The 50817-nt window shown below is 33.6% G+C and overlaps 1 protein-coding gene and 2 pseudogenes across 1 annotated transcript; all 3 read right to left on the bottom strand.

Moving 5' to 3' along the window:
- Positions 1–4981: 4981 nt before the first annotated feature.
- Positions 4982–7247, bottom strand: LOC128162631 (putative amine oxidase [copper-containing]; annotated as a pseudogene).
- A 12976-nt stretch (positions 7248–20223) lies between these two features.
- On the bottom strand, positions 20224–26929 carry LOC128163752 (putative amine oxidase [copper-containing]). The gene is made up of 3 exons (XM_052827405.1): positions 26823–26929; positions 21255–23314; positions 20224–21125 (listed from the first exon to the last, which is right to left on the bottom strand). The coding sequence occupies exons 1-3, from the start codon at positions 26824–26826 to the stop codon at positions 20829–20831; spliced, it is 2361 nt and encodes a 786-aa protein (XP_052683365.1). The 5' UTR covers positions 26827–26929; the 3' UTR covers positions 20224–20828.
- An 804-nt stretch (positions 26930–27733) lies between these two features.
- On the bottom strand, positions 27734–43777 carry LOC128163753 (neurogenic locus notch homolog protein 1-like; annotated as a pseudogene).
- Positions 43778–50817: the final 7040 nt, after the last annotated feature.

The raw sequence follows: 50817 nt of genomic DNA, 5'->3' as shown, positions 1-50817 counted from the left end.
GAGCCATTTTATGGCTCTTGGACGTAGAAAAATTCCAGTTATTTGCAGTTTCCGCTCATTTTCTTTGCAGAGGATGAACATATTGAAATGAAATTTGGTATACAGGTGTATCATGATATAATCTAGATCAAGTCCGATATTGGACATGATTGAGTCATTTTCGACAGAGTTATGGCTCTTGGACGTAGAAAAATTCCAGTTATTTGCAGTTTCCGCTCATTTTCTTTGCAGAGGATGAACATATTGAAATGAAATTTGGTATACAGGTGTATCATGATATAATCTAGGTGAAGTCCGATATTGGACATGATTGAGTCATTTTCGACAGAGTTATGGCTCTTGGACGTAGAAAAATTCCAGTTATTTGCAGTTTCCGCTCATTTTCTTCGCAGAGGATGAACATATTAATATGAAATCTAGTATACAGGTTTATCTAAATAATATCGAGGTCAATTTGTTTTTGGGTATGATAGAGCAATTTTCGACAGACAGAGTTATGGCCCTTGGACTTAGAAAAATTCCAAATATTTGCAGTTTACGTTCATTTTCTTTGTGGATGTTTCCCAGGGAGGGGGGCATAAGTGTTTCACAAACATCTCTTGTTTCAGTTACACTCTTGTTCATGGATGTACAGCTAAACACACTTTAATTCAGCTTTCTTATTTCATTGAATGCTTTTGATGAATTTCATAAAACTTAAACAAAACTCAACAAAATTTGTGCTATTGCATTGCAAAATGCTCGTTAAGATCTTACCGGTTACATTCTCCGAATAGAACGTATGAACACAATTAATAACTGGCTTTACATAAATTATATTATTTTTACCTTTACTAAAGTGTTAAACATCTTTACTTATTAACAAATACATTTTGTAAATAATCTAAAAATTGCCTGCACCAGAGTACCCGCTTACTATTTTAATATTTTAGCATGTGTGATGTATACTATGACTGAATATTACCTCATTATTGTTATTATTATCAATTATTGTAAAATTGTTTTTAAAAACCTACTTTTATTTTCATGAATTAGTAAAGTGGCGGACACGCTTTCACGAATCCCAGTCAGTGGAAGCTAATTTGCTTCAAAATATATTCTTGAAATGAAATAATATTAAATGATAGTGAATATATTTTATTACAAAGAAGTTACATAAAGCATATACAGAAATTTGACAAATGTAGAATAAATGAAATAAGGCAATTTGTTTCTTCAATGTGTGATTTTAGTGTTGATGGATAGAACTCAATAGCACAACCTCTGGTGAGAGAATGGAATATAACTTTTCAGAACACGGTAACCAAGAACGCGGGTGGACTAATTAGCATATAGAGGAAGGTGTAAAACAGGTGCATCATACATCGCGGAACAGATACCTTAGATTAAATAAATTTGGTTAATACAAAATATTTAATCAATAAAATGGACAATTTGATGCAATTTTAGTTTTGATGGAAAGAACTCTCCTAAACAGGGGAGGCAAATGCCCTGGATCTGACATCTTGGTTAAAAATACGTAAATAAAATTGCGCACGCTAGGAATTTTTCATACATTTTTATTGTTGAACAGATTGGTAATAATCCTTAAAGGGGAAGGAAACTAAAAATATATTATACAATTAATCAATTAATTATCATCTACTATAATTGTGAATCATGTTTATTTTCATTAAAAGCCCTTGGAACAATGAATAAATCAAGAAAATCGATGCCTAATTTAAATATCCCGCCGCTATTAAGACTGTCATTGAACGAGAACGACTATGACGTCACGCCATCTATTCCGGTTTGTTTTATCAACATAGCATCAGTGTAGAAAATCATGATATTCGCTCTAAATGACATGTTCTGGAAAATTTGAAACAATATCGAACTGATACTGTTCTTTTAACTTTCCACTTTATTACAAACCAACCTCAAACGGAGCTTGTTTGTTGAAATCTTAAAGCGTAAATTATTGCCAGGAAGAAGGAATCTCCGTGTAGATGCCAAGTATGGTAGAAAATGTGTGCCGTCGTTATTTTGACATAGTAATTCCGACTTTAGAGAAAGTATTTAAACATCCCGATTACAATTAAAACATACTTGTTTTGTGAGCAAAGAACTTGACTTGGAATAAAAATTTACTCGAGGCTATCTTAACTTTGAATGATAGGAGATTAACAGCAGTCATTTATTTCTCTAAAAAAATGCATACATTTATGTATACGTGTATTTATTCTTTAGACTGACGTGTGAACCTAAACATTATCAATTTTCTTCAGTCGATCTACTGAGTAACAGAAAGGCGCGAGTTAGCGTTTTATTCAGAGCACTGTATACATTGTATATGAAAACCAAACCGGAATTGATGGTATGACATCAATATAATATTAATTTTTATTTTTTATTATTATTTTTTTGTTGTTTTTTTTTTTGTTTTTGTTTTTGTTTTTAATACATAAGAGTTCTACATCATGTCAGTCTCCATTTAATACAATTTCTCTTACTTTCATTAAAGCTTCATTATGTAGTTTTTTTTTTTCAAAACAGCATGACTACATGTGATAATTAAAATTACTTATTAATATGAATAAAATATGTGTTTGAATTTACTTCCCCTTTAAACATTAATTTGTAACTCACTGTAACAGATTGCATTCTACGTCTATATGAATAAATAAATGATGTTTGCATAAAACAAAAATTGAATGAAAGATCACAGTTGGGGTTGGGGTGGGAGTAACCTCTTTTTTCTAAAACAGACTTTTTTTTTATCTGAAATCTTAATTTGTATTAGTGATAAAAATATAATGAAATTTGACTTTTTAAAAATTAAAGCCACGCACATACTTACTTCATCAATTTCAGTTTCGATTTTTCATTCCTGCTCCTTAAGACATACATTCACGCAGTTGGTTTTTTTTTCAATTTTAAAGAATATGTTTAGAAATCACAGCAATTAAGAAACATTTTCCGACAAAGTACACATGATTAAAATGCATTCGACCCTTAACATCAGAGAGCGCTAGTAAAACCCTTGTATGCTCAATTGTAACCTCTGGTTTGGACTACGGAAATGCCTTACTACACAATGTATGTACCAGTTCCTTGTCAAGACTTCAAAGGATTCAAAATACAGCTGCAAGGATAATAACGCGTACTAGGAAATATGACCACATAACACGTGCTGGTCAAGTTATACTGGATTCCAATCAGGCAGCGAATCCAATTCAAGTTGATCCTACAGACTTTCAAGTCCTTACACAGAACATCGCCATTGTATGAACTGGGCCAGGTCTACAAGCCAAAAAGGTCTCTGCGCTCAGAGAGCTCTATGCTCCTTGTTCAGTCGCGTGCGCGGACTAGGTCGTATGGTGACAGGCGGTTCGACGTGGCCAGTTCTACATTGTGGAACAGCTTTCCCCAAAATCTTTGAGGGAAATTTTATTCGTTTCAAAAAAATATTGAAAGCTTATCTTTTTAGCAAGGCTTATCCAGACAATTCTTAAGTAGTTAAATTGTATTTGTTTTCAATAAAACCCCCAGAATAATGAATAAATCGATTGCTTAATTTAAATTTCCCGCCGTTATGAGAGCTGCCATTGATATCTGATCTATGACGTCACACCGCTGTTTTATCAACATATCATCAGTATTATTTAATTATGATGTTCACTCTGAACTAACAATTTGTGTAAACCATGGAACAATATCGACTTGAGCTCGATATTAACAGTTGCAATTTATTCAATGAATTGTACAGTTTAAATACATATGTTATATTCTTTAGATTAACATGTGAGCATAACCATCATCATTAATTTTTATTCAGTTGATTACTTAAGATACAGAAAATTAATGCATAATTAAGAGTTTCTTCAATAGCACCGTGTACATTTTATAGGTTAACCAAATCCGCAATTTACGGTCATTAAAATATTTTTTTCAGTTTTTAATACAAAAAGTTTAACATTATGTCAGCGTCCAGTAAACAATTCTCTAACTCCACACTTGCATTAAAGCTTAACTAGTTAGTTTATTTTCAAAACACATGACCACATGTGATAATTTAAACCACTCTAATAGTATATATAACATTTTTTCTTTTTTAAATCTTCCCTTTCATCAGCACGTTATAATATTAATGTTTTAAGTGTTTATTCCCGCGTTTGCGCGAGATTTCATCTAGTTATTTCTTAACATTGAAAAACAGACCTGATGGTTACATTGTTGACCACCTAGTCGTCCTAAAAGAGCGGAATCGTGGGGTTTTTTTTCTTTTGTCAACTCTGTAGAGTCAAATATGGTGATTTGTTGAGTTATAAAATCTTAGTTTTGTTATGTGTGTTATACTATAAAACATTTACTGTTGGTTTCTGTGTCAAAGTTCTGATTTATAAAAATGAATACACAAGCACCAAATAAAACCCTTTATTGCTTATCTTAAACTGTTACATCTCTTTTTTTATTTTTAACTATCATATTTAGTCAATGTTTTATAGGTACATAAAAATATAATAACTGTTCACATGTAATTATTTGCCTCCGTTTATTTTACCTCTTTCGTCCTTGATTCAGCGGGCGAATTTTAATGTCTCAAGATACCTATTTTCAAACACAACTTTGTCAGGGATTTAAGACAAGTTTAAGGCGGGGAAAAACATTCAAAAGTGAAGAAGCGAGGACTAAATAACACGGGACGAAAATAACCCTGTATTCAGTTTCTATTAAAGGAGGTTAGACGCTTTTGATATACCTATACATACTTGTAATATAAGGCAAAATACATTTGTCATCCAATACGCCAGTCATAACTATATCATCATTTTCTATCAATGTAAGCGTTGCAGATTATCAGTGCCAACGTAGACATACTTCTACATTGTAAGCAGTAATATTTAGTAAAAGCAAAGAAAAATATAAAAGAGTAAAATTGAAACAAATTATCATATTCCATAATTCTCAACACAAACGTTGGGATGAATACAGTGTAATTTTAATGGCCAGGCCTTGGAATAAACATCTCCGGATTTTTCGTTAAATCTTCAACAGAACATGACTTCGGGGGTTTACAATCAATGCTATTTGATGTGCTATTCGCAATAATTCTCAGAGGACTGTATGGGCCATCGTACTGCAGACGTACATTATCGCCGATTCCAACGCTAGGGTTTTCTGGGAAGTAATTAAACGGAAGTAAGTAGAAACTAACTTCCAATCCGGGGGTGGTTGAAATAGGCGTGTCCTCCTTGCGAGGGATGTGATGCACTCCTAATGTAACCCAAGCTACCAAGTCCTAGAAAAGCAGATGGTATCTTCAAACATTTGGTTTTATTTTATTACTAGGTATACCTACCTGTTACATATCTTTAAAAAGAGTAAACACTTGTTTATCAAAAGAAATTCAAACCTCATTAATGATATTTTCGTTTCCTATGAATCCTTCGAAGTCGACCGTCGGGTTTTCTCCGTCATAGGTGACGTACTTTGTTGAGCTGTACGGTTCGTTTTCCTTGCGCTTTGTTACAGCCATTTGATACCTTGTCCAAGAGCATCCTGGTTCATTTCCAACGCCCTCGGGTAATACTTGTTTTGCAAAGCCTTTGGGAAGTAATCTGTAAGCTCTATAATTTCCAAATTCGGCGATATTATCCTCATTGTAAAATACGTAGTACTTCGGAATGTCAAAGTCAAACTTAAGAGCGGCATCTCTCTCTGTTGCGTAATCTACTTTCACTATTTTTTCTTGAACCCAGTTTGATGGAGAAATCGCTTTTGAGAAAGTATTTGGTACTTCATCAATTTCGATGCTGTAAGTTGAATAACTATTTCGAGTTCCTCCAATATCCAGATCAACTTTGAAATTAAAGAAGTGATTGTGAAGGGTGCCCCGTGCCTGTTGATTGACTTGAAATCCATATTTAGGATTTGCAGTTTTGAAGGATGAAGCTGTAACTCCAGATAATGTTACTTTAGTTTCAAAGGCTCCGTTTTGGTGAAATGTGAAATCAAATATATAGTCATAATTATCCAGAGTTCCGATCATCCGAAGAATCAGTACTACATTTGGCGCACCTTCGAAATAACCGGAAGGGAATTCTTCATCAGCATAATGACGTCGAAGTGGAATTCCAGTATTGTGTTCAAATACACATATTGTTTTTTGCTAGTGAATGGTTTATTTGACGTTTCTGAGATCCATGTGGCGTCTTTAAATGTGGCATTTTAGGGACAATCAACACCAAGGACCAGGGTTCTCATATTACGACCAATCATCACAATACTATCAAAGTAATTAGCAAACCTTCCAAATGGTTCCGAGGAAGAGTAAAAAAACACATATTTCTTGAAGACCCAATTCATAAATTATCAAATCACCCTTATACCTTATATCATACAACTGTGGACCGTGAGTAGGAGATATCCCAAAACTGAATTTCCAGTGATCTGAAGTCACCGTCTGATCTTTGATCGAATAACGTTTGCCATCGGGTTCGTCGTTGATAATTTTTGTCAACATTTTCGTCAATTATGCGCATCTGTGGAAATTCTACATTTAGTGGGGTGACCTGGTTATTATCCCACTTATCCTTGAAGTCATCAAGTGATTCAAACAGTTGACCGTTGTACCAAACACAATCAGTCTGAGGAGTAGAGGTTCCATTAATTTTAGCTAAAACTACGAAGTCTACTGGATGTAGATTTCTTGGCTCCATTAACTGCAAAAACGGGACCCATAATCCTCGATAGTTTTGTCCCTCAACGCCAGCAATAACGGCTGGAAAAGGACTGACATTTTCCACGCCCAGACAGGTCTTCCCACAGTTTAAAATCGTTGCATGGAAACTTTCTTCCAAAATATTGCCAACGGTACTTTCAGCTTCATTAAATACCACGTTCAATATATCGTTTAATTCGGGTTCTGTAAAAGGTCGGAAACTAAACTGGATGGAACGAGGAGGTCCACAAAACTGAGGTGGGGAAGATAACTCTACACAATACTCGTTCACTATCGGAGGCGTCCTTGCTCCCTCAAAAACTGTAACTAAGGCTCGTCAGGTCGGGGTCGACTGGAAATCTTCTTTCTTTTCCGGAGGAATAAGTTCCATTGAAAATATGTAGTTTGAAGCAAGAACAGCGTCGCTAGGTTTTACAATATTGAGTGTTTCTTGCGCATACATGAAATTCAATATTTTCTTGATTTCTAGTTTTGTTAAATCGTGAAAGCAAGGAGGGTGTGAAGGTTCACTGAGGTCAATTGTCTTTCCCTTTTTGCATTCTTGTAGCTTAGGCATGTTTTTACATTCTTTCATTTTGTGCAATTTTTTTTATTCGTGAAAATTAGGGATGTTTTTGTTTCCTTCCTCCAGCGGCTTATTTTGGTGTCCCTTCATTTCAGGCATTTTTGAACATTTTTTTGCGTGTTTAGCCGACACAACGGCAAGTAGGCAAGTAATTGATAAAAATACTGACAACCATCGCCAACACTTGAGATATTTTGCTTTAAAGGCTATATTTCCATTTGATTTCCCTGAAAAAAAAATCCAAATTGATTTAGTAACAACTTTTTTTGAGATGGTCACAACAATTGATTTCCAATTAAAACTGAATCAATATAAAATGATTTATTTACAGGAAAAAGGCCCTTCTGAAGGCCCGATTCGGGCCTGAGAATGTACTGAAAATCGGACGCTTTTAGATTTGGTTTTCGTCTTTTGACTTGAGGGGTCACACTGCACAGTTTTATCAAAAGCAAATTAAATAAGAATAATTGGATGAAAATCGCATTAATTATTGTATAGAGTACACAAAAGCTGCAGTTAAAAATAAATGTCATTAAAATCAATGCGATTGATTTTGACTCTATACACATATATGTGCGTGACATTACCAAAGCCAAAAAGTTATTATTTACCTTGTTCTGAATCTATATATCTTAAATACGCTTATTTCTGTTAATTGTATTAATTTTTGTGTCCTTGAAATTTTACACAGTGCATATCTTTTACTTTTTGAAATGAAGTAATAAGGGGTTGGTCTTCATTTTTCTCTAGTTATGGCAAATTCGATTTGCCTTTTTGTATTATTTTCCAAGCTGACATTTGTCGATTTTAACTTAAAAACTTAAATAAAGCGAAAATAAACATTCGATATTGTTAAAATTGTTGCACAATTGTCAAAATCAGTACAATAAAAAGAAAAAACATCTATATAGGTATTAGTATCTATCCATGGAATATATCAGGTTTAAATTAATTATTTAGGTCTTCCGTTTCCAGATAATAGCGATTGTTTTTCTTTCTTTCTTATTCTTATTTTTCCCCCCTTTTTGTCGGCAGAATTTCTTAAAGATGTCTTGATCAATTTTCTTGAAATTTTTAGGGATATTAAAGAAAAATAATATCTCGAAGCGTTTTTCTGGTTTTCAAAATTTATTCCGGTCGTCCGTTTCATCCTGCAACTAAAACTTGTCACATCGAGACCTCAGAAACGAAACACTTGAACATCCAAACTTTGTTGGATGATAAACTTATACCTGTAGATAGGGTTAAATATTTCTTTTGGTTCGTCGTAGCTTCTGGTCGTCACCGGAGTACTTTAAAATTATTTTTTTACTTATCTTATTTATTTTACATGGAATTAATAAATTTGTATGAATGCTTACATATGTCATCTCTGCGAAGTTAAAGAAACAATTTCAAATATATAATTCAGTTTTTTAAACAAATATTTAATCGCCAAGATCTTTAAAATTGTAAAAACTGTAAATGTCAACAACAAGAAACTTACAAGGATGATAGACATGTGGTTGAAAATGTGTTTGAAGGGTTTCATTTTGTCGACCATTACTTCCGGTTCTCACCAGAAATATTCAAACAAATCATATTTTAAACATGTTTACTTAATTTCTTGGCTGTTTCATTTAGCATGATAAATAGTGATGTACACAAGGCAAATGTACAAATAAATACGGATTTTGTTTTAAGCACTTCCGTTCGTCAGTTTTCAGTCCCGACAAAAAAAACCTTGCCTCAACGAGATCTCAGATTTGGAATAGACTTAAACAACCAAACATTAAGGAAAGTTTGACTTATGTTTGCATGACAAAATCAAGCTTAATGTATTGTGTGTGGTTTTTCTAAAATTTGCCTAGTGCATTTCTCTTTAAGAAAACTTCTGCACGATTTTTTCTTTGTCTATTTATTTAATCCTATCACAGAAAACGACGGGCAAACAATTGGTGTTATAGTTTGATAGGTTTTAAAAACATTCAAGTAATTTTTAAAGACTATGTGCGGTATTATGCTTTTTTTTGGTGGAAGATAGTTGAAATCATATTGAAAATAATTGTGTAAAAGGTTATCACCACTGTGACATCATAATGTAGAAATGACGTCATGAAGATAGCGTTATTTTGCTAAATCAATGTTTTGTAGCAAAATATGGGTGTTTTCTAATGGTTTTTCAACTGGAAAACAGTGAGCGCGGGTTTGCTCAAGTATCATTTTTAGTATGATGTGTATAATTATATGAATGAAAATATATGTTAAATTCGTACTTGAGCAGACCTGCGTTCTATACTTCCGAATGCAAAATATGAAGAAAAAATGACAATATTTTCTTTTCTTTTTTTTGGCAAATGTGCGAAAATTGGATCATTTATGTGACGTAATAGATATACAGCGAATGAGCAATGGTGACTAAAATCAAGATTAAAGTGAGAAGCATCCTCTGTACTCTGATTTATTAAGATATGAATTTTATTCAATAGTATTCACAAATTGGTTAAAATTTGGGGCAGATAATTGACCATACCGAATATAGTCCTTTGGTTGTTCAAAATGTCTATTCTCGAAAGAGGGTTAAAAAGGCAGACGGCACTTTATCTAAATTCGTTAAGTAGAACTCTGTCAATACAATAATTTTTTAAAAAGAGGAAAGAACACAATACGGATTCTTATTCAGTGACAATGTTTGAGCAGTGAAATAAACCATTACTCATTTTTCTACAGTATAAATTAATCAAAAGATCGTGATATTGTTTATATATTGGAGAGAAGAACTTATTAATTAAGAAATTGTACTATTAATACTTATTAATTTTGTATCAACATTTCTTCACGTTATTGTGTATCCATTTAGTACACGACAGTTATTTCTTAATCTATCATAATAATTTAATGTACCTGACTGCTGCGCTCGCCCCATCAGTGAAACCACAAAACTATTTATCTTTTCTTCCGACGTTGATAAAATGAATACATTAATGAAAACAATAAAGTGCATTGTCATTCTTCTAAAGGTGCAATATTCAAGTTTAAAACAAGTGAATTATGTATTTAAATTCTATTTTCTTGACTGCACGTAGAATGTGCGTTAAGAGTTTTAATATTTCATCGTAAGGTATGTAAAATATCGTGCAGTTTTGGCGTAGTTTCATAAAACAGTAACAAAAACTTATTTTATTATGTTTCTCTTAATACAACGAGTCCACGATCATGACGATCATAACTCTAATAAGATTTAAAATCCGATAGGAAAACTACCTGTCTGAATAATTTCTTGTGGGAAATACTTTTATCCTATAAAAATATAATTCTACTAAAATTTTTGAAAAATCCTAGAGGAATTATGAAATACCCTGTAGGAAAATTATTTCTCTTTTGAGCTTTATTAGGTTCTTATGGAATATATATATATATATATATATATATATATATATATATATATATATATATATATATATATATATATATATATATATATATATATATATATATAAAAGGAATAAGGAATCATTCTTTGAGTATTATGAGGTGATAATTTTGGTCGGGGCGTGATCAAATCCAATAAAGCCCGAAGGGCTTTATGATAGATTTGATCACGCCCCAACCGAAATTATCACCTCATAATATTCAAAGAATGATTCCTAATTATTTATATTTATATAATTTTAGGCCATCGTACGATTAAATATTTAAATATAAATAAACAAACCCCGCTGGCGCCTCGATTTGGCGTCATTTGTATTATGAGTTATACAGTACAAAATCGATACGTAGTGTTATCACAGACAAAGACACTGGATAATGTAAATATATATATATATATATCATGATGGTGAGGGACATGTGAAGTTTTATTGCCCTGTCACGCGATTTTCTAGAACCAATCAGATAACGCGTAATATAGAATCATATTGAGGTATAATAATTATAGTGTTTAACCTGTCAAGTGCAAACACTAAAAACAAAAGTGGTTATACACCCTCTTGTCAATGGTCTGTTATTTGGTGGTACATGTGGATACATATGGATTTTAACTGCGTCTAAAGCATTAGATTAATGTTCCATTTGGTTTGGAAATCTACTTTTCGGCTTTTTCAACCAATTTTTTACACAGTATGGGCGGCATTTTATCGAGCACCTCCCAGTGTATGGAATGAATATATTTTAAACTTTAAGGAACAAGGTAATGTTCGTTTTCCCCATTTGGAATTTTTTGCTTTAGATTTATTCCTCCTGCATACATGAATTATGTGTTAATATCCTCCTCTTGACCCTAGTTATTAATATCACCTGTAGGACAAACAATTGTTATTTTTTACATTTATTTAGATTACAACCGCTCCTCTGCGAAACACTATATAAGTCTGAACATCTTGAACAATCAAACAACATCGCAAATGGAGTCATCAATTAGAACTAAGGTTAATAACATGAAATCAATTTCCCAATTGCAGAAAAAAACAATACAAAGTATAATCATTTATAACCAACTTGTGAAATAAAATATATTTATTGATCAGGAAAACTATTCGAAATTCTGATTTTTCAAAATGCTTACATTGATTTTAACTTTTTGTTTTTGTTTTTAATAATTATTTTATGCCGTGTTAGAATCGACAAAACAGACAACACCACCTGTGATCTCTGATCTAGAAACGAGGTTTAGGGTTGTCGCTGCTCGCCTCTTATAAAGGCACTCTGTGAATGTGTTATGAGCCAAAATCGGTCAAATAAAATAAAACAGGAGAAGTGAGATAGACAGATTGACAGACTGATCACTAAAAGGCGCTAGCGAAGCATGTCCTAATAAACACTTTAGTTTTATAAACTACATAACTAGCAAAAATGTAAACGAAAACGGTGCTTTTTGTAAGTCGGGGTTTTCAATGTAAGCACTACTAGATATATAAATAAATAAATAATATAATACTTTGTTTTCATTTCAATAAATTAATGATTTCAGTAACATGTACCCAATTTTTAATAAACACGCAAAAAAAAGGGACCGTACCTAGTCACATTAGTGCATTGATTTGTTAAAACCATAAATGCTTTTAAAAAATTACACTACAAAAAGAAAAAAGAAATAATTTTAGACATTTTATTTACATCAACAAAATATTTTCTCCTCTATTCTAAAGAAAACCGATTGTGATTCATAGCTTTAAAAAACTGACCGGGCAGAAATCTACACGACCATGTTCAAATCAGTTTAAAGATCGGTACAACAATTAGCAACTTAAGAAAAGTAAATTACGGCCTGCACGAAATAACCATAATGATGTCAGACTCAAATTCAATGCGACTTATAGGACGACTTATCTATATCGTTTATTTCATGTAATGATGTACATTAAAAAAATTGGGTTACTTTTACCTAATTTTAATGACTAATTCAATATTTTGTTGAAAGAAAGATCATTACCAAACGCGGTAACGCGCGTTACGTTTCTGCAAAGTCGCAAATTAAACTTCATATCCCGCATGAATTACCAAAGAAAGCATTTTATAATATACATGTAAATGCTTGCAAATAATGCAAAATCATCTGATTTGATGATCAATGAAATCAAACTTACCCATAATGAAGCCTCAAAACATGACTGGATAATGGACATTTTGTATCCTATTTATAGCTGTGATGGTCTTCTGCCAATTAATCAGTGGTATATATATATATATATATATATATCTAATAAAATTAGTTGCGGTTGCATAGACATTAAAAGATTAAAAGTACGAGGGTTGATCCAAAAGTAATATCATAGAAACTTTAAAATCGTAAAAAAAAACCAAAAATCCGCATGAAGTGACACAAATTCGTTTTTTTTTTTTATAAATTTATACTTGTGTCAATTCAGATCTGAAAATAAAAATTTGGTGCATTATTTGAAAAAGAGTGAGTTGAGTAAAGTCGCCGCAGGCCTGTGACGTCATTTCTGGGTTCTTGGCGTTATTTTTTAAAAGCTTCTAATTAATTTAGTCTTTAACAAAAAGAAGATCAGGGAATAAGATGGTGCAACTGCCCATTTGGTTAAGTCGTAAAATACAATTTCAAATATAACATTTTTTTTTAATTAAATATATTTGATATGTTACAATTATAATACAAGTTTACAAAAGGGTAATTTCTAACTTTCAAAAATTTCAAAAAACGATCAGAAAAAATAACAAATCCTCAGGTTTGGGTGGTATCGAACCCACAACCTAAAAACCCAAGCTCTATAGGATGTACTAGATATGATGTACATCAATGTTGATATGTTTTGATCAGGATATAATCATATCTGATCAACAAAATTTTCAACACATTTGTGTGTTTGTTTGATGTGTAGGTAGGAGAACGAGGAGGCAAAAATCATATTATGTAATAATACAATGCCCACCAGAAACGCGGTACATTGTGCGACATTACTATTGGATCAGTATTTTGATATATTAGGAACGCCGTTGCGTAACATATTGAAAGACTAAAATATATGCGCCCATACCTTTGCATTAATGAGACTGTATCTTTCCAAAAATAATGTTTTAATGATTATATGTTACCATTTGCTGTTGCCCTTCATGACATGCTAGGAAATTAAACAATGAAAATTTACATAAAGTTCTAAGAATAATTTGTTTCAATTTACAAATGTGCAACAAATTAGATGGATTTCAATGAAAGAAACCAGTAAATAATCAATAGTATTGAACAAAAAAATCATCATTCTGAGTAACTGTTGTTCACTTTACATGTATGCGTTGCTGTGTACATGTTTGTAATTTGTTTTGATAATTGGGCTTTATACTTTTTCTTTTCTGTAACGAAACGAGAAAGTGCACATTAAATGGTTCAAAATCTAAATTTGCAGCCATCAACCTAAGGACTTGGAAAAGTTTATGTATAGAAATTACCTGAATTGTTTTCTATGTGATTTGCTATAAATGCATATTGTCATGTTTGAACCTGACATTTTGGACAGGTTTTAACTTGTTATAATAATCTCGATACAAAGCTCTGCTCAGAAAAAGTCTGAAATGTCCGCAACCATCAAGCCCTGTCAAAAAGAAATGATGATTTTTAAGTTCTTGTTTTTAAATAGTTCTTTGTCTTAATCAGCCATCAACATTTTCCCTCTGTACATTGAATGGTCAATTTTAAATTGCTAGTATGATTTAAATGGAATGCTTTTTAAACAGAAATTTTAAACAAAATACATGTAGATTTGCAGTGTTATTTTAATTTAGTTAATTACATTTCAAAATCCTTGAAAAGGTAATGGTAATATTGTATGCTTGGAATATTAACCCCTTTCGCTCACACAAATATCTGGGCAAATTCAAGATAGGCGACCCCGTTTGCAAGTCAAGAAGAGCAAAATAACACGGGGTGAAAATAACCCAATTTAAGTACATGTATTTGTGGTTTTGTTTTAGTTCAATAACTCATTAATACAACATCAACCAAGTGCAATGAATACTTATGCTAAAGTGTATGAACACGCGGTGTGATGGTAAGGGTCATATAATAATGTCAATGTCTCATTTTCCCATACACATTTATCATATTTGCTAATTGATGAAGCTCTTTTCGTTAAGCATCAGTTTAACGGTTCAATTGAAACAAGAAAAACCGGTGTATTATCCAGAGATATGGCTTAATGTCCTTTTCCCCAGCCACAAGGATTAGGGAACATTAAAAAGGATAAATGCAATCCTTACTGTGTGATTAATGCAAACCTTATTTCTCCATTATAAGATCTAATAGCCAGATGTTCTAAATCTTAAATCTTTATGGAGATTTTTCTTACTGGATGCGATCTCGTTGCAAGCATCCAAAAAGGGTTTCCTTTTTTATAAATGATAAGATAAAATCTTAAAAGAATTAAAAGATGAATATTTAAACAGATTGGAGCTCCACCTCTTGAACTCTCGCCTTCGAAACTCACTCTTCTACCAGTAAGAGGCTACCGTGCTATCCAAATGACAAGTGCACTTACAATAAAGCGCATTGAAGTTCTCAGGACGGCATCCAATTTAAAGCCTTTGTTTACTGTCATCCTAATTCTGTACAAAATGGTGGAAAAGATAAAAGACGCATTATACATTTAGAAAACTCCTGTGAAAATCAACATTAGGCTGCTATCTAAAATATGAAAAATGTATGACAATTTCAAGGTTTTCCCTATGGCATGTGACAGCTACAGTACAGCTCACGAGTATCCCGACACCCACCGTGTAAAACAGTGGAAAATGGTCTGTGTCGCACCGTGCACACGGTGTGACACCGTGTATGTGTATTGGAAAATTGAAGAAAAAACACCGTGTCGCACCGTGGCCGCCTGTGTAACTCCGTGGCCACTGTGTTACTCCGTGGATATCGTTACCTGAGACGTCGATAGAAATAGCGTATGTTTAGAAATAAAGAAACTATGGCTAAACAAGGGTTGAAACATATATATCCTTTTCACATTTAAAAAAAAAAAGAATGTCAACTTAAGTTGCACGGACCCAGAAAATTGTCGAGGCTGTTAATTTTTTGTGATCTGAAAACTCGACGTAAATGGGTACCTTTTAATTCATTTGTACTTAAATAAATTGAAATAAATTCACCAAAATATTTAATAATCAATTAATATATAATCAAAATTCAAATCAATTTAATTCATCTTGTTTTGTTTTTCTAAACACACGTGATGTTGTAACTGACGATCCTATTAAAATGTCGGGAGCTTAAACGTCTTATTTCTGTTATCTGTAAACACTTTCTGATTTATCAATTAATTTACAGCCTTACTTTAAACCAATTAAAAATGAGAAATGAAAACATTTCAGATGATGTTTTTCTAAAAAAAAAAAAACATGTGCTGTTGATGTGCTGTGGTAAATAACAACCCCATATTACCAGTGACTCGAATAATTTGGACTTCAGCTATTTATGTAGCAATAAATAAACAAAAAATCACTTTTATATTATAGATTATAGATAAATACATGAAAAAACCCTTGTTAAATCATATTCAAGCACTGTACATGTATTAAAAATATACCCGCATTTCATAAAATAATTTTCAACTTTATTTCCGTATAGCTGGTAATGGCCTCGTGATTTCACATGAAAAACATCACTCGTGCGATGTACGGAAGCTGATCAGATACACAGCATTGTCTTTCATCTTGGGTTCTATACACAACAGGTGTTATTGTCTGTCTTGTTAAGTGTCATTGGAATTTACAACTAACTTTGTGTATATTTGGACGTCTGAACAGGTGTACTCGAGATGCCGTTATTCACACCTTTCCGCGAGTTTGGTAACTCATCACAACCCGTCGTGTGTATGGTCTGAATATATCTTACTTCTACTTTGTTAGTTCAATGATTTTTTCTAATCTCTAACAAACAAACAAAATTGTCTGTAGATATGTACACAAACAACTACACGTAAGACTATCGGCGCGTGGATCCGGAGAACAATTCAGCAACTCTATAAATGCGGGAATTTCAAAGTATTAACTTGCGATAAGAAATTATTTACCGGGTACACATACATGTATGTACGAAAAAAACCGGATTGATTAAAAAGATGATGAGATAATACCGGTCACTTTTTGCAAGCATTTAGAACACACAACTTTATTGATGTGAAATAGCGTCGAAATTTTAACGAAAAATCTTATTGCATCGTGAACTTTACAAACTTTTAGTCATTGTGTTGAAATCGTTATTAAAACCATGGATCTAAAATAAATGAATTAAATTTATTCAAATAGAACTCTGATAATTCTAAAATGATTGCACAAAAGTACAGAGAGAGAGAGAGAGAGATAGATTTTGATTTTACAACGTAATATTCCAACCCTCATACATGCAGTATAAGAATAAAGAAACTAAACATTTCAAACACTGAATACTTCATTCTTAAACATTTTTCTATTTTGCGAACTTAAAAAAACAATAGAACGGCATTTTTCCATATCATGGAAGGAGCACGTGGTCTATCTCGCGGGCTGATTTGATTGACAGGGATAGCACGCGAACCCTGACTGCATATATTCTATCGCAATTTTAGGGAAAAGGGTTCAATATAATGGAAACTACAAATCTAACTTATTACACTGAATTACAAGTAAAATGTACTTAAATCAAACTCATACTGGTATTCTCTCTCTCTCTCTCTCTCTCTCTCTCTCTCTCTCTCTCTCTCTCTCTCTCTCTCTCATGACGATCATTAAACAATCAAACAGTAATTATTGCAATACTGAGTAAACTGTAGTTTCTTGGAACACAAATAATTTCTAAACTCAAGTTGCAATAAAGATGAAATAAAAAAAATATCAAGTACCGATCCACGGATTCTTAGCGCTATGAATATGTACCGAGATGTACTACATTGACAAGTACATCACGCATATGTATAAAAGAAAAAAAATTGAAAATATATTAGATATAAAGCTGTATAATTATATCACTTAGAGAAAGTACATTTGTTTTCGACAACCCGTTAGATATGTTATCGTTGAATAGAGTATAAGTGAGAAAAGATCACAGTTATGGTTCTATGCACTATTGAAACTGCCAAACTACAGTAACTACGATTACTACTACGTTTAAAAACGGACTGAAACAAAAACTTATGGAACTGTTTATTTGAATGATAAAAGGAAAAGAAAGTGTAAATGTTTTAATTGATCAAAGCTTTATGTCGGCGATATCGATTTTTAATATCAACAAAAATCAACCGTAACAATCACATACGTCTGAAAATTGCGTGCCTAAAAATTTTATTTATTTCTATTTTTTGTCTTTTTCTTTCATTCTCTTACGTACATCAATAAATATTTTATTCTTTATAAGTTTTATTCCTAAATCCTCCTTTTTTCACAGGTAAATACCGCGTGTCACACCGTGTTATTGTCCGTGTTGCATCGCGTTGCACCGTGTCGCACCGTGTTTTTTCTTGTTCTGTGGCCGTAACAGAGAACAATAGATCAAAGGTACCGACACTTCCACGCTCAGCGTGGACTTTCAAACACGGTGGTCGGTGTTTTTGTCGGGATACTCGTGAGCTGTACTGTATCGTGACCCATGTTTGAACCCACATATGGAATAAATAATTTCAAACAGTCACGTGGGTTCTATCCAGGTAGTCTTGTCAAATGTGCTCACTGTAAAACACTGGCACGTTTTAAATCGTTTTCCATCGACGTTGTATGGTCAGGAATGTTTGTTTGATCACTATAATGGTAATATGCAACTTCAAAGATTTTTTTTCAGACATAAAAAAATGCAAAAAGTATAATTCAACAAAAGCGCCAATCGATCAACCAACAGAAAAGTGTTGATTTAATTAGATTATACCTATAGGCGTTTAAAAATCCTCAATTGTTTAAATTGTATGCTAATTTTGGTAATTTCAAGCGTGCATATAAATCAGAAGAATCCATCAGTGATTAAATATTACGGGAAAAAGGCAGTTTGTTAATATTTTGTACATAAAAACGGCACTGAAAAAGGGCCCACTCTCTATAGCTTTAGTGCACTAGTCTTGTTCTTTTTTTCTTTCGAAGACGAACGGAACCTAGCGCGCTGGCTACAAGGTCGCTTGAGATACAGGTGGAATACAGTTCAATGACAATTTGAGAAGATTGAGACGATACGCGTTGTCTAGATATACACGTATATAATAAGCACAAATATTGCAATAACTCTCAAATTGACATATACCTGTCCATAATGATTAATATAGATATACATAAAAAATTGTATATCTGTATACATGTATATATTGTCAAAAAGAGTCAAATTAATGCACACAAAACTGACAAAAAGTTCGAATCAACCCGTGCGTATGTTTCTATTCACTACGTTTGTATATCAAACATATGGCACTTTTCTGAGTTAACATAACAAGTCAACAAGTTTTAAGATCTGTTTCTTGTTAATAACTTGACAAATGACGGTAATGCTACCTGACCAATGGATATCTTTTACGAAATAGATACATCGACACATTCATATTGTAAGGTACTTTGAAATAAACAATAAATGTGAATACAGTTCTAGTATTTTTTATTTTTATATTGTTTTGGGGTTTTTTTATTTGAAAAACTGTTACGTAACGGCGTAGCACAGAATGTGTTTTAATCAAAACAAACCTTTTTAAGACTGTAAATATAACTGAGTTAGAGTTATCTCCTGTATTTTCTTTGCTACAGAGACAATACAAGGAAGTCATTCTATCGTTAAACCAGGTCCGTAGGACATTTATCATTTTAACGATAGAACATTCTATCTACACTCTCCATAGAAATACGATGTGAATTTCTTGCATGGAATTAAATATTTCCTTGCCTTTAGTCTATGTTTCCACAATATCACATTGCATGGATAAACTAAAACGATAATACAAATATTCTTTTCATGTATATTTATGATATCTTATGAGAGACATTATAAACTAACAAAAACATTTCAACTTTTGCCTTTTCTGATTTGAACACCGTGATGAACCTCCCGTGATTTAGTGCAGCCCACTCTTTCATAAACCTTTGATTATTAACGAGTCAAATGTATATCTCTACTTTTCATTCAATAAACGCATAACATATGTTTACCATTCCAAATTAACGCACAAGTGCATATCCAATCGTGATTTATACAAAAACAATATTGTTAATCATGAGAAACTTTCTAAAAAGATTATCACCTCTTCGTTTTGTCTGTATGTGTATTGTTAACACAGCTCGTCTAGGGGTAAAATGCCCGTTTCATTGTTGGTATCTTGTCCGTGTTGATATTTGCAGGCAGTTATTTGATACCTGCAGGTTAGGTATTAACGAAATATCGATATTCTCCAGCAGTGCTGATAATTAAACTATGTTTTCTTTAACTAATTGTTATATATAGTTGTCACTATTATTACACAATTTCTACATTTCATTTTTAAAAATGAAGGTTTTAGGATGTATGAATGAATCTGTTTATTTGACCTGATCACATTATGACGAAGTAACAAGATATACAACAGTGTCAAAAGAAACATAATCCTTGCATTTCTTTAGACCTGCCAACACTTCTGTGAAGAGAAAAAGCGCCTTTCAGCACGTGCTTCAGTTCTCCATATTAATTGCAACTTTTGCTATTGTCCACTATTTGACAATCCGTATAAAAAGTTATTTTGACATAATTTTTTCAACGGTATACAGATGCAAATGTATCGTCATTTTAATTGACAATCGACAACCATCTGTGGGGGAAACTCAACCAAACCGGCGTTTATGACATTCAGCAATGGTCAAGGTCTTGGGTCGCAACCAGAGGTTAAGATCGCAATGTCTTATGTCGGTCTCGAGCCTTTGAGATAAAAATCAGCCTCCATAACGGCACGACAAACGGCAAATGCAGTGTGTTTTAACCATATGCTGAGTGGATACTCACAGCTATTGTTCAGAGTATAAATGAACATATATGTCAAAATATACATATTGAAATATATCAATGAATATACCTATTGGTGTATATAAGATACAATTCTTTTAAATGTCATCAACAATAACATTTTACTAGGCTTAAATGGTAGGCCTGTCAATAAACATTTCCGGTTCTTTCAACAAATCCTCGACAGAATATGTCTTTGGAGGTTTACAAGTAAGGTCATTCAATTTTTGTGCCATTATTTTAAGTGAACTGCTTGGGTTGTCGTACTGTAGACGTATATTATCACCGATTCCAACACTAGGGTCTTCTGGGAAGTAGTTAAACGGAAGTAAGAGGAAGCTAATGTCATTTCCGGGTGTCGGCATAATAGGTAGATCCTCCGTGCGCGGAATGTGATGTACCCCTAATGTAACCCAAGCCACCAAGTCCTAAAAAAAACAGGGGGGAAAAAAGAAATAAACTACATTCAAATGCCACCTGCGGTTTTACCTCTTATTTTTCATTTCATTTAAAAAATAAAAGCGATGGGTTTTTTTTAATGTGAAGAATTTTCAAACCTCATTTTTTATATTTTCCTCGCCAATGAAAGCTTCAAAGTTGACTGTCCGGTTTTCACCATCATATGTTGCAAACTTTGATGAGCTGTGAGGTTCGTTTTCTTTGCGCTTTGTAACGGCCATTTGATACCTTGTCCAAGGAGATCCAGGTTCATTTCCGACATCCTCTGGCAATACTTTTTTCACAAAGCCTTTTGAAAGCAATCTGTAAGCTTTTGGATTATTATACTTGTCAAGATTGTTTTCATTGTAAAATATGTGGTACTTTGGGTTACTAAAATTAAACATATAAGCTGCCTCTCTTTCAGTTGCATAGTCGACTTTTACTATTTTTTCTTGAAACCAGTTCGATGAAGAATCCGCTTTTGAAAATGCATTTGGTACTTCATCAACTTCTACATTATACGTTGAGTAGCTATTTTGAGTGCCTCCAATATCTAAATCGACTTTAAAATTGAAGAAATGATTGTGTAATGTTCCGATAGCTTGGTCATTGACTTGAAATCCATACTTTGGACCGGCAGATTTGAAGGATGAGGCTATTATTCCAGATGCGGATACTTTAGTCTCCATTGCACCATTTTGGTAGAAAATAAATTCGAATATGTAATCATAATTAACTAGTGTAGCAATCATCCGTAACACCAAAACTACATTTGGTGCACCCTCAAAGTAACCGGATGGGGTTTCCGTTGGAGCATGGTGACGCCTTAATGGGCTTGCTGTATTGTGTTCAAATACACATATTGCCTTTTTATTAGTGACTGGTGTATTTGAGGTTTCTGACATAAATGTGGCGTCTATAAATGTGGCATGATAGGGACAATCAATACCAGGAACTAAAGTTTTCATATAGCGACCTATCATCACAACACTGTCAAAGTAATTGGCAAACCTTCCAAAAGGTTCCGAGGAAGAATAGAAAACACAAATTTCTTGGAGACCCAATTCATAAACTATTAAATCACCCTTATACCTTATATCATACAACTGTGGACCGTGAGTAGGAGATATCCCAAAACTGATTTTCCAGTTATCTGAAGTCACTGTCTGATCTTTGATCGAGTAACGTTTGCCATCGGGTTCAACTTCTATTGGAGGTCGTTGATAATTTTCTTTAATAACATCTTTATGAATAGGCATCTTTGGAAAGTCTATCTTAAGTGGAGATACCTGATTTTTCTCCCACTTATCCTTGAAGTCATCAAGAGATTCAAACAGTTGACCGTTGTACCAAACAGTATCCGCTTTCGGTGTGGATGTACCATTTATAGTCGCTAAAACTGCAAAATCAAGTGGATGCAGATTCCTTGGCTCCATTAACTGCACAAACGGGACCCATAACCCTCGATAGTTTTGTCCCTCAACACCAGCAATAACGGCTGCAAAAGGACTGACATTTTCCACGCCCAGACACGTCTTCCCACAGTTTATAGGCGTGCCGTGGTAACTTTCTTTTAGAATATTGCCAACAGTCTTGTTAGCGTCGGCAATTACCGTATCCAAAATGAAAACATACTCTGGAATTGTTATTGGTCTAAAGCTAAAGGGGATGGACCTGGTAGAACTACAAAACTGGATTTGTGACTTTAACTCAATACAGTACTCAGTTACCACTGGATTTGGGTTTGCTCCCTCAAACACCGTTACCAAGGATTTTCTGGTTGTAGATGATTGAAAAGCATCGTTCTTGTTTGGGAGAATAAGTTCCATTGCATAGATGTAGTTTGATCCAAGGGATGCTTTGCTAGGTTGAGTGATATTTAATGTTTCGTGGGCAAACATGAAGTTGAAGATTCTTGCGATTTCATTTCTTGTTAGGTCGTGAAAATTAGGAGGGTTCTCGGGTTCCCGGAGATCAATAATTCTCTGGTCAGAAACTTGTTTACATTCATGTAAAGTGGATGTTTGTTCTTCCTCTTTCTTCTGCACAGCCAACACAATAACAGTTATTAGAAGAATTAGGCAAATTATTCCTAGAAATAATGACAGCAGTTGCCAACATCTTGGGTCTTTCGTTTTCCTAACAGACTTTCCAGCCATGATTCCATATGATTCCCCTGACAATAAAATGTCTTTTTTAAATGGATATTTTCTTAATAAAATTTTAGGTAGCTAATATTTAATTTTTCAAATTATAAAATGCCAAATAAACGAAAGTTTTATCTAAATAAGAAATACTCCAGCATAACATAAAAACGTAGGAGCAATCAAATTTTAATTTTACTCATGTATGCATAGGACACAGTGAAATTCTAAATAAAAATAGAGGTAAAATTCTAATATATGTTGTTATATTCTTGAACGATTATGATGGGTAAATATTGCAGATATAAGAGAAGCCTTGTTAATTAGAGTCAAATTGTCTAGTTTTATTGACAAATTGACTTTAAACATACTTAAAACATATTACACCTTGAAAAAAGTCTCTAGCTCTCTTAGTTTACTCGTTTTTTAGATATCAACAAACTGCTATACATGCATATATACCTTACTTTTGCAATCGTTCCACCTTCTTGTATTTTATCATTATGATAGTTATCTACGTATTTCACAACCCGGTATAAAAACTGTCTTAAAAGGAATTTCTAGCAGGAAAGAATTTAGAATTTTTTCTAATAATCCTTTAAGTAAATTATTTCATGATTTTTAGAATTATTTTCCCAATAGTTTATTGTAATTTAAAGGTAAATATCTCACCTGTCAAGGAAGGGACACCAAAAAAGGTAAATATAAATAAATACCTTCCTGATTATGGTCCTTCGTTTGTTATAAATAGATTTTTATGAATCTGCATCTTAAAGCACTTATATGTTAATTAAACACATTGTCGATGAATAGCGTAAATTTCATGGCGATCAAGTAACAATGGCTAGGTAAGAGGTAGGTCAATGCTGGTAAGATATGTTTTATTCAGCGAAATACTTTAAATTGTTGGGATCTCAAATCCTTTATGGAGAATGGTCAACTAATCATCCATCAGATCTACATTGAAATTTTAGATATAATTTTTAGGGTAGAGCGGATTGTACGTTTTTTTAAGTCGTAAATATGATTCTTTAAGCTAGTGTCCTGATTTTTATTAATAAAGAGATTTATTTAGTTTTAATTTGAGAAGTTAGTTTTTGTGTACCTGTGACACCTGTAAATTGTTCGTCATATTGTTAAACGAGAAACTATTGTTTTGCTGACCCGTTTTTATCAAATTCACTGTTATTATATTGGGGGGATCAAAGACGTTCTTTTTGTAATTAACTTGAATAATGTTCTAGTAGCTGAATTGTATAGGTGGCTGCCAGCTCCCCTTTCCCTAAGACAGTAAATCATATATTCGTTGGTGTTTACAAATTATCATTTTATAAACTAATTGAATTTGAATCCTAGAATTTGTGATTTTTACATACTAGTTTTTTTTATTCCCAAAGTGCGCTACGCACTTAATATAAAAATGTTAATGTACCTTCACAACGCACTTTTAAAATAAAATATATCAAAGTACATTGATTTGGTGTTAACGCACTTTAGAACAAATTTTAAAAAGTGTGTTATTCTTTCAATGAATACACGTTGCCACAAAGCAGTCTCCGTATTTTTAGTGTATTTTGATCTAGCACGTAAACAAGATCCGGTTACAAATCAACGGAATGAAATTGAACCTCGGTGGTTTTCGTAACGCCTGAAAAGATTTAACTATTCATTGGCTGTTTGCTGTAAAGAGGTATAGCGCCTTTTCCCATTATTTCGCCTACACCTTGTATTTGGACGGGAAGTACATAGTGTTAAAGAAGAGATCTATATATATTGGGTGTGCTCATACTCAGAATGAATTAAACAAGATGATTTTTTTTTAACCAGAAGAATAGATACATGTAACTTAACCTCTCTATTCTGTTCATGTTTCAATTTTAAAAGTGAAAAAAATTACTACTTAGTGGATTCGATCCAGCGGCCATAAAATCATAAACACCTACGCGTTACCACTAGGCCACGCATATTACATTTTCGTCAGATGCATTTTCAAGATATATATTGCTTTATAAATGATTGTATTAAAAAAGACACTAACTGAAATATTTGTCTTATTTTCAGTACATTAAACCAAAGCTAATTCAATGTAAACGTGTACTACAATACCTGTAGAACATAATTTATATCGGATGTTTTTGGTTTAGAGTGGTTCAAATAGTCAAACATCCAATTTTTTATCGTATACAAACTACTTTCCTATATATCCCTAACAAAACCTGAATATTTTAATGATGTCGTGTAAGATGATTAAGACTCTTAGAGCATGGTGATTGTGTAAATTGCGTTTCTTTGAATATATTTAAACTAAATATTGTTTAATATGGAAAATGTCTGATGTTTGCAAAAGGCTATATTTGAGGCCAAATCGTATATTAAGTGCGCTATACCTCTTTCACATTGTCTTTACGTATGACCTCAAATTTTTGTGTTTTAGTTTTTTACTAAGTTCTAAAAGGTATTTGAAAATAGTTCATGCATTTTGTATATTGGGAATTTTCAAAATAAATGTTGTTTACGTCCATTTAAAATGCAACTGCCATGAATATATCTTGCATTGCGTAACTCATGTAACAGAGCAGAAAATATTTTATGCACCTCTTCTATCAGGTATTTCCAAAATGTTTACAAATGTACGTCCCTTTGAAAACGCAACTGTCTTGGATAAGCCTTGCGTTGCGTAATTCATGTAACATGGCAGAAAATATTTCATGCACTTTGTATATTGGGTATTTCCAAAATAAATGTTGTCTATTTGAAAATGCAACTGTCTTTTTTTTTTTTTTTTTTTTTTTTTTTTTTTTTTAATGAATTTATTAATTTCATACAAGAACAATTATGAAAATGCAACTGTCTTGTATAAACTTTGCATTGTGTAACTCATGTCACAGGGTGGAACTTATTGAAGGTAATTTAGTTTAAGAGCGAAAGGTTTATTTAGATAATTCACTAAAACCGTGTGATCATTATATCCTCTGTAAGAGGGTGATATTTTTTACTCGCATTTGCATGGTAACAATGATTTCATTCATGAAATAAGTAACGAAACAGCATTCTTTAAGAAAGATACAGAACAGTCGATCTTTCTTTGAGATATTGTGTTCCGATGGGGCCACTTCGACCTTCGCACTTTTGCCTAGAAGGCGAAGATGCGACAGTGCGAAGTTGCGTAGACAAAAGTGCGAAGGTGCGACGGCGAAGGGGCAAAGTGCGAAGTTGCGAAGACGAAAGTGCAAAGGTGCAAAGGCGAAGGAGTGATACTACTATCGCTCCTTCGCCTTCGCACTTTCACAATTTCGCCTTTGCATTGTCGTATCTTCCCCCTAAAGGCGAAAGCGCGAAGGTCGAAGTGGCCCCATCGGAACACCATAGTAAGAGGAAGTCGCGATCAAAACGTTAGAAAATTGGCAGGTGCTAGGTTTTAGAGAATGCCGAACAGTTACTGTATATAAAAGAATGTCCTTTGCTATATATGCATGCACGAGCAAAAAGGTTGATTTCAGAGTGCAATAATTGAAGTGGGATATGAGAGTCAAAACTTACCCATTCTGTAACCACAATAAGGCAAGCCCGTACTCTATAACAGCCGTGATAATTTTGCAAAATCTACGATATTCAAAATCACACACGCACTTATCGTTTTGGTTGAGTGCATTTATTTGTTTTGGGGTTTTCTATGGAAACCTATTCGGGTTTAGTCGAGTTCTTTAAGATTTTTAAAAGGTTAGATACATAATGCTCGTCTTCGATTCGTTACGATTTCAATCTTTCAAAACTTCAAGGGTTTCTTTTAAACGGATTTGATACCAAATGCGTTGATTTTACATGTAATATAACAAAATTTATCACGAACAGAACATTACACCCCTTTCTTCCGCTGTTGTACGTGCAAGTTTAGCCTTTTTCTCTTGATCTGTTCTAATTCGATAGATTATACCACATTTGGTACAAAGCACCCATTAAGGGTACATTAATACAGCACCTCTTAGCCTTAACTCCGATCCCTCACTATACATGTAGATTTGTTTGTCTTCAAATACTAGTAATGCACAAAAGCATTTTCCATAAATCAATTTAAGAGAATAGCGCGTAATGAATTTGCTTTGGCTATTCTTTTATTATACTAATTTATGAAATAATGCCAGCCTTCGTGGTATCTGTATCCGGTATCTGTATCAACGTACAACCAATAAAGGACAAAATCTCTCTCTCTCTCTCTCTCTCTCTCTCTCTCTCACACACACACACACACACACACACACACACACACACACATAAAGTCAGAGGTTCTTAAAAACTGATTAGATGTAAATGTATATGTTTCTGAAAGTTTTAGTGAATGGGTTCAAAACCTTGTAAATTCCTCCTCCAAATTTCACATCCATAAACAAGTGGCCCATGGCCACCTACTCACCTGAGCAACAATAGCCATAATTAAATCATCTTTATGGGGTCATATACAAAATATATGGACAATGTTGTAGTATAGATTTCGTAAAAAAAAAAAAATTAAATTGCATTTTGATTACATCACATCACAGTAGCATGCAATTGTGTTGTCAGGAGGCAAAATCCTGTCATTATTACATTTAATTTTAATCGAGAAGTTGCAGCGGTAATACACCATTCAACTGCTCAATTAACTCATTGTAAAATTTGCACTAATGAGGAATACTTATATAAATCGACGGTAAAATTGATGTTGTACAACTTGGGCTTATATTTATAACAACCGTACATGTACGTTGATGCTTTGTCGTGAATGTAACTTGTGTTTGATGGGAATTGTGAGACATAGGTAAGGTCAACACTCATCGTGGACACTTCTTTATTGAGACAGAGGTGACAGATTCTGGATTTAACAGCCGCCCGGTGTTAGGTTGATGTTGTCTATTGCTATGTCCCCGAGGCCTTTGTCCCGGCGTCCACTTCCTCCCCGTACTGTTTTGATGACGATCTATAAGATAACATACATGTATCTGTATCAATATTCTTCATCAGACAGAAACTGCAGGCTAGTTCACAACTAACACCGTACCATCTTAACAAGACCTTGGACTGTGGGATTTCGGTAGGATCTAACTCTCTTTTTCTTGTGTCAAAACAAGTTCAAAATGACGCTGGTTTCAAGTGATTGCGTAGTCTTGGCTCAAAAACTAGCCAAATCTCATGATTTCTAAGAGCCACGACTGAGTGGCAAGCAATGAAATAGACATGCCTTCGTCACATTGCTGTTTGACACAACTACCCAAAGTTCAAGCTCCTGTTAAAATGGTTTTAATGGTACTAATAGTTCTAGCTAGAGTGTGTGCTTAAAAGGACAGTTCGAATTTTTACTGTATTTGAAGTTCGTACTCAATATCAATGTATGTAAAGCTTCATCAACAAATCAAAATCCACCTGTTTATCACCTTTCAAAACTGGCTGATTAATAACATCCAAATACGACTGTGATACAAGATACCAAATTCTCGGCTATTCTTAATTTAAAAAAAGCTTTGCCTCAAATCAGTTAAATTATATCCTAATGCCCCTAACACACACAAAAATATACCTTACCTGGGTGGTGGAATCCAAACTAAGGTCAATGTTGTAGGTCCTCCACCAAAAGTCGTCTCTAGGACCCGAGGAGGAAAACTTCACCTCCTCCGCTCCATTGTTGGTTTTCAGTATCACGTAGATCGAGCCGATGTCACTCCCATAGGTGTGGAGATAGAAGTAGAGACAGTAGGGGCCACCTAACAACGGCAAGGCAGAGAGAACACTAATCCATCGATAATAAGGTTCTTGGTTAGGTTAAAAAAGTCCAAAGTTAATTCGTCTTCACATATTTATACTTTCATTATTACGTTTTGGTGTATTACTGAAACAGTTTTCTCCAAACCTTTACATACCATGAGAGAAAAGCTCAATATTAAAATTTTTTTGATTCATTACAGCTGTCATGTTGTAAATTTTGTATTTACACCCACCCACCCACCCAGTAAATTCAAAATTTACAACATGACAACAGCATCGAAAAAGTATCTCCATTTCATATAAAAGGCATTTTTTTAAAGTTGTAAAAAAGACGGTCCATGAGAACTTGTTGATTTTATTAATTGGCCAAATTGTGAATTTCGTTTTAAGAAGAAAACTTAAACACTTTCATTAACAAATTTGTAGCGTTGGGGCAATGCTCGAAATAAAACGTATTTTTAATTACAAAGAAACCTTCCTCATGTGCATTGAGGAGGATATTGTGTAACATTTAAAAAAGCATGCGCAGAAAAATATTTTCAAAAATTAAAAAAAAAATCCTCAACCAACTTGGAAACGCCACATTGCTGATAAGTGACGCCACATCGCCTGGAGACCTCCCGCTCGCCTCTGTGTATTTATAGTATGAGCCCAACCATGCGTAAGAGGGGCCCGTGCGTCGATCAGGGGTGCTTCCCTGTCAATAGATGGGTAACGTTTAATGTGGGGGGAATTAGAAGTGAACAGAACACAAACTGAGTATGCATTTTCATGCATTTTCGCTCTTCTCAGATTTATAACATTTTTATAATATTTTATCTTCCCCGAAGTTGCATGAAAATAATCCCCAATATGAAGATCAAACAAGTTTATTTTCTCGGTCTTTTTTTTTTAAATTATATAAAAATTTCTAATTTTATGTTTTTAATCACGGTAATAAATACAGTTCAAAGATTAATTAACACATAATATATTTCCCTTTACTCCAGTTCAAAATACACTAAATGTATAAAAATGTTCAAAAAAGAAAAAATATGTAGAAAGACAGAGCATACATAATTCCTGGTGAATGAAATCAAAGTCGTCGTTTGTGTCCTCTACCAAGAAGCAATCGGGGTCATCTACCACCTCAAAGCTGCACCTGTACTCTATATCCACTTAAAAAAGAATATGGCATTAGGGGAACAGTAAAAAACAAACAAACAATTGGTGAAATACATGTAACTTTGGTTCCTAAATCAACCTGATGTGTACCCTTGCATGTAAATGCATACAGATACTAGTATCAAGTAATCGATTACTTGTTTTAAAGTAATCGATTACAATCGATTTCAGGACAAAAATGGGTGTTATTGATTAATAATCGATTACACTAAATTCCCCAATGTAATCGATTATTTATCGATTACATTTTTAAGTAATCGTGCCCATGCCTGATGCTTAGAAGAGATTGTATGCAATAGTCACAGAAAATCATTTGTTTAAAAAAATATTATAATAATTGTTTAACAGTTTAAGTAATCTCTTTTTTACTTTATTGATTTTTTAAATATAATATTTGAGTTTTGGTGAAGATTTAGGTTTCTATAATTACGTGTAATTCGCTTAAAAACGTACCAATATCACAGTTTTGCCCTTTCCAGCCATCGTTACATCGGCATTCCCAGGTCTTTGACGAAGTTGCAAAACAGTCACCATTCACACACGTGTGGTTAGCACAGACGTCTGGTGCAAAAATATCATACTATAATTCTCAAATCATTCCGTGAATTGCAATAAAAAGTAAGTGATGTTTCAGACCATCATTTTCTAACATTGTTCGATACATCGGCAATCAATATATTGCAGAAATAAATGTTTTGATATTTACTTTATCAGAAAATATACTAATTTGATTTATACCTTTTGATCAACAGAATATGTGTGCATCCCCGGTCAATATGTGCTAATAATTACATTTAACTTTTTGACCAACAAAATATGACTGTACCACCGGTCTATTTGTACAGCTATGTAATTGATAAATACATATATACTTTTTATTACCAAATTATTTACGAGTGTTCTCCAAGACCCTGATACGTACGTATTTTACATAACAGGCCTGAGTACTGCTCAGGGCAGTCACAGTGGTATTTCTCAGTGGTCTCAGGTACACACACTCCGCCATTTTGACAGTCTTTGTTGTCACACACATCTACAAACGTTTCACATTCCTTGAGAAAACAAGGCCTTTGAAATACATTTATAAATGTAAACTTAATAAGTAAGTATTTCTAATTTGCGTATAGCCGGTTTAGAATTAATTCAAGACAATTATTTTGACAATTATTTTTTGTGAACAAGAAGTCGTTTATATATATTTCACAGAAAAAATGACACTAATATTTACGAGCAAAGGTTTGTCACGAATATATATACATGTATAAAGTGAGTAACATATAGCACGATACGAAGTAAATTAACCGGGGAAAAAAATGGATAAAATATTTTTGACTTTGATTCAAAACTTGGACTCCAAAGGACATACGTGTTTCACAGAGATCGCCGGAGTAGTACTCGGGACAGACACAGACGGGATCGCTGGAGGTGAGGAGTGTGGTACAGTCCCCGTTCACGCACTGTGTGCTCTCACAGGGGTCAAGGACGGCTGTAAAATCAAAGTTCACCCATCAGTAATAAACACTTATTTCATCATCTTTCTCTAACAAAATTGAACATTCCCGTTGGTATCAATATATACTATAAGGTACTTGGACTATTTTTGAAAATACCTAATATCAGTAATTAAATTTTGTTGTTTTACGAGTTCTTCTATTAAAAGGAAAAAATGTACTTACAACAAAGCTGGGGCTGAATCCTCACCCTGTCTATAGCCAACTTTTCGTTCCCATACACACCTTCAAATTCCACCTAATAAATGTGGATTGAAAGAAGAGAATAGAAGGCTTATGCAAAATGATGTTGTCGCAAAGAGATCAGTAAGTTTGACGGTAACTCAGAAAAAAATATATTCACATTACTTGAACTTGAGAACTAAAAATTCAAAATCAAAGTTTTTATGCACATGTTTGAACAATAATCCCCCTGCTTTCGTTGGACTTGAGCTGCTTACTTTCAAATCGTCGACCGCTGGTAGATCAATGCTGACTTCCCTCCATTTATAGCCTGTGGCATCAGTGAATGAGTGAGTACTTTTGACGGTGCTGCCGTCCTTGATGATGACCTTCAGGGTCGTTCTCTCAGTGCCCGTGGGGTAGGACAGAAACAGTTGGAATCTGAGGCACCGATCACCACCTTTGAGTATCAGTATTAATGTAATCTGAGGCACCGATCACCACCTTTGAGTATCAGTATTAATGTAATCTGAGGCACCGATCACCACCTTTGAGTATCAGTATTAATGTAATCTGAGGCACCGATCACCACCTTTGAGTATCAGTATTAATGTAATCTGAGGCACCGATCACCACCTTTGAGTATCAGTATTAATGTAATCTGAGGCACCGATCACCACCTTTGAGTATCAGTATTAATGTAATCTGAGGCACCGATCACCACCTTTGAGTATCAGTATTAATGTAATCTGAGGCACCGATCACCACCTTTGAGTATCAGTATTAATGTAATCTGAGGCACCGATCACCACCTTTGAGTATCAGTATTAATGTAATCTGAGGCACCGATCACCACCTTTGAGTATCAGTATCAATGTAATGTGAGGCACCGATCACCACCTTTGAGTATCAGTATCAATGTAATGTGAGGCACCGATCACCACCTTTGAGTATCAGTATCAATGTAATCTGAGGCACCGATCACCACCTTTGAGTATCAGTATCAATGTAATCTGAGGCACCGATCACCACCTTTGAGTATCAGTATCAATGTAATCTGAGGCACCGATCACCACCTTTGAGTATCAGTATCAATGTAATCTGAGGCACCGATCACCACCTTTGAGTATCAGTATCAATGTAATCTGAGGCACCGATCACCACCTTTGAGTATCAGTATTAATGTAATCTGAGGCACCGATCACCACCTTTGAGTATCAGTATTAATGTAATCTGAGGCACCGATCACCACCTTTGAGTATCAGTATTAATGTAATCTGAGGCACCGATCACCACCTTGAGTATCAGTATTAATTTAAATTTTCTTTACAACTTATACCTTAACATTGTTGAATACCTACTTTGATCAGGAAACCCAGCTAACAAACGCATTTATGCGTATATTTAACATTTTTACCTCTTTCAGTTTTTTTTACTGGTTAAAATGACAAAATACACACTCTTGAATCTCACAGAGGTTTCCATCTTTGCAATGGACCCAGGCGCAGGAACGCTGCGTACATAAGGTGATATAAGCTCTGCCATTACGTATCCTTCAGACGCGGTAGTCATTTCCTGTCGGTAAGTATGTGAATGCCAAAAGCATAATGCATCATAAAAGTGAAATTTTAATTTTCTTTTAATAATATTTTTTTTCAATTCATTTATCTAATATTTGAAGATATTCCATAATCATCAATATTTGGTTTCGGTTACATAATGCAAAAATCACCTTCCCAACGCTCCATATCATGTCACTTCCTGTTGGATTATTGCGCATGAGCGTTGTGAGGTCATCTTCAAAGCTATCCCAAACAGATGCGCCCGCTAATTTATGGAAATTCAATGTTGTTAACATTTATTTTTTGTGTGGCAATATAAGTGATTTTTTAAAATTCAGATACATTTTTGGAGCAATTTTCTTGAAAAAGTATGTCACTGATTACGTCAGTACCTTCCACTTCATCACAGTGCGTGCCGGAATATCCATTCTCACACTCACAGGAGTATTGTGTTGTGTTGTATCCGTCATGGCACGTGGCCGGGTACTTACAGGGAGAACTTGTGCAGGCTGGTGACAAAATACCAAACGTAACTTTTCCATAAGCTTGCTATTTGTGGAATTATCATATTGCTATAGAAATGTACCCTATTAACATTTATCATGATGCTTTTTTAGAAACGGAATCACTTTTCCTAATTTCCCCATCATACTGGGGATCTAATACAGGTTTTTTAATTTTTTTTCTTTCAATTTTTATGTATAAAATAGTTTACATGTGCAATTTGATTGACTGACTAAAGATTAAATGTTATAAGTCAAGTTATACGCAAGATACAGAGGTCAGAATTCATCGTTTTGTATACAAAGCTACAAAGCTCCAACAATTTTTTTTTTTACAAATTATGAGAAATAAAGGTAATTGCCATTTCTATGACAAATGACTCACTGGTAAACGAGATAAACTGATTCACTATGTTGATAAAAAATAGCATCAACAAAAGAAAGAGAAAGAAAGGTTCTAAATTTCGTATCTTGCTTTTAATTAAAAAAAACGTTCAGTTTTCAACAAAGCATTAGAGTTACTCAAATGAACAACTCTGGACATTACAAACTGAGAAATAAAAATTGGAAATTTTGAGCTTAAATCGAATCAATTTATGTTAATTTATAGGTATATAAATTCTTATTAACGCTAATTTCATGGTGTTGTAGATGCATATATATCTGTTTTGCTTGTATTATACATTTTATCATAAGAATTGTTTGATGGATTTCATCATACCAGACGCTAAGGTTCTCACTGTCAGGTTAAAGCCACTTCCTGGTGTGACGTCACTATAGGTGGCGCTGTCAAATCGGATGATCAACATGTTCTGAGGGCCGACTCTTTTTCTTATGAAGTACGCAAAGTCAGTTTGACCACAAACACTGAAACAAGAGTGCACTTGTCCATGCGTTCGTGTAATTTACATTATACAGGTATATATGTTATATATGTTATAACGAGTAAATTATAATGATCAAGGTAGATAGTTTTATCCTTGCCATATATACTTATATAACATTTTTGAATAAGTTTTCTCGTTATGTCACAAATGAGATAATTTTATTACTATGCCCTGAAAATTGCTGAATCACACCGGAAACAGTTATATTGCCCTCCCGGAAACAGTTATATTTCACAGGAAATAGTTATATTGCCCTCCCGAAACTGTAATATCACCATCGCGTGCAAGAATTCTGCATATTAATTACGTCGGGTTCGAAATTCAACAAGTCAGTTGCTAAGCAAACGTAAACAGATCCGCGAATTTTAAACATGTCAGGCCAACGTCTGCGGTTTGTTCATCTAAATTCAGATGTACTCGATAGTTTAATTGATGAAAAAAATTCGGCAAATACGACAAAAGAGAAAAACTCAAGCATTAGTGTTTTAAAAAAATTTCCTCTGCCTTGTGAATTAAATAATATGTTGATAACCCGAGTTTGATTTGTTTAAAAATGTTATATAACATATATCACATGTCTTCTCGGGCGACAATACCAGAATATTTGTCCCTCGGTGACAGGAAAGCCCTGGAGTGTTATGTCGCCCTCTGCCTTCGGCATCGGGCGACATAACACTCCAGGGCTTCGGCATCGGGCGACATAACACTCCAGGGCTTTCCTGTCACCTCGGGTCAAATATTCTGGTATGTCGCCCTCGAAGCCATGTAATATATGTATAATATTGCCCTTTTTAGTGATAAAACTTTTAAAGCAGTCTATGTGTGATATAAAATCTAAAGATTTATAATACCTTTTTAGATTTTGATCGCAATGTCTAGCTGTTATCAATCTTGTTAAAACTTTTTTTTCTGATGAAGACGCAACAATTAAATTGTTTGTTTAACAAATTATTATAACAGTCATCCCTGGACGTAACAATATCATCATCGTAATTGTCAATATAAAGGATGATGGCTGCAGATACACTGATGGAGATTACGATGTCCCGGATGTTATACGTACAGTTTTCCCGGGGACCCCGGCAGGTAGTCTCTGATCTCCAGGGCGTGGTAGCAGGCGTTCTGTGTGCTTACAGGGAGGTCCATAGAGTGAATGACCACATCCATCCGAGTTTTCTCCGCTCCCTTGTGAGATACATATTAATTTTATTTTTTTATTTATTTATTTTTTTCTTTTTTTTTTTTTTTACAAAATTACAATAATTTTTGTCATTATTTGAGTAATTGATATCAATTGTTTGCATTGGCAGGACTAATTTGATTTGTCTAAAGTACTTAAGATAATCAATAACTTGTCTCTCATAAAACATCTCGACAACTTGCAACACTAAATGTAATGATTCAAACATGATTTTTTGTTTGCTTTTTGCGCGACATTCACTAACATATGAGAGATTCACGTGAAGCATAGTTAGCCATTGATAGTCAACATGAACAAACCTTAAATAGCCATGTACACATCATGCCAGCGGTGTATGGAGACAGGACAATATTGTGCGCTTCATGGACATTCATGTCTATCACACCACCACCCCCTGACAACGGGTAAACCAAACTTTGGTCAGTTGTGTTGAAATTCACACATACAAGTTAATTTTCATTTCTTGCTTTTGTTTTAAGTTCAAACTCTTTGTATAAATTAAATTCATTGGTTTGTTTTAGGTATTATATTTATTAAATTTAAACGTTTCTCTATTTTAGTAGTCCCTCCGTCAAATATCTTGTCTACCCCCCGACAACTTACCTGGACTTGTTTCTACCTGTGAGCAGTCCGCCCCCGTCAGGCCCTCCGGACACTCACAGCTACACGACCCTCCCGTCTGCTTTACGAACCCGGTGTTCTGACAAACGGGCGGGTTACTGCAGCTATCTGTTAGTCAATGAAAACAGTTTTTATACTTTTAAACCAAAAATCATGAGTATATCAAAGAGCATATTTCAATAAATAAAATATGCATACAAGAAATCTTTCTTTATACATCTCTGTTATTTTTAAAAGCAGTTTGAGACTGCAAATTGAAATCTTTTTTGAAAGAGAGTGTTGCAAAAAAGCTTTATCACTCGCCTAAACTAGGCATGACTTATTGCGGGGAATTTTACAAAACGTTCTTAGGTTTCACAGATATTTTTTAGATTTTTTTCCCAAAAGTTCCATTTTAAAAAAAATATGCCTCAATGAAACAAAAATCGGAAATCGCAGTTTTCATTAAATTGTCTTACTCTAAACGTTAAGATTAAATTAATTCTGTTTCAAGGAGGCAGTTTTTCACAACAATGAGGATTCCCCTTTTATAAAGCGTGAAATCTGTCACGTTTGTCAGTGTAAACATTTTCAATTTTATATAATGTTCTTATAAGAGTTAATAAAAACTTTCTATATAAAATTCTACACTGCTTTATATACACAGTTGTAAGCAAAAAAAATACATCAAATTATGTAGCTTTGATTTTTCCATTTTATCTGCAACTCCTTTAGGGAAAATTAGCATAGGAACTGCAACATCTTTTACAGAATTATTACTTGTTAATAAAAACAAGGTATATTGATAAGAGGGATGTAAGTAGTATCTATATAAATGCTTCTTAACAACCATTTACTATAGTTACTGTAGTTCAAATCATGAAATATTTTTTTTTTTTTTTGCATAAGGTTACCAGCACATCCGGTTAGTAGAGGCGTTATACATTTTCTGTACATATAAATATGTCTTTAAAATCTTTAAAATCTTAATTCAGTTGGGTTACCTGCACATCCGTAGAAGCTATTGAGTTCTGGACAAGTCGTTATGAGAGTTAGTGACTAAGTAGGACAGGTCCGGATCAACGAGCGTAAAATACTGTAAGTACAACCAAACTCTTAATGATAATCCATTAATCCATTATACATACTAGATTTTTGATAATGCATTAAGATAGAAAGTACTTTATCAAATATTGTAGTCAATCAAATCTTCATCATTTTATTTGAATATCGAAAACAATTGAAATTTTGTTTTCAACCAAAATTTACATCATATTTTTATTTTAAGAACATGCTTATAAATTAACAAAAAACAGCCCGTGTTCCTCATTCTTTCATATCTCACGCCAAAAAAAAAATTTAAAACAGAACATCATGACTTCATCGTTTAATTAAATTTTGCTCAAAAAGCGCAACAATTCAATTGTTCGGTAGATTTAAAAAAAAAAATTTTTGACAAAAAATACATCATATAAACTGTTGTATAAACACAGGCCAACACGTCACGATTCTGCCGTAACTCTATATATCCGTGATATAAACTCGGTTAAATCATGATGAAACATCTTCATTTATCAGAGCATGCAACCAATTACACGGCTAACTGGGTAACAAATAAATTGTCAGTATGTTCTAGGATGCATGAAATCCTTAAAAAAAGTTTCAATTAGAAAAAGCCTCGGTGCATGTGGCTAATTTCACACTAATCCAAAAAAGGGTTTTATGTAAAACTTAATATGTTTTTTTTCTTCGGTGCATAATGATTGACAATCGCCATAGTTACTGGTATAAAAAAAATCTAGAGTGCAGAATCTATTTATCCTGAATGATTCATTTCATTATCAGTCCTTGGGTACACACTTTATGGTTAAAAATCTTTATAGCCAACTTGAAACAAGATTCAATGTCAAATCAGACAGGGTGTATTTAGTGAGAAAATGATTGAAAAGGTTGCTCTGACAAAATTGTTCGGTTAAAGGCACTTTGATGTTCTCAGGCAGCATTCTCTGGAATAGCGTTTTCTAAAATCCAGACAATTCAAAATGTTTACTAAACATGTTGATTCTTATTCATGGACATCAATTTTCATGGATTTAGTAATACTCCCAGTTTTATATTATCAATACAATATGATATTACGTGTATACACTGTGAAATCATTAGATTTTGTCGTGGCTCAGTTTTCGTTGAATTCGAGTATACCTCTCATCCACGAATTAACATCCTCCACGAATCAAGTAGTTAGGGTCATTAAGTTATATTTCTTTTTGTATGTATGAAACAATACACGAAATCACGTCCCTTCAAACCTGAAGCAAGCCACGAGAATTGGCCCGTACAAATAATATAATGATTCCACAGTATTTCATTTCAATGAATTTTATGGATCAACTCAACCATGAAAGCCATGAAAATTGGTATTAAACCAATTTTGATAAAACCACTAGATACTAATATTTGACTTATCAGTCCCTTAATCTTATTCTCACGTTGAATGCGCATTTTGCTGCTTGGATATATTTGTTACATGTATTTCCTCTGTCAGCTGTACAAGTTTTATGCTTTTCTTCAGTAACCACTTTCTGCGTATTGCTGCAGGAAGATCATCTTTCAGAGAAAAAAAAGGTATGGATTGCACAGTCATATAAAAAGTAGCATTAATTGCCAAGTAGCAGAGATTACAACACTGAATAATGTCTATTACATTATATCAATAGATGTATATCAAATAAACTGTCTTCAATGTTTCCTTAAAAATTTGTTTTTCCTGTAAAGAAAATACAAATCCTCTTTGAATTGGTGCTTGTTATATGTGCATATAAATTTAACCAATATTTCCGCATGTTTGTGTTAATTTTTTTTAGCGCTTTTAAGAATAATTTTATAAATCATAGTTTTATTATGCACTCTACGAATGAATATTTAATGAATATAGTTATTTACTTAATCAAAGGGTAAACGTTTATATAGTGACCTTGAGGATAACCTATTATGTTTTGTCATATCGGGCAGCACCATGTATCCAAACTCAGCAGCCCAAATATCAGAATCCTTTACCTTCTTTTATTAAAAAGGGGTGTTCATGTATATAGAGGGCATCCCATCAAATTGTAAATGTAAGTAACATATCATGTGATTTTGCAACACTCACGTAAAGATTATACTGGAGAACTGAACCCAGGTCATACTCCCTGGCATTCGCTAATTGGTAGCCAAAAAAGTTGATTGCTGAAGACGTTCTAGGCCAGATTGTGCTGATAAAGAACTCCCTGTCTTGTAGCCTCGATTGTTCGTGCAGGGATCCCGCAGCGTGCATCATTTCATGCAAGGTTGTTTCAACCTGAAAATCATATTAATCAACGATATACTGAGTATTGCCGATAAACCGTTTACAAAACATGAAGCAAAGCTTAATTGTTTTAAAATAAAAACAATCAAAAGGATATAAACAAGAGCAATAAAATTTTAATTTAGTAATTACAATGTAGATAAATGAAAAATAATACGGTAACAAAAAGAGCGCTGTATCTTTTATACTTTTCAATATATACACAGGTGACATTTCGACATCTACAGTCAAGTTTACCCAGTTTGTTGTTTTTGTTTAACTGCAAATGACCTTTGATTTAAACACCTAGACTATAGTTGATTACTGTTTACGCGGCTATGTTAAGGCTGCCCGATTAATTTCACAGCGATATGTAGAAAGTCACTTGTCTGTACTTCATAAGATATGACGTCATAGTTAACTTTGACGTCACGATCTGCATTCCTTTCGATCGTTTTTAGGGAATGTATCGTAACGTAATAAGTGATATTCATTGTGCATAATAAAACCGCTTCATTCCTTTACATAGACACTGTTGTAAATACTAGTGATACTAAATTCAATATCACCGATATGGAGTATAAAAAAATCAACAGTTTTAAAGCTTCGTAATAGGTAAATTACTATTCATAAACTTGTGGTTTTGAGACTCCCCCTGCTTCGTGTAATCTAATGAATGGTGATATGTATGTGCATATAAAAAACGGCTTGGCACAAGTGAAAGATAAAAACAATCTTAGTATATTTTACGTGAAATCGGGAGAGAAAATAAGTACCACTGTGAATCTTGCTGGGGGAAACCTACCGATTGACCCGATTTTGTGTAAATCGAGCCTAAAAGGTAAAAATGTGCCTAAATTCGATGGCGGTGCGAAATGTTTTGACAATATTTCAAATAAACGAAATATTTATTTGAACCCCCAGCAAGAACTGCAAAATACATTACTTATCGAAGGATTTGTCATAAAAATATTTTTGATTAAATGTCATTATTCACTTGTGGCGATGCGATTTTTATAGATTATTTACCGTGTTAGAATACACCCGTCACGTGATTAAGAAAAATATATGACGTCACAAAAATACATCAAATATAGTGTTGGATGCCACTGTTAACTTATGTAATAAAAGTTTAAAGAAACTCACTCGGTTAAAGCATTTTTCGATAATTAAAATAGTATCATTTTTCGATATATATTTAGCTTCGGACAGCCTTAACATAGCTGCGTAATTGTACAGTTATCAGAATTCCTCTCATATGATTATAATTCATACATGTACGTTGTGTGTTTGTAAGTCATTGCCATTATGTGGTTTATAATACTCACTGTTAGACAGTAGCCTTTATAAAGATACAGTGGTTGATCTGGCGCGTTGTATGTACCAACATGCGAAGCGCAACTGAAGAGAAAACATTTATCAATGTCGCTACCGTCCATTATTTACCATACATGTGTATCTCTTTCTCAGTACATCCCTAATTGTCCTTTATAGTTAGAAAAAATCTCTCTCTCTCTCTCTCTCTCTCTCTCTCTCTCTCTCTCTCTCTCTCCATACCTCTGTCGATCACCCTTTATTCTGATATAGGCGTTCTGATTGGTGTACGGGACCCACGTGACACATCCGGCCTGGTTGAATTTCTGCACAGCCTCCTCGATCACTGACTGTGCCTTAGCCTCTTCCGCTTTTAGAATATTAGTCTACGTCATTTATCTTGTTTACATGCCAAAATGTAATTATGTAACTGATTAATTGCCTTTATTTTTACTCATTTGCTCTGAATCATGTTCTAGTAAATTGACATTTGGAGACTTTTACAAAAGAATATTCAATTTTGTTAATACAGATACTCAAGTGACATATACAGATACTCAAGTGACATATACAGATACTCACGTGACATATACAGATACTCAAGTGACATATACAGATACTCAAGTGACATATACAGATACTCAAGTGACATGTACAGATACTCACGTGACATATACAGATACTCAAGTGACATATACAAATACTCAAGGGACATATACAGATACTCAAGGGACATATACAGATACTCACGTGACATATACAGATACTCAAGTGACATATACAGATACTCAAGGGATATATACAGATACTCACGTGACATATACAGATACTCACGTGACATATACAGATACTCACGTGACATATACAGATACTCAAGGGACATATACAGATACTCACGTGACATATACAGATACTCAAGTGACATATACAGATACTCAAGGGACATAAACAGATACTCACGTGACATATACAGATACTCACGGGACATATACAGATACTCAAGGGACATATACAGATACTAACGTGACATATATAGATACTCAAGGGACATATACAGATACTCACGTGCAAACGTGGGCAGGTCGATCATGTACGGAATGACTTTGTTTCTCCACTTCACTTCTTCTTCATCTACGAATATTCTTTTTTCTCTCGTATTTTTAATTTTCTGTTTCAAATAAAAAACCATTACATGTAAAATGACCACTAGATGTCCACTTTTGGGGTGGTGGTTGTTTAGAAGAAAGGGATATATCAACGACATAACAGTTTAAAATGGTTTACTTTTGTTGTCCTGGTATTGATAAACAACTACCACTGACGCGCTTGCCGTTCTGGTTTTTTTTTAATATTGAGTGATAGACTTTTTTTTAAAAACGCTTGTTCAGTGACATTAAAATGAAATCTTATGCATTAATCACCTTGCTTCGATATCATAGATTATTAATACGTGGTATGGTGATAAGATCAACCAATAATGTCGTTACCTGCATCTGTTTCCGTTCAGGCTTGGGATGTACATCCATTAGCTGTCCTTTTTTGGATTTTTTGAGTTTCTTGTTGATGTTTTTCGGCTGTTGGGAAAAAAATCACTAAGAATCATTTTATACATTGTATATATTTGCATTGTTCTGATGTATATGTGAATAAAATATATCCAAGGTGATATGCATAAGTTTGAAAGAAAAGCAAACCGTATACTTATGCAATAAACACTACAGAATGGCATTGAGAAAAGTTTCTTCTTTTTCTTCTTCCAAATTACCCAAGTTACGTGAACGTAATTTCAGTTTATGTATTTTTTAAATGACTTCCCAAGGTTGTTATAGATAAGTGACTTTTAAACGGAAGTATGACTAATTTTTGATTTGGTCCATTTGTATTTTGCTTGACAAGTTTGTTATTCTTTAATATAAAAAATCCAAATGAATACCATCGCTGTATTAAACAACTCATCTGTTAACTCAATGTGTATGTTTTCTACTAAATTCATCATTGAAATTTTATATGTTATGAGAGAACTTTTTTCATCTTTCCCCATCTATCCATCATTTTTACTTGTTAGATATATGCTATGCTTGTTAGAAAATATTTTGAAGCTCGTTCAAACTCAAAACTTCTACTGCCCCCTGTGGCTTGAAATTGTTCTTTGTTAAAACTTCCCCCCATCCACCTTACCTTTGTCTTTACAGACTTGATAAACACCACATTGCGCTCCACCCAGTTTTCCTCCTCAGAGTCAGGGTCCAATAACGCCTGACGATGAAATATTACAATGTTGTTTTCATTGATGTTATTAAAACTTTTGTTTTCGATTTGACATGGTAATTTTCAGGAGAATTTTTTTCCATTAAAATGTATATTGCTAGGATACCTTGATTACATATTTTGATTATAATTTCTTATTCTCCAGCTTATACCAATGATGGTATTTCTTTCTTTTAATCACAATGAATAGTAATATTAGATACCTTGTTGAGCACTTTTGGGTCTTTTCTGATTTTCGTAAAATTCTTTTTATTCGATGGTATGTCTGAGAGAAAAAAAACCAAACAAGAGTTCACCAATAGCACCTGTTGTTTTTTTTTTTCTCTCCATTTTTTGTACACTGTAACAGTTTATATTGTGTTAAATAAATGAACTTAAATAGTAAGACGTACACATATTAAGTGAAATTATTTGTATCATACAGGAATATGAAAAAGATTATGTTATTAATATAATAAGTGTATTTCATTTTGTAATAGTTGCTTTTACTGCATGATTTGATTCATATTTATAAACAAAAGCTGTTTGTATTTCCCATTCAGCAGAGGTGAAATACTTAACACTACATGTTCAGTGTTACATCTTTTTCAATAATAGCATCCTAAAGAATAAAATGCGATTGTAGTTTTTAAACCTCTTTTTGGTTACTTTTTGTATTTGTTAGTTATCTGTGTTTATGTCTTGTGGTCAGACGCGACTTATCTCCATTATTTTCATTTTTTCCCGATCTTTACAGTGTGAAGACTTCCACTACGTAATTCCGTAATCAAATTTGATTTTTATTTGATATTTTTCTTTTTGGACCTATAGTTTCAATGGAAAGTATTTACTATGATAATATTCAGAAGCATCCAGTTGCATTTTACATGCTATGATAAGGAAAATCCAAAAGATTCTAACTTCAAATGTAGTCTAAAGTCTTAGTCACAACTAGTCGTAGTTGCTTCTACTGGTGGTCTACGGGCGGATTTTAATAAAAATCTTGAGAAACACGTAAGTGCATCGTAAAATTTTGGAAGGACGCACGCTTCCCGTAAGCACGCACGGTGGCTGTTGGACATGCACAACAATCACCACGGTTTCCTTGCGAGAACTTAAAACGTATGCTGCACTTTCGCTTCACTCAAGGAACCCGGTGCATAAGATAACCGTACAATTTGACGTGCACGATTACCGTTTGGAGATCTTACTTGTCCATTGCGTTACACGTACGTTGACTGCAAGCCGCATGTACTCACATATTGAGCGCACAGTAAACGTACCTTATACTTACGTCATGCGCACACCAATTGCGTGCGAATCGTCCATAAACAATTTTTTTTTTTTAAATGATCATGAAAAAAAAAATCCCCATAAGGATAAGAGAGTCAACAGTTTTTACCATTCATCAAAATCAATTCAAAGATTCTAGTAGCCCCCTTCTAAAAACCAAAATCAAACAAACAAATACGTTCTTTTTTACAATATAGATGGAAGGCAAAGAAGAAAAACAGGACAAGAAGGAACTGGATATTGAAATAGATTGTATGATATAGAATCATAGATGTATACATTTTCGGAGTAAGGAAAAGAAAAATATTTACGCACAGAACGATATTTTCAACTAAAACCATTTACATCAACAACAAAAAAACTCCAGCACATTCTACTGGAGAAATTGTTGTTTTCATGAGTATGATAATTTTCGTTTGTAAACAGTACTTTCTGCATTTTGAAAATATCTATTATCATCTCATATGACCATATAAAATTATTTTCATAATAGTATAAAAATCAGAATACCGGAAAAGAATTTGTAGACTTTGATTTTTAAAATGAATGAAGTGTAAATTGTGTCACTCTTTTAATAATAACATTTATTAAAGTAAGTGATTCGATGTGATTTTTACTTTCATTTGAAAGTTTCGTCAAAGTTTTTTGAGATGTTGTGAAGTTCAACAAATAGTTAACAAAATTGTAAAACAATTCAAAGATAATACCTTGGCCAGGAAAATTAGCAGTTGATTATTAATTCGCTGATATTAGATTTCTGTGCAGATTTTCTTCTAGATTTCAGAGAAGTTTTCAATATATTTTATTGTATTAAATACTAAAGATAAACGATGCTTTCAAAACATTCTTCATTTGTGTCGTCCAGTTCAGCTAGACTAATCACCAAAGCAGCATTTACAGAACAATAGTCTTCTTTTTTCTACGAGTTTTTTTTGACATTACAATATTTACTGGGTAACAGTAGATATATTTCAGTACATGTCCAAAACAAGATGTTCTTTATTTGATGTGAAAATTAATTATTTTCCGTGCAGCTGTCGTGGGATACGGGAGGACGTAAACTTGTACGATTGACGTGCAGGATGCGAATGTTTTTTACAGCCTTTTGCAAGGCAAACATACGTCATAACAATTGTAAGACGGAAGTCCGGTGCTTATGGGCATTGTAGTTTTAAACAAATTTTTACGTGACCCCTACGACTCGCACGTCAAACGTCCGTTTGTCTTACGTTTCATTCTCAATCAACGATCAGCCACAGGGGCCACGACGGGCAAAACCCGTAGCAAACGCACGATCACCAAACACGTACGGCCAGTTGTGACCGAGGCTCAACGTACTGATGTACATCATCAATAAATTAGTTCCTTTTACTCTCTTTTTTCATTATTCAATATTTTTTTAAAAGAAAGATATAAATATTATCAACAAAATCATTCCTGTGATCATTCATTTAGGCTATAAAGGCAGCGGGTTATGTATATTTCTGCAATGCTTGCCACATTCGTTTAAAGAAAGCATTTTATTGGTTAAATATAGTGAGAATATATAACGGAATGTAATAGATCATTTTATCATTTTTGTTCAAAACGACTTTGAGATGGAAAAAAAACAGTATCTCTCTTATCTTCTAGCTTTCTATCTAACTGCAAAATTGCAGATAAATGTATACAATTACATGTTTTATATATATATATGAAAAAATCTAATTGTGAGCCTGTTTAACAATGGTAGGTACTAAAGGCTAAGTTTAAATCTTACGATTATTGCATTTGCAAATGCAAACCAAGTAACAGGCGGTATGTAAAATAAAAAAAAAACATGTTTTAAACATTCTTCAACACAGCTTTAAAATGTTACTTGAACACAATGCAGCCACACAGTATAGTGAATAATGAGCCACCAGTTTATGAACACCAGTCACAATTCAGTCAAATGTAAGATTCCTAGCACCTCAAAGTCACATAGATATTGGATTATATGTAAAAGTCACCCCCAAAAAATGCACATGATGTAATGTACCTCTTCATCATGGCGTATTAACTAACGCTGTCTAAGATCATAATGGTTTATTTTTACTGCAACTGTCCCAGATTGAAGAAACCATTCATTAGATTTATCAAAAACATGACAGTCATTGTTGACCTCTTTTACGGGGCGAGACAGTCTTTGTCTTTAACAACGCGCTTGGATATTTAAAACCCTTTGTCATAATCAGATAAAGATTACAAACACTTCACAGGACTGTCCAGGGATCTGTTTTCTGATATGTTGTCATCGCCTACAACTCTGAGAAATACATCAGTCAGATCTACGAGAACTTGTCTTGCTAACCATTAACAGGGCTATCATATAATCTTTAATCCGTGTTGTTTTCTTCAGCGGAATACCAGATACAAGGGTCCCTCTATCTTGCCAAACATGCTTTGGTTCATTGATTATGTTCCGACAAACCACCTCAGATTTTATAATATCGACTATGACACCTTTGGGGAACAGCAGATATAACCCATCTTATCTTAGTTCGGTTTTGCTTTCCTCAATCATTTTATTTTCTTGAAAATATAAGAGACACAGCTTATTGTGTTACTAATATGGGTACGACAACTGATATTCATACATGATGGTTGTTAAGTATTTTGTGTTGCTTGACAACATGAACTGATTGTTTTCTTGGAAAGCAATAGTAATCACGATATAGATATGAGGACATTTTTTGTGGGGGTGGGGGTGGGGCAAATTTGGTCAATACTCTACCTTATTGTTCTGAATTTCATCGGTATCCTTGTTGCCAAATATAAGTTGTATGAATGTTTATTTTAAGGGACGTGTAGGTCTGGTCTACTTTTACTTGAATTGTAGTGGTTTATTTGGACGCTACCGTTTTCAGCTACTTTCTGCTCTGACCAACTTTGATAGCTGCTGTTAACATGGTAAATGACTGTAAATATTAGTGAAACAAAAAATGTAATTGTTCTCATTTTTAAGGAGGTCGATTTCTTAAAATATGTATCATGGATCATCTGTCGACACTTGGAGTTTTACTTTTTTAAACTGTTCAAAGTTATAAGAAAAATAGTTAGTTCGATTAAATATTTGATTGTAAATTGCTTACTGTACCAGTGTTAATCTGGTGACCTGACAATCTAATAACGGAAAATTGAAAAAAACATTAGTCTCCAAAGACAGATATTGTCAATCCAACATCTCTTTTTTACAAAACAAAACCGGATTCGATAAATTTATCAAGGAGTAAAAACAACTAATATGTTATCGGGTCCAGAATTAGCGTTAAATTCCAGGAAGAACCTATTTCTTCCATTTATGGAAATTAATACAACTGTTCGAAGAAAAAAGTTTCAATAAAGTTTTTAAAATTCCCCGAACTTGAACTATGATGAATATGTGATATCCTAGATTACGTCTTGTTTTATTATATTATATGACGTTTTTGTGCCGATCAGATTTTAATCCCACGAAGCTGAATTAAAAAACGCAATATATACTGAATATATGTTTCTAAAAAATTCATTCACAGAGTGTATATGTCATAACCTTACCTTGAATTTGTGCCGCCTCACAGACTATAACGACACAAAATACTAGGAGACAAAGGAGAGCGTCCCGCCACATAGTGAATAAAGGAAGAGACAACATACAGCATACAGCCCCTCCTCGTCGAGTATTTATCCCCAAAAAGATAATTAACCAGTATTTTATTAGTATGTTCATAAATATGAATTTTATGCGTACAGATCGACAGATGTACTGTGTTTAGCATAATATCAATTTTATAGCGTTTAGCTCGAATCAAGTTAATTGAATCTCACAAAACATGGCAGGGAAACTATTTTTTATATAATTTCCCTGTCAACCTCATGTGCATATAAAATACATCTAATTTGATATAAAGGTTAGGATCTTAATTTTACAACCACGCTATGCCGATCTTAATTTTACAACCATGCTAAGCCGGTATGTTACAGAATTTCTAATTAAAGGTATTTGGGGGGGGGGGGGGGACTTTTAAAAGATGTCTTTAATGGTTATTCGATAATGAATTAACCTCACTTAGTTCGTAATACTTTATAAATGTAAGACACTACTAGTATCTAAAAAACTCTATTTGTAACCCACCTACCCGTTAATTACATATGGTAGAACCATTTTATCAAGAGCTTGGACTTAAGGTCGTTGTGTTAAACGATATTGTGACGTAGATCTGTCTATTTCATTGTAGGCCACTCAGTCATGGCTCTTTGAAATCAACAGGATCTGGTTTTTTGAGCGAAGACTACGCAATCGGTGTATATTTCGCTTGAAACCAGTGTCATTTTAACTTGTTTTGACGCAAAAAATAGATTGGTACATCCAAGGTCTTGTTAAAATGGTTAAATGCTTAATTTGAATAACTCTTAAGTCAATTTGAATACTTTTTCACAATAAACGTTTTCCCAGAATCTATATTTTTAAGGAAATAGGAAGTTATCATCAACACATAATTTTTTTCGCAAATCATACGGTGATGATGGATTGCTCCGATCTCGTATGTATTTTTTCTGTTTTGTTAAAAGGAAAATATTATATTTTTGTACATTTCTCATCATTTAAATTTTATACACACATAGTACATAGGTCCAACACTCGTTGTTGCTGCTGAATTCTCGCACTTCTCTCCCAAACAAAACAATCGACAAATAGTAAGTCCTTTTTTGCATTGTATATGAAAGTCGTGCATTTAATGATATAGAAATAAATGGCTTTTAATTGAGTGAGTTGTTATCATAATACATGTATCTCCTTTAAAGCACTCAAAAATATCAATACCTTTTAACTTTCTAAGTGAAAAAAAGAGAGATGTATGCTTATTTTAAAGAGCGTGTTGGTAGAACATAACCGAAAAACGCTTAATTAACAAGATAATTAACAAGATTTAGGTACACGCTTGTGCACATGTACACAATTTACGAAAACGGGGGTTTATTCACACTAAATCAAATGCATGCAGTTGAATTGGTCGTCAAAGATCTAAGAATCTAAGTATTCGTTCGAAAGATCCCAAACTGAAGGGGTTTGAAAAAGCAGTCACTGGACCCTTATTTCATAGATGTAGTAAATTAAATTTGTTCAGCGATTGAAAAGCTTATATTAAAATTGACGATTTATCAACATACAGTTTGCCATATTTCGCAGATTATCAAGGCTACAATATAGACAAAAAATATTAAACAACGTTTTAACGTGCATCCCCCCTCCAAATACAGGGATATAGCGAGTACACAGATTAATTTGTTACTTCTAATTTCGAAAAGCACGGGAAGATTTGAAACTTTTCTCGCAAGAAGAAATCTTCTTAGAGTGAGCAAATGAAAAGGTCTGAGCTTTCATTTGCTTTAAAGAGTATTTTTAGAGAGGACTTGAACAATGACATTTTTTGGTCAATTTTACACTGACCTGGTTAAATCATCTGAAGAAACGCATGCGTTGGCCATGAGGAGTTAAAGTGGCCCCCTCCCTTTGAAATTGCAAAGTTATTCGAATTACATATTAAACTTATGAAAATTAGATTGCCATGCACCCCTCCCCCCCCCCCCTCTGGAAAAGCCGGACTGCACAAGATTAGTTCCTTGGAATAAAGGTATAATTTTGAATGTAGGATAATAAATGCAGTAAAAAATCCCGTTTAATTACTCTGACCACCGGTCCTCAGCTAATCAGTTTTGACTTTAATGGGTTTTTTTTTTTTTTTTTTTTGCTAGATAAGAAACTTTTAAAGCTGCATTCTTGGTCCGATTTTGTATCAAATTTTATATTCGCTTATAAACAATGGATATGCTAAGTATGCGTATAATAATAGACATTGCGGTAGTTTTCCCGATCAATAAGGCCATATTTCAATGAGAACATGATGTACAAATTCTCTGTCAAAACAAACCTGACATATATATATAAGCGTACCACGTTATTTTGCCTCATATAAAATGTGTATAATTGTATTAAGACTTTGACATAGCTGTAAACTATCTTCC

This window comes from Crassostrea angulata, chromosome 9 (genome assembly GCF_025612915.1).
Source record: "Crassostrea angulata isolate pt1a10 chromosome 9, ASM2561291v2, whole genome shotgun sequence".
NCBI lineage: Eukaryota > Metazoa > Mollusca > Bivalvia > Ostreida > Ostreidae > Magallana > Magallana angulata.
Note: the sequence above shows the minus strand (reverse complement) of the source record. Positions and strands in the feature narration are given on the sequence as shown.

Coding starts and splice junctions, on each gene's coding strand:
- LOC128163752 (XM_052827405.1), bottom strand. Junction 21,126..21,254: donor AGGAAAATATAAAAAATGAG/GTTTGAAAATTC, acceptor TGTTTTTTTTAG/GACTTGGTGGCTTGGGTTAC.